The sequence below is a fragment of the Vulpes vulpes genome, chromosome 14, assembly GCF_048418805.1.
Source record: "Vulpes vulpes isolate BD-2025 chromosome 14, VulVul3, whole genome shotgun sequence".
NCBI lineage: Eukaryota > Metazoa > Chordata > Mammalia > Carnivora > Canidae > Vulpes > Vulpes vulpes.
Window position 1 is genome coordinate 120,373,910 of NC_132793.1, and position 61,176 is coordinate 120,435,085.

The window sequence follows — 61,176 nt, forward strand, 5'->3', positions numbered from 1 at the left end:
TGAAAGAAGGAAAGAAAGAAAGAAAGAGAGAGAGAGAGAGAGAGAGAAAGAAAGAAAGAAAGAAAGAAAGAAAGAAAGAAAGAAAGAAAGAAAGAAAGAAGAAAGAAAGGAAGGAAGAAAGAAAGGAAGGAAGAAAGAAAGAAGAAGAAAGAAGGAAGGAAGGAAGGAAGGAAGGAAGGAAGGAAGGAAGGAAGGAAAGAAAAGAAAAATTCTGGAAGGATAAATCCAAAAAAGTGATATAATACTGATTATCAGAGTGATTTTTATTATTGTCTTTTTGCTTTGCTGTTTCTTTCTAAACTTTTCAACAGTAAGCATACATTTGTATGATGGGGGAACAGATATACAGAGAGATCTATGTAAAGACTTTATTTCCTTTATGATTCCTTTAACCTGCCCCAACCAGGCTGGCTTGCAGATATCCCTGCTGAGCATTTGGGGGGGGGGGGGGGAAGTTGGGACAGATCCTTCAGGTCCCCCCAGTATTCTTCAAGTCCTGACCATGAGTTGTTCCAGGCCCATAGCTCTGGCTGTTGAGCTTGTTAGTAACGGGCAACGCAGAGCCGCGTCTGGCTGTTGTGTCCTGTGTCTTCCTGCTTCTCTACTGTTTCTGGTTTCATGTGGGGGCCTCTGTCTCTGACATTTTCTTTTTCTTTTTAATCACCTGCCAATGCCCCTGACATTTTAAGTAAAGGGTAAACCTCTAAATGTCCATCACTCCAACCTGAAACAGATAGACACAGAGTCCATAGCTCAGAGGTAGAGACTGAAAGGTCAGAGGCCTGAGAGAAGAGGGAGAAGCACCCAGAACCGAGTACTCAAGTCCTAGTGTAGTAGCTTTCCTACAACCAGCTGCGTGTCCTTGGGCAACTAGAAGACTCGGTCTCCTTATCTGTAAAGTGATGAAGTTGAGCTCAATCCTTCCTGACATCCGTTCTAACTCCAAAAGTGTGAGTCTGGTAACATAAGAATAATAATAACACATAACATAATATAGTACAAACATTACATAAATAGGGGTGCCTGGGTGGCTCAGTGGTTGAGCATCTGCCTTTGGCACAGGTCATCATCCCGGGGTCCTGGGATTGAGTTCCGCATTGGGCTCCTCACAGGGAGCCTGCTTCTCCCTCTGCCCATGTCTCTGCCTCTCTCTGTGTGTCTCCTATGAATAAATAAATAAATAAAATTTATTTATTATCTCATATACAGATAAGGAGGCATGGAGAGGTTTTTATATTTTTTTAAGATTGTATTTATTTATTTTAAAGAGAGAGAGCATGGGATGCCTGGGTAGGTTAGTGGTTGGGCGTCTGCTTTTGGATCAGGTCATGATCCTGGGGTCCTGGGATCGAGTCTCACATCGGGCTCCCTGCAAGGAGTCTGCTTCTCCTTCTGCCTATGTCTCTGCCTCTCTCTCTGTGTCTCTCATGAATAAATAAAAATTTGAAAAATCTTTAAAAACTATTACATAAATAGTAATACTATATAGTATAACAATAGTAATGACATAATAAAAATAATAGAGAAGCAGAAAATGTTGCAGCCATGTTGATTTAAATAGCAGACTCTCAGTGGAAGCATATACTAACAGAAGGAGGGAAAATATTTAATGTATTTGCATGCAATATCCAGAGAATTAAAGCAGATATGGTTTGGGGCCTGGATTAACAGATAATTTCCTTCTTTCAGACCTTCCCATTTGTCAAACAGAGATATAATCTATGTCTAGCACACATAATGAGTGTTTAGTAGACAACCACGCAGTAGTGGAACCAATTTTTTTAAAAATATGTTCTGGCGGTAAGGAGGGTAACAAGGGCAGCAAGGGCTTGGAGATGGAGACCTTGATTCTGGTCAGCAAGTAGGTGTGCAACCCAGATGGGTCACCTCGCACTCCTGGGCCCCGTCTCTCTCACTTCTGCTTCGCAGGGTAGGGTCCTCTTGAGCCTCAGCTGGAAGCCCAACAGAGGGGAAAGAGGGAAGTTTGTGCCACAAGATCTACGCACAATCCCAGTTCTGCCAAGCACCAGTTAAGTGTGTGTGGATGAGGCATTAGCCTTCCTCACCGGCAAAATGAGCCCAATAAAAACCCCACAGCATTGTTGTGAGGTCATGTGAGACGATGTCCATGAAGTGCTTGATAACGTCCGGAGTGCTGAGTAAATACTGGCAATTATTACAGTAAGACACAGGAAACCCCTCGGACATTGCGAAAGAGCTGTCGGAATGAGTATGTGAGATGATGAGAGTGAGGAAGGGCCCACTCAAGGGATGGAGCCCAGCTCTCCCATGGCCATGGCCCCATTCCAGACCCTGGAGCAATCAGGGATGGGGGGGCGGGTACCTGGCTGCAGAGAGAAAATGCTGAAGAGGAAGAGGAGGAGAGAGAGGACATGTATTTGAGAAGTGCATCTGTGCGGTGATTACTGGGGACTTTCTGAAGCTTTTTTTAAAAATGTCCGTAGGGATCCCTGGGTGGCGCAGCAGTTTGGCGCCTGCCTTTGGCCCAGGGCGCGATCCTGGAGACCCGGGATCGAGTCCCACGTCGGGCTCCCGGTGCATGGAGCCTGCTTCTCCCTCTGCCTGTGTCTCTGCCTCTCTCTCTCTCCCTCTCTCTGTGTGACTATCATAAATTAAAAAAAAAAAAAAAAATTTAAAAATGTCCGTAAATCTCCTGGTCTCCTGAGACCACAGCTCTGCCATCCAACAACCGCCTTGGCTTAGCTGCGGTGACTCACTCGTAACTTGTACCCTTGCCTGCTGGCCTCCGTGTACAGCTGCCCTGGCAGGTGGGGGCACCTCCCTGTGCTCTCTCCGGAAGGGCCAGCCGGGCCTCGGGTCGGCAGGCGGGCTCCCTCCCCGGCGCTGCGACCTTGCCCGTGGATTCTTGGAACCGCTCCTGGGGCCCAGCAGGAGGCTCTGGGCGCTACCTCGAGTCCTATCTAGACTCTGCGTTCTAGTCATTTCCTTCCTTGTTTTCAAAATTCCGGGGGAAACGGCTTGCCTGTGGAGGCCCCAGCACTCCCCTGCTTCTGTAAGTTATGTCACCGTCTGTGCCAGCCTGTTGGCCAGGCCTGGGAACTGTGCTAACCCCACTGGCGGGTGGGCTGGAACCCCCAGCGAGGACTGGCACTTCTGAAGGGAACTGGGGACAGAACGCTGATGATTGCAAAAAGCACGTGTGTCCCTCTCCAGGACAGGAAAGAAAAAGTTAAGCCTGCTGGCTTCTTCAGAGGAGTGGTTGGGGTGTGTGTGTATTTAAAATTTTTAAAGATTTTGTTTATTTATTTATTTATTTATTTATTTATTTATTTATGAGACAGCAGGAGCAAGGGGGCTGGGCTGGATGGGGGGAGGGAGAAGGAGAAGCAGACTCCCCACTGAGCAGGGAACCTGGCATGGGTCAGAACTCGATCCCAGAACCCAGTGGTCACTACCCGAGACAGCGAAGGCAGATGCTTAACTCAGTGAGCCACCCAGGTGACGCAAGAGTGGTTTGTTTTTATTTTTACTTATTTTAAAGATTTTATTTATTTATTCATGAGAGACACCGAGAGAGAGGCAGACATAGGCAGAGGGAGAAGCAGGTTCCATGCAGGGATCCCGACGTGAGACTCGATCCCAGGACCCCGCCTCGGATCAACCAGGCGTCCCAAGGAGTCATTTATTTTTAAATGATGTGGTATATCTATGCCATCCAGGCTTCTCAAAACAATAAACTACCGAATATTCTCTCTCCCTGTTCCTAATTCATTTTCTTTATAGCACTGATCACCCATCCACATTTATCTGCTTTGCTTACATACTAATTAACTACACAGACATACCTATCCCTACCCAACTGGCTACTAAACTCCACAAAAGCAGGAACTTTGGCTATTTCCAGTAGTGGTGCTAAGGTCATGGTCCGATGGGGGAAAGAACACATAATTATGAAACAACATGGTAAATCCAATGATGGGGATGTGCTCGGTCATTACCTCTTATAAAGTCTCCAAATTTCTCTGAATTCCACCCCCCATAGAGAAGCTAAGGAGTTTAGTCAATGCTGAATGAATAAATAAATGAACAGAGATCTGTTTCCTTTCAGGGAACTGAGCTTCTGTTGATCCCTCTGTAAGACACTAGAGGCACCTGCTCTGTGTTAAGAAACAATACGGCAAATTATAAAGTACTGGAAACCTGGATTGAAAAGCAGATTTATGAAAAGTGAACAAGGGAAAGAAAATCTCTCTACTCATGATGCTTAGAGAAAAGAGTACCCAAAAGGTTGGTAGGAAGAGTGAGGCATTCAAGGTTTGCTACCAACTTGTGGAGCTTTGGGCAAGTGTTGATCTAAGTCCCAAGATCTTAGTGTCTTCATTCACAAAACAGAAGGGTCCTCCCAGCTCTGAGGTAGGTAATGTGAGAGATAAATGACAAAGCTGCCACTTACTGAACATTTACTATGTGCCAGACATTGTACAGCTTTTACCTATACGAATTCCTTTAATCCTCCCTGCCCTGTAATGTTGTCTCCATTTTACAGAGGAGGAAACTGATGTACAAACAGGTTAGTTAACTTACATGAGGCTGCAAAGGTGGTGAGTAGCAGGGCTGGAATTCAAATCTAGCTTTGGAATTTAAATTCAGATTTGTTAAATTCCAGCTTTGGAATTCAAATCCAAATTTTACTGTAGAATCTGAACTTTTAAAAATATTTTAAAATTATGAATGGTATCAGGCACACCATAGAGTGTATAAAACACATAAGAATATTTTTGAAGACTAAATAACAGAAAAAATTAAATGATCACTCATGTACCTACTTCTCAAACCTAAGAAATGAGACATTACTAATGTTTGTGACACCCCTGGGTGACCCTGCTCCGGCATATTCCCTTCCCTGCCCAGAAAAAGGTAACCACTTATTTCAACGCTGTGTTAATCATTCCCATGCTTTAAAAGGTTTTTTTTTTTATTACTTTAAATATTACATTGTTAAGTTTTGCTTGCATTTGAATTTCATTAAGCGGAATCATATTGTATATATTATTTTGCTACTTGATTTTTCAACATTGTTTACATACACCAATATTGATATATGCAGCTATAATTAATTCACTTCTATTGTTGTATAGTATTCTGCGTGTGATATACTAAAAGTTAGTCACTTTTGGTTGATGACATTGAGTTTTTTCTAGTTTTCGTTATTACCTACAATGATGGTAAGAACGTTCTCATACATGCTTCCCAGGAAATCTATGCAAATATATTTTTAGGGAATGGAATTTCTACGTCAAGGATATAGGCTACACAGCACTACTAAGTGTTGCCAAATGTTATACTAATTGGCACTCCCAAGAACATCATGTAAGATTTCCAGTTGTTTCACATCCTTGCCAAGACTTGGTAGTGATACTTTTTAATTAATTGCCAATATAGTGATATGAAAATGATATTTCAATGTGGATTTTATATTCATTTCCCCGGCTACTCATGTTAATTGAGCACTTTTTCTATTGTTTATTGGTCAGGCCATGCATATCTCCTCTTCTGAGAAATATCCATTTTTAGATTAGGCTGTTTTTTCTTATTGATTCATAGTGGGGGGGGGTGGTTATATATTATGGGTAATAGAGCTTCTTAAATATAAATATGTCATCAGAAGACACACAATTCTTGAACTCTTCTTTTGCTTTTTCAGATTAATCAACATACTCTTTCTTTCTGCATAAGAATCCCCCCAAAACATAATGACACCTCCAGTTCAACAACAGTTTACAAACATAAAGCACTTCCACAATCATTACTGTACTAATTCTTAGAGTAACCCAGGAATAAGTACCTTTCTTAAGACAGGGAGACTGAGACTGAAAGACACACATGACCCAGATCTTCTGACTTCAAGATAAACCATAATCATCTGGCCTCTTACTCCCTCCTGATGGCTCTTTACCTGCCATTAAGCATTACGTTCAGTGTCAGAATATATTTTAGAATCTATCCAAAAAGTTGATGTGGACTTCAGGTTGAATCAAGTAATCTTAATGAAGTTATATCACAAGTAAATTCTAGGGTTCATTTTATCTTTTCTGGTAAAAAAAAAAACTGCTCAAGATCTTGGCCAATGATTATATTTTGGTTTAACAGAACAGATACAATCTGAGCAAAAATAAGGCCCACCCTTGAGCTGTTCTGATCCAACTCAACTCATAGGATTGCCTTCTTGGCATTCAGGATGAGCACTCACACATGGCCTGTCCCCTCTGCCTATCATAATTCTCCAGATCGCATACTCAATAAATGCCCTTCCTCACTACCAAAGCCTTAAAAGGAAAGAACCAGGCTCTTCTCTCCCCTGTCACTCCCTCATTCAGAGGAAATATGTGAAACCTGAGAGATGGAAAAGTGAAATAAGAAAAAGAGAATCGTTTCCAACCTTTTATAGCATCATATAATATATTTCATCTCTGCCATTTCACAAACAATCAACCTATGAAATTGTACTTATAAGCCAAGGGTTAGAGCAGGGGCTTTTTGCAAATGATGATGCTCTGTTAATAAGGAGGATCCTGTTTTCATTACCAGAAAGAAAAATGAAAAGGGAGGACAGAGATCAGATTGGAATATTTTATTAAAAAATATTTTTAAGATATAAGCCACCTGACTGGCGGGGGTGGGGTCTACAAGGCTGCATGAGATCGGATGTGGCAAAGCCATACATACAATTGGGCTGTTCTGGGAGGAAATGGGGCATAGCAGTTTTGAGCAGAGCTTTGTAGTCATACAGATCTGCTCAAGGCCCCTGGTGCTGTCACTCATCTGCTCTCTGGCCTTAGATTTGTCACATCAACATGCCGAGCCTCAGTTTCCTCGTGTAAGATGGTATTTATTAGTGTGGCCACCTATACACCATCTGATAAGATTATGCACACTCAAGTGCTTAGATAATGCCTGGCACACCTGAAGCACTCAATGAACTTGAACCATTAGGATGATTTTGGCTTTCTTATTGCTCAGCCTAATTTCATCACACTCGATTCTACTGCCCCATTTATTTATCTTTAGAGAGAGAGAGAGAGAGCGTGAGAGGGTGGCAGTGGGGGGCGGGGGAGGAGGCCACAGAGAGGACTGAAAGAGAATCTTAGACAAGCTCCCCAGTGCTGGGCTCGATCTCATGACCCCAAGATCATGACCTAAGTCAAAATCAAGAGTCAGATGCTCAACCTACTGAGCCACCCAGGTGCCCATCTGCTGCCCCATTTAGGCAGTCAATATAAAGTAACACTGAATAGGATGAATTACTCAAGCACTCAAATCAAGTCTTTAATGTAAATGAGCATATTTAATGTTGCCATTTGGAACAGTTAAGAATCCACACATAATAGTCTACAACATGGTACAGTGAGTTTTGACGTGCTAGAAACATATGCCTGAATCTAGGCAGACAAAATATATACACACTCATGTAGAACATACACCGTGTGGACTCGAACATGATGACTTCACTTCCCACCTCGCTAGGCTGGCAAGCGCCTGCTTCCTCCTCATAGCCACCTCGCAGCATAGCAGCCCAAATCCTAGCTCTCTTTCCAAGTCAATCCAACACTACTTTGTTTAGCTATGGTTCCTTCCATGGGCCTGGCCCTGGGGACACTAAGATGCATAGGAGGTGCCTCTGCCTTTGAGAACCCACAGTCCAGCAAGTGAGACAGACACCAGTTGGCCTAAACTTCAGCCAGGTCCCTGAGGAGGACTTCTACATGGATTCCTAGTCTCACCTGTGAGGACACCCAGAGGGAGTCTTGAAGCTTGGTTCCAGCCAACAGGCAGAGCACGTACATGTGTGTCTGCCCAGGTGAAGGCAAAGCCATTTGACTGAGCCCTCTCTGGCTTTCCTGTCTTCCTCCCCTTCCACTGTGGAATCACCTCCTTCCTCTTCCCTCAACTTAGAATCAGGTCCTGGGGCCCTCCCATTTTCAGACAACCCCCTCTTCCACCTTCCTTCAACAAAAACGAACGAAAAGCCTACAGATAGCCAATTTTAGTAAGTAGAAATTCATTCCTGCTAACATGTTAAATACCCCTCCACCCTAAAGACCGGCCCTGAAGGAGAACCTACATGAATGATTTAAGACTGTTCATTATGTTGGAGGAGAGGATCAAGATCAACAGGGAAATCAGAACAGATGATCTGTCTTCACCTCTCTTGCCTGTTAGCTTTCAAGCCCCCCAGCCCTCTGGACGTGCAGTGAAGAGAGTTGGATGCAGGTGCTCTTAAGCCAGGCACACGGGTGACATAGAGGTGAGGACAAGCCACCGGACCAGAGGGCTGGAGACGTCTGGGTGATGGCAGATATGTCAGTCCCAGGGAATTAAGGGAACACCAGCCCCCAGAGAGTAAGATCCAGGTACCAGGCCTTTTCCTGGATGTGAATGAGAGAAGAGGAGAAGGAGAAAGGAATCTGGGGATGAGCAAAAAATCTGATTTTTACACTGATTATAGCATAAAGGACTGAGCATATCAGGAAACTAAAAAATCGGGTTAATTATGCTAACATAAGTTATTCACAGTCATTCATGCCAACTCTCTTACAATCTGTATACAATGGCCATGTTGTGCTAAAACAATGATGTACTTCAACAAATGTGGTTCAGAGTAGGTCTAAGTTTTATTCAATTAGGTGAGCAAATGATATACCTGGGCGGCCACCTTGACAATTTCTCCCTCCAGTTACATAGTCCTCTCTCTCAATTTTAACAGCTGAGCAATACTGTTGCTTTTAAGCTATTGGATAGAACGGGGTTGGGGGGGAGGAGGTATGTCCTTCTGTATTCAATATTTCTTCTGATAACTTTTCATTATCTGAACAATTGCTATACAGTTTGCTTGTTTCCTATGCTTGGAATTTGTGGGGTTTTTTTTCACTCAGGTGTTTCATATTCATGAAATAATGAAAATTGTAAGTCCCTATCTTTTTCCCCCTTACACATATGTAGGTAGACATCTTCTCAATTACTTGGATTGGATCCTAACATTAATAAATCATGTTGCCATGCCAGCTCAGTTTAGCACTCAAATAGCAAATTTGCTAAATTACTGTCATATAGAAATTGGAGCCTGCTCTTCTTCAGAAGACCTACAACCAGCTAGGAGCCATGGTGTTGGAAGAAGCAGGCAAAGTGCACCAGTTCCTGAAATGAAAGTGAGACTTCCTCACTTCTGTTCCATTGGAGCAGTCTGATTCCCTACCTGGAAGGTTTTCCTTCCGTCTATTTTGGTGAATGAAGGAGGAATGCTTAGTGCACACTTGGACGTCTTTGGGTAAAAGATAGTTTCATAAATAAGAAATGCCTTTAAAAATATAATTACAGGGAAATCTAGTGCCGGCTGTTTAAAATTTTAATTTTTAATTAGGGAGCATTAAAGAATCTTATGTTATTGAACTGTGTTGTACATACAACTCTGAATAACAGGTGGATGGAAAATTAATTGCAAGGATCAAGCTATGGTCATTTTAAAATTTGATGACCTAGTAATATCTAGAAGGCAGGTGGTCTCAACGAAATCACTAGTTCAGGGGAAAACACTATGAGCCAGAGGACTATTTCATTCAACCAGTAGTTTGTGTTTGGGAGCATGTAGGGAAAGACTTTCCAAAAGTAAAAACTAACTCTATACAAGAGCTATACATTTTGTTATTACTTAAATAAAATGTGTCTTTAAATATGGACTGCTTTGAAAACCTCACTTCATCATCCAAAATTACAGTGACTAACACAAAAAACAAAAAACAAAATTACAGTGACTATTTTGCTTTTTTAATCAAAGACGGAAATCTTCATTACAGAACCTTCTAATCGGACTGGGCAAACGGCTCATTTGTAGAGTGTATTTCATGAAAACAGCCAGCAGCCAAGTCTCATCACCAACTGTATCCTAAGGGAGGTGCTGTGCAGGACGTACCTAGGAAGAGCATGAGTCCCTGCTGGCTCGCCTGCTCTCTCTGTCCCTATTCGTCTTTGCAGGGAGTAAACGAGCGTGGGCGAAGTCTCTGGGAGGTTAGAAAATCTTGCACTCGTTGATGGAGAAAAACCTCCTTCTGTTGCGTCTCCTGGCTTGGTTGACGGCAGTTCGGACGGCACACTCAAACACCTGCTGAACCCCCCGGTTGCTGAGGGCTGAGCACTCCAGATAGCCCTTTGCTCTCACTTCCTGGGCCAGTTTTTTTCCTTCTATGGCATTGATGCAGGAGGCCCTGTGGGGCCCCACCTCCCGCTGGTCAGTCTGGGTAGCCACCACCAGCACTGGGGTGCAGGGCAAGTTGCTCCTGATTTCAGCAATCCACTTATTCTTCAGGTTGAGGAAAGAATTATGGTTGGCCACAGAGTAGCACATCAGCACCACGTCGGCCTGCTGGTAGGACAGGGGGCGGATGCTTCTGAAGGCATCATTACCAGCTGTGTCCCAGAGGCCCAGGCTGATCTGGATGCCATCCATGAAGACATCTACACCTGTGTTCTCATACACCGTGGGCTTGTAGGCCTCAGGAAAGGTTTCTGAAGTGAAGCGCACCAGCAGAGAGGTTTTCCCCACAGCAGAATCTCCCACCAACACACACTTGATGGAACTCAGCATCTTCCCAGCCTGGATTCCCAGTTATAAGTTCAGAATCCCAAGTAAAAGAGCCCTCAGTGGGCTGCTGAAGCAAATGCCATTCAACACAGGGGATGAAACCCAGACGGGGTGGTGTTCTCAGGACTTCAGACAGCAACTCTTTCCGTCCATCTGAAGGTGAGCACGAGCTACATTGAAAACCTCCCAAGGCTGGTCTTCAACTGCAACAGAAAGAGAGAAAATTGAGACTTTCTTTCCTTTTTTTTTTTTTTTTTTTTTTTTTTGAGAGAGCGATTGTGCTCGCTCATGCAAGTGGGGGCTAAGGCGAAGCAGAGAAAGAGAGTGAATCCCAAATAGGAACCATGCTCAGCGCAGAGCCTGACTCAGGGTTCGATCCCACGACCCTGAGATCATGACCTGAGCCGAAATTAAGAGTCAGATGCTCAGCTAACTGAGCCACCCAGGGCTCCCCTTTCCCTTTTTAAAGACGGGGGCTTCCTCATTGACACGCTGATTAAACACATGGCTCACCTCCGTGTAGCCAACCCACTGTCCACATTCCCCCATCACAGACGCCCACAACTCCACCCAGTCAAGAAGCAGAAGCTGGTTTTATCTCTAAATCAGCTTAGTGATAAAAACACCAGCAACTGCTCTGATATCAACATGAAAAAAACCTCAATAGCAACCTGATGTGTGAATGCTCACTTTCCAACAGCACCGTCTCGAACAGGAACAGCTCTCTCTACCGGCTTCTGCCCCAAGTGGGGAAGGCTGCAGACGGTAGCTTCAGTTTCTAATGGATCCCAGCCACTTTGGGAACTGAAAGAAAGAGAAGTGTAATGAGTGACAAAAGAAGCACTTCCCTTCATTTATTGATTAATCAGCCAGTCCTTGGTTTATGTGGGAATTCGTGCTGAGGTCAGAGAAAAGAAAAAGAAAAGAAATCACCAGAACTCTAAAAATTTGCTGTGGTTTTTCTCTTGAGGTTTTGCCAAAAATTGGCTACAGAGGCAATAGAAGTGACACTGTCCTTGGCACTGTCTGTATCTGACATCGAGCTCCATAACCGATATGAATACGTAAACTGAAGCACATGACTTCATCTCCGAGCTCAGTATACACATCTGCAAGAATGTGATAAACTGAGGAACCCCTTCTCAGAGATGTTGTGTGGATTGAATTAGTTCTTTTTTCCCAACATTTCGAAACAGCCACCTACGTATAAGGAACTCTGCTAGGCCCTGGTGATACAAAATACCTTGCTTAAAAGCAACCCCCCCCCCAAAAAAAAAAGCAACCCCATTCAGCGCGGGTCATTTAAACTGGGCTGCATAAATATGACAGCATCTGAATTTTGTGGAAGGGTCAAATACATTCTCATTCACCACAGGTGTGAGAGCTCCAGACGATGAGCTCAGCCTTGGAGACAGTGTCCTGTCTGCAGAGGGATATCATAGCAGGCCAGCCCAGCCTTAGACAAAGGAAAGGTCTTTTAGACCAAAATTCAGAGTAAAGGTTATTAATACAATCTGGGCTTATGACCTCCCCCACTGGCAGTATTTCTGACCTGTCACATGTAAAGCAATGTATAGGTTTGCCTCAAAACATAATTTTTAAAAATATTTATTTATTTATTTTAGAGAAGGGAGGAAGGGGCAGAGGGAGAGGAAGAGAGAGAATCCTCAAGCAGACTCCCCAGTGAACAGAGAGTCCTGTGTGGGGCTCAATCTCAGGACCCTGAGATCATGACCTGAGCTGAAACCAAGAGCTTGCCACTTAACTGACTTGAGCCATCCAGGCACCCCTCAAAACATAATTTTTAAAAAATCACTCTTCTAAATCTTGCCATTCCCTTCCAAGAAGTCTTTATTCTTATTAACCTATAGTCTCTGTTTGTTTAATTAGACATAATAGTCTTTGCAAATGAGTTAATCAAATACATAATTTGCATGATTTTCACATATTCATTTTTTAACGGTACATGAGCTGGTGACTTTGACCACGTTACCTAGTCTCTTAGAGCCATGGTTTCTTCATAAAAATGAGAATTAGAAAAGTACCTCTTTATGCAATTATTGTAAATATTCAGCATGTGGAGAGTCTGTCTTAGCACAGAACCTGGCACATGGGGCCAATAGGGAACCATCATGTTATGTATTCCCACTACTATTTATTTAAAATGCCAAATATTGGGGGACCTGGGAGGCTCAATGAGTTAAGCATCAGACTCTTGGTTTGGGTTCAGGTCGTGGTCTCAGGGTCCTGAGATCAAGCCCCATGTGGGACTCCCTGCTCACTGGGGAGCCTGAGATTCTTTCTTTCTCCCTCTCCCTCTGCCCCTCCACCCACCAATCTCACATTTGTGTGTGCTCTCTCTCTAAAAAAAATAAAAGTAAAAAAAATAAAATGCCAAATATTGAATGTCCATGGCACAGGGGCTGGAATGTCAACTGTTCAGCTAGACTCTATCTAAAGACTCACAATGGGTCACTCGCATGCATCATGGTCCTGGATACCTACCTCTTTGTCACCAGACCTTTGAGCATGATCTCCTTGGGGGGCTTTGTCAGGTCTCAGACTTTAGCTGTTTAGACCAACAGATGACTTAAATATATGCGTTTGTGACCTCCCCCCCCCCATTACATGGTCCAAAACCAAGACCTTTTAAGACATTTTTTAGTTTTATTTTAATGCCAATGGAGCAGGACTGGAACTAGGAAAAAATATTCATGTGTCAGGCTTTTGGTTATTAAATAAAATCTTTCTAATAGATTGATGGACTAAAAGCCAAATTTCCGGAGTAAGTACCTGCAATAAGAAGTCAATGAGGCAAAATTGTTAAGAACACCAGCTTTAAAGTTGGATGGATCTGGAATTGAATCCTGGCTCCCAACCAACCACCTATGCAACAGAGTTTTAGCAGAGTTTCTTAACCTCCCTAACTCTCCATTTCCTCCTCTATAAATCGATGTAATAATATCCACATCACCTGGTTCCTGAGAGCATTAAGTATAAAAATCCCTAGCATAGTGCATAATATAACATACTGTATGTACATAGTCAACACATAGCAAACATACAGCAAATAGTCCCTATTGTTAATATCATTGTCAAATAATAATTACTAAATACAGTGCTAAACAATGATTAATTATAAGTGGGGAATTAGAAGTAGCACGATAGAGGTTTCTCTGCCAAAGACTGCCCTGTATATCTTATAGCAAGTCATGATGACCAAGAAAAGGGGGATTTCTTGCCACATGAAAACAAAAATATGATGTGAACAAAGAAATTCCCATGTGAGCTTTGCCACCTACCAAGTTTCCAAGAGTCAGTGCCTTTCATTCCCAGCCAGCCAGAGGCACATCAAATCAGCCCTCAGAGCCTCAGTTTCCCAAACTGTAAATCAGTTAGACAAGATTAGCTTTCTCTGTGGTTCCATTAAAGCTGAGGCCAAAGGAGAAAGCTTCATGACCTGCCTCAGTGGATACAAGAACATTAACCTCTGTATCGTTCTGTAGCAGTAAAGGCAGACGATAAACCTTGGTGACACATGTGGCCTTGAGCAGATGGCTAAATATGGAGCTGGGAGAGGGAAGGGGAGGGCCTCCATCCAGGTTGGAGCACAACCCTATATAAACATGACAGATCATCTCCAGCTGGTGTGTCCTGCAAAAGAGCCTCTGTGGATCCCACCATCAGCATGGAAGGGGAGTGGACGTGCTTTCAGTGGAATTTCCTCTAAAATGAGAAATTCTCCCTACAAGGGCCTGGAGGTGAAAAATAGGTGCGGTTTTTCAGTGGTGCTACACAAGTGGCTAACCGGCAGGGGTGCCCCAATTCTCTCTCTTCACGCAGAAGAGTTACTGAGAGTGAATTCAAACAGCATCATGAGTGATGCCACCAAGTGACCCTGGGAAGACTTAAGTCACACTGGAACCAAACGAACCTTCAATCTTAGAAGCTTTCAGGTCACAGTGACTTGATTTCTGTCTCCCTTTCTCTTCTTTTTCATCATTTTCACAGAAAGGAACCCCTTCAAGGGTCCCGGATGGTTCACACAGGAGGGAACGTGGGGACTAGGCTTCATTTCCCAAAGGCAACCAACCATGAAAGGAGGGAGCTTCTGTCTACCGCCTCAAAAGGACAAAGGCAGACGAGAGGGAGGGCATAGGGACAAGGTGCCCTAATCCACGTCATCTCCTGGAAAGCTGAGGGTTATCCAGCAGGAAATCTCGGATTCACTCTGGCCTTGATTCTTGTCCCAACTAACAGACACCCGTTCTTCCTAGTGATCCTTCTTTGGACATATTCTGTTCTTCTCTATTTGCCCTCACTCATCCCCCCAACTCCCACACCTTTCTGGAAAATGTTCTCTGACGACCTGACCCACTGCTAGATCAGAAGTCCTCTCTGTGTTGTCATAATATGTCCTCGCAGACCCCTCATGTGACCGTCATTGCAACCTGATAAAGTAGTTGGCCATCTTGTGCTTATCCCTCCTCTGCAAAACTGGAATAAGAACTGCCTTCCCTTCTTTGCAGGGGGCTGATAAAAATCAGGTGGAAATGATAATAACACAGCAACAATTTGTGCTTGGATTTTTACACAACTGTACATTCAGAAATACCCTTTCATTTATTGGGAGACACACACAGCCTCTTCAGAACCGTAGAGCACAATATAAAACTAAGGGGAAATTATGACCATTATTAACTTATTATTGCAAGTTCTGGGTTATCTGGCCTTTGATTGAGGCAGCTTATGTTGAAATGCTGATGGAATCCTCAAGCTACCTTTTTTGAAAAATATGAACCAAGGGTGGCCTCTCAATTACAGGGAATACATCTAGAAGTCATCCTCCTCAAAAGAGCTTTGGGCAAAGGACCTGCACTAGTGGCAGCCAATTCATTCATTAAGGAAATTGATTCGACCACAAATTGAACACACTTAGATGATTAAGAAAGCATCATGCTCTTCGGCGATTCCTCTCCCGCCAGAACTTCCATCAGTGACCCCCCTACAGTCTAGCAAGGACATCACAGCAAGAGCAGGCCTTGCTCCAGATGGCTGAGCCCACAGAGAGCTCCCCACCTGGCAACAGGGTTGGGTGCTTCATTTCCTTTCCCTTGGCTGGGCGCGTGGGGGTGAGTGGGCCAGTCCAAAAACTCTGAAGCAACTTAATAGAAAAAAAAGTGTAATCGTCTCTAAATGTTATTACTCCAAATTCTTACTCCGTTTCATTCTCTAATAAATATACACATAGATGTCTTCTCAACATTTTCTCAGATTTTCTTTTAAATGTTGATTTTCAACATAGTCTACACATTTGCCAGGTTTTAGCTAGATAGCTTCCCATCGCTTCAACAGTTCATAATTGCCCAGCCATACTCCCTGGTCAGCGGGGTCTCTGAGTCACTTCCCCAGCATTGCACCATAATTAGCAACCGTGCTATTTTACATATAAAATATATCTATGCACATATACATAGATGCAAGTTACTTTTGCGTGGGATGATTTCTTGGGGGATATATTCAGAAATATGTTATTACTGGGTCAATGGTTGTTTTGTAACTTTCATTTACATTATTCAGTATCTTCCAGGGACTGTACCAAGTACTTTGTATTATTCATTAGTTGTTTTATTCATTTTTAAAAACATTTGTTTAGGGCTTCCTGTGTGGCAGGCACCATAACAAGCCCTCAGAGAGTACTAGTGAACAAAAGAGTTGCTGTCTGCATAGAGATTACTGTTTCAGAACTGTAGACACTTCGGGGAGGTTGAGAATCTTGCCTACCATCATACGGCAAGCAAATGGCAGAGGCAGAGTGAACCCTCATGAGAGTCCCACCCAAAACTGTGGCAGCTCCATGTGTCACCCTCAGCCTGCAGTCCCCACCAGCCCGAGCCCGAGCATCTCAAATACAACTATGCTTCCAATGCAAACCCAGTTTCAAGATACTTTCTTTAGCCACCTCTTCCAACCAGATCCCTATTCTTCTCCTACAAACAAACCAGTTCTTGGTATGTTACAAGAAGTGTGCTGTTCTTTGATCGGGAAGCTAGTTGCACAAGTGTGTTCAGTTTGTGAAAATTCACCCAGATGCAGACCTACGACGTGTTCACTTCTCTGTATGTGGATCAAACTTCGGAAAAAAAGTATTTTTAAAAGTGAGATCACTGCCTTTGCAGCCAACTTTTCAAGTAGTAATTTATCTTGAGTTTCATCTTACATGAGTTCGTTTCACTAATTTTCAACCCTACTTTAATAATTCCCCTTAGCATGTTTCTAATAGCTACAAATAATGATTGAATTCCCCTTCAGAATCAATGAGGGAAATTTTTTTTTAAGATTTTATTTTTAAGTAATCTCTATACCCAATGTGGGGTTCAAATGCACCCCCGCTCCGCCCCTCGGAGATCAAAGAATCACATGCTCCAATGACTGAACCAGCTAGGTGCCCCTCAGTTAATTTCTTTTTATTTTCTATTAAAATTCAATTTAGTTGATATATACTGTATTATTAGTTTCAAGGGTAGAATTTAGTGATTTATCAGTTGTGTGTAATACTCAGTGCTCATTACATCAAGTGCCCTCCTTAATATCCATCACCCAGGGTAACCCTGAGTTACCCCTCAGTTTATTTTTATACAAAGATGATCTCTGTTTCAAACGGGTTTTGTTCTGAAACTTTGCTTGCGAGATGCTGGTTTGCAACTTTTAATATATGTTCTCCAAAGTCAGGTGTCTAAGCAATATTTACATTCCTAATTCTAAACTCTATTTCATCCTATCATAATTAAGTTAAAATGAAGCATCACCAAGCACTGAAACTTCCCATTATCTCAGTGCTCTGAGCCTTGAAACCTCTGAGCCAAGAGCCCTGCTCCTCTGACCCACAGGCCAAGCAGGAAGCAGGGCACCCTTCCTCTCCTCTGTTTCAGCCACCCTGCCCAGACTGGTCCCTTCCACTCTGGGGAGCACAAGATTATTGATCCAGGTAATGAACAAGGCTGGCTGGCCAGCCAGCCAGCTGCCCAGAGCACCATTAAGGAACACCAAAACCTCATCTCAGAACTAAGGTGGCTGGGAAAAGGTAGCTACTACAGCTTTCCCCAAAGTAATGGAAGGCACATTCTGAAAAACTGCTTGGAGTTAGGGGTGCAGTCTGCTCAGGGCATGCTCATAGATGGTCACATGATCTCTGAACTTCTTCCTGAAGAACATGAATTTCATTTCCAAAGGACTTACATTTTCTCAGTTGGGCACGCATGTTTGAGGGCCAAGCTGAACTGTTCAAGGAAAGAGAAAGCAAAGGCCAATACATGATATCTAACCATTCTATGATGTAATGTTGCTGTAAAACAAAATTATCAAACTACTGCTTGCCCACAGGCCAAACTCACCATGTGTTTTTTGTATGGCCCATGAATCAAAAAAGGTTTTTATATTTTTTTAATGATTGAAAAAAGTCAAAAGATTATTTCATGACATGTGAAAATTATATGAAAATCAAATTCCAGTGTCCATTAATAATATTTTATTGGAACACAGTCATGGCCTTTCATTTAGTATTATCTATAGCTGCTTTCTTGCTCCAATACAATCTCACAACAGAGACATTATGACTCACCAAACCTAAAATGTTTACCATTTGGTCCTTTACAGAAAAAGTTTGACAACCCTGCTACAAAGAGACGCAGTTCAGAGTAAGAAAAGAAAGCATGGACTCTGGGGTCAGACAAGCTTGGGCTTGGCTCCAACCTCTGACACTTACTGGGTGGTCTTGAGCAAATTACTTAACCTCTCTGAGCTTCAGTTCCTTTGTCGGTAGAGGCAATACAGCATAATGATTAAGATATGGATTCCAGAATCATACTGCCACCCAGCTCCACTAGGTACTGGCTATGTGATCTATGAAAGGCACTTAACCCCTCTAAGTCTTAGTTTCTTCAACTGTAAATAAGCAACTATATGTCGACAACATCTCCCTTACAAAGGTTGTTGTATGGAATTAAATGGGTTAGTGAATGTGAAGTACATAAAATGGTACATGCCACAGAGTGAGTCTTACAGAAGTATATCTCCCGTTATTATTATTCCCCTAGAAGGGTTGATGTAAAATTATTAGAAACTGGTAAATGTCATGAGTCTGAAAAAGTGCCTGGAGCAAAATAGACATGCTCAAATAGTAACTGCTTGATGATGTTGACATAAACCAGTACTATAAAACCTGGAAGAGGAAGTAATTAATTCTCTGGAGGCGGGAGAAAGGAATGGTAATCAGGAAACCCTACATTCAAAAAGTGACATTGGAGGTGTAGGATGAATAAGATTTTGACAAACAAAGAAGAATAAAGGGCATGGAAAGGGAGGGAAGCATGTGCAAAGGTCCAGCAGCATGAAAGTACAAGTTTGGTTTGGGGAAGTGAAGAGTAGTTCCGGGAGGCTGGACTGTGGGTTGCTAGCTAGGGAGAGAGAAGAGGCAGCAGAGGGAATGATGGGAAATGAATCTGCATTCATTTTCATACAATCCAAAATTGCTTCAGGCCTATCAGCATCAACAGTATATACTTCGAGCTCTGCAGCCAACTAAAATCCCCAAGGCCTTTTGCACATATAGTCTTGCCAACCCCTTCTCTTTTAACTTAAACAAGTACCTATTCATTAGACTTTCTGAGCGCCTATTATGTATCGGGCATCGTGCCCTACCATGCAGCAGATTCCAAGTTAAATGAGACACAGTCCCTGCCCTCAGGAAATTTAGAGTCTAAAGGCAATACCAGCCATAAACCGCAAGAGTGTCTGAAGAAGGAACAAACAAAACGCTAACAAAGGAAAAAAGTGCCACTTGCCACGGGCAGGAATCAAGAAAGGCTTTGTACAGACCAGGGTATTAGAACATGACCCTTAAAACAATTGAGTTGAGATGCGCAGAGATGAAAGAGAAAGAGAAAGAGAAAGAGGACCAGTGAGAGAATAAAACTCAGGGACACGGAAGGAGGCCGAAGGAGGCCGGCCAGCAGCTCAGCGGGGCTCCCAGGATGAGAGACCAAGCAGGGCTCCAGAAGCCCGTTCCTGAGGATGTGAGGAGGGGTTCCTCGGGGCAGAGATCAGAGGGGCACATTTGGGGGCTCCTGTAATACGGAGCTGGGAATGAGGAGGGCTTTCTCTAGAGTGCACGCTGTAGGGCTAGAGTGTAGGAGAGGAGCCCAGCAACATCCCTGCAGCAGAACTAACACCCAGGCCTTCAGGGAGAAGATTCTGAGGCCCAGGCCTGGGGGCTGGGGGTGGGGGGAGGGGGGCGGGAGGAAGCCACTGGCAAACAGGAAACGCTGAAGGAAAGACCAGTCTGGGAGACCAGGAAGAATTTTGTATTTCAGGTTGGGGTGCCTGCTGATGAGCCAGAGAGATTCCCAGAGAGATTCCCAGAGAGCCAAGGGGCCTGTGGCCACATCACAATGTGAATGAGTGGGAAGGGAAGAAGTGGTGGCAGAAAGATAGTTCTTATTCTTCCATCGACTTTACACACAGTGTTCTTGTCTGCTTTGTTTATAATGGGGAGAAAATTACGTAAGAACAGGTGGTTCTTGGAAAAATTAGTTTATTCCTCTGAGCAATACCCTTTTAAAAAAAAAAAAAACTTATTTACAATGTTAAAAAAAAATCACATGCTCAACCAACTGAGCCACCCAGAAGCCCCTGTGTGTGTTGTTTTGTTTTTAAATTTGGCTTGGAAGGGAAAGAAAGGCTAATCTGAGTTCCCTTCAGGCTATAGAGAATTTCTATGAGTCCTCAACAGTGTCCAAAGACAGAACTTTTTTAGGTCTAGAGACCTAAAATTATTATTCATGAGAGACACAGAGAGAGAGAAAGAGAGAGAGAGAGAGGCAAAGACACAGAAGGAGAAGCAGGCTCTATGCAGGGAACCTGATGCGGGACTCGATCCCGGGTCTCCAGGATCAGGCCCTGGGCTGAAGGCAGCACTAAACCGCTGAGCCACCAGGCAGCCCAAGCAATACCCTTTAAAATAGCAGTGACAAGTATGTTAACTGACCAGGGCAAAATCTCCCTAAGCTAAATAGGTACTATTTAAGTTAAAAGAGAACTAGTTGTAAGAATACATGTGCAGGGGTAAAAGCAGGTTGGAAAATGGTATGTACAGTATGATTGCACAGGTATGAAAAAGCCCAGAGCACTATATACCAATGGGAAAGTGGATTGTCTACCGTCCTTGCATTGGAGGCGATTCTCATTTTCTTCTCCTTATTTATGTGCATTTCAAAATATTTCTACAGTATACCTGTGTTTTGAAGTGCTTTGTATGTGCTGTTGTTGTTGTTTTAAAGATTTATTTATTGAGAGAGGAAAACCTGAGGAGGTAGAGGGGCAGAGGAAAAGGAAGAAGGAATCTCAAGCAGACCCCCACTGAGCACGGAGCCTAACGTGGGGCTTGATCTCACAACCCTGAGATCATGACCTGAGTCAAAATCACATGCTCTGGGAAACGAACAAGGGGTAGTGGAAAGGGAGGTGGGCAGGAGGATGGGGAGACTGGGTGATGGGCACTGAGGGGGGCACTTGATGGGATGAGCACTGGGTGTTATGCTATATGTTGGCAAATCGAACTCCAATTAAAAAAAAAATAGTGTTAAAAAAAAATCACATGCTCAACCGACTGAGCCACCCAGAGGCCCCTATGTATGTTGTTTTGTTTTTTAAATTTGGCTTGGAAGGGAAAGAAAGGCTAATCTGAGTTCCCTTTAAGCTATAGAGAATTTCTATGAGTCCCCAACAGTGTCCAAAGACAGAACTTTTCTAGATCTAGACAGCTAAAATTGTTTAAAATTCCTAGAAGCATTCTCTCTGGCTTCTGGCTCCTTTTTGGAGAGAAGACAAGCAAAACTGAGTAACTCGGCCTCCTCCCACACAGGTCTCAAGTTCATCTCTCTTCTTGCTCATAGAGCTTTTTAAGTCCTTTTTTCAGTTTTTTAGATATTCAAAGGAGTTTGAATATGGCGTGGGTATTAGATGACATTAAGGAAGTATTGCTAATTTTCTTAGGCGATAATCATATTGTGGTCACACATTTTTAAAGTCCTATCTGACAAGTGAATTGAATGTGTTGCCTGGGATTTTAGATTATTCCAGAAAAGACAACAACAAGAAGAAATAAGGATGATGGAGAAAATAAAAGTGGGAAGATGTCAAGAACTGTTGAATGACAGTTACATGGGGGTATATTAGTCTGTTCTCTCTACTTTTATGTACTTTCAAAATTTTTTATGATAAAAGTTTTAAAAGGTGGGACCTTTTGTTTTCTACAGCACTTTGTGCAAGCTGTAGTTTTATTCTCATCTTAATTATACAGAAGGTGCAAAAAAGTATTACCAACAAGTAAGTATAGTTCATACTACCATGACTTTTTCAAGTATTTGAAAGAATGCTGGTGTATCAAATAACAAGTAAAATAAGAGTAGATGCATAAAGGCTTGGAGTCTATCTCCCATCAGGATGGATCTGGAGCAGGAAAAGCCATGGCTCTGGGTTAGGATTCCCAGCCACATCGTAAAAAAAAGAAAGAAACATGAGCTTCAAGTACAAGTCCTACCTGCATCTCAACAAGACATCATCATTAATCTCCGGAAAGTAAGGGAAACTTCTAGAAAATACTGTAGTCAAAGGATACTCTTGAAGTTACTTTGAGATTATCTGAACACTTAACTTCCTACCAGGTATAATTACACTCATTGACTTCTCTTAGCCCTCTCTGCCCCAATTCTGCAGCATTAGCTTTTTGCAAAAGAACAAAGAAGTCATAATGAAAATAACTTGAGAGAAAGAAAGAAAGAAAGAAAGAAAGAAAGAAAGAAAGAAAGAGAGAAAGAAACTCAAGAGTGAAAATGTATTACCCACACAAAACCATACCCAAATCAAAGTAACTGAGAGTGAAGGAGAAATTCTGCCCTGGGGGTCTTTTTTGTCTGCAACGGGAAGTTTCTGCTTTAGGGTTTTATGTTTTCCTCTCTGACCTAAAGTAGCTCTCTACCTGATGATGTTTATTTACTGTGAAAATATAGTATCTGCCTGATGTCTGCGTAGACCTCCACCAAGTCCAGCTTCCAGCTCTAAAGCACCATCTATGATGAAGAAAACCATCATATTCCAGGGTTTCCCTAGCCCCCCAATGCCAGCACTACCACCATCATCACTCAACACATATACCCAAGCCATGGGTGGCAAACAGCAGTTCCCTTTTTTTTTTTTTTTAAGACTTATTTATTTATTTTAGAGAGAGAAAGAGAGATGCACACAAGTTGGGGAAGCGGCAGAGGGAGAGGGGAAGCAGACTCTCACTGAGCTGGGAGCCTACGCAGGGCTGAGTCCCACCACCCCAAGATCATGACCTGAGTTGAAATCAAGAGTTGGACACTCAATGACTGAAACACCCTGGTGCCCCAAGCAGTTCCCTTTTTCTTTGCTGATCCAATCAGACTGGAGGTGGCCTCCTTATGCTAGCCAATTTCTCTTCTCATTTTCTCTGGATCATTTTTATATATCCTTTTTTTCAGATGATAAAAGTAGTACACACACATTCTAGAACATTTCAAAATACTGAGTGATCTAAAAGACCTAAAGGAGAAAAACAACTGCCACCTAGAACCAAAAGCTGTAAGATATTAGTGTACCTTTTCCTGTTTCTTTTTTTCAGTGCATTTTTTTTCTGAAACTAATATCATACTTCATATGTAATTTGGTATCTTCTTTTTTTACTTAATATCTACATTATAAATGTGTCCTGTATCATCAAGATTCTTCAAACACAGTTTTAATGACTACATAATGTTTCATTACATGAACGTAACATTATTTATTTAATCAATTGTTGGACATTTACATTGTTTCTGTTGTTTACTGTAATAACAGTGGGTGAATATTCTAAAAATAAATCTGTATAAACATACAATTATTTCTTTAGGGTAAATAGATACGAGTGTAATTACTAGAACAAAAGAGATGTAAAACTAAACCAATTTATACTCCATAAGCAGTGTATGAGAGTATTCACTTTATATCACACTACCAACTATCTCTGGGTATAGCATTTGCCAATTTGATTTGTTTTCATTTGCATTTCACTTATGACTAGTAAAAATTAAAATTCTCTCATCTGTTTAGTGACCAGTTATTCTTTCTTCTGTACATCATCTGTTTTATCAACTTCTCTAGCATTATTTCTTCATGATTTCCTAAAATCTCTTTAGATTAAGATATTAATCCTTTTATGTTAAATAAATATGTTGCAAACTTTTAAAAATATATTTTTTGCCCATGTATTCGGGGAATTCCCCCAAATTCCTGGTACTCCCCCGCCATTGAGCAACCACTAAACAAAATATAGCTTGTACCCTGATAGGTAAAGAAATTTAGCACAATTTGATGCCCTGAAAGGTCATCTAGTTCAACCCACTCATTTCCCCTATGAGGAAGCCAAGGCCCAGAACAGTGGTTGAGCGACTGGAGGCTGACTAGAGGCCCAGAAATGGGATCAGCTGAGTCAGCACTCTTTCCATCCACCCGGGAGGTTTTCAAATATGTATGATGTCTACATTTTACATGCCATACTTAATTTCCTTAATATTTTAAATGTAGATGCATATAGATAGCTCATAGATAGATGTTCCTAACTGGTGGCCTTTTACTCAAAAGATAGCTCCCAGTTTTAATATAAAAATACTTTTCAAACAGATGTTCCCTTTCTCATTAACTTCCTTCAAGATAGATGATCTCTCGTTAGGGGCCATCACTAAGATTTTTGACATTCTCTAGAATTAGGATAAGCCCTTACCTTACAAATGCTCAGACTATAAAAGAAGTCAGGGTATTTTGTTCTGGATATTTAACCAACAGCACAGAACAAAGTGAGGTGATTTAGTTTCAGGTTCAATAGAAGAAATTGCCAATTTTTGATTGTTTGCAAAGAGGTGAGATTGAGGAGTCAGGGTCTCAAATTCTCATCCTTATTGCTGATAGCAATATAACCTTGGGCCAATCACATAACCAGAACAAAAGGTGGATAATGATGCATAGCTCGTAGGCTTTTTAAGGCAATTAAAATAAATCTATCTCCAGTGCTTTGTGGGGTATAGAGAAGGATACCAATAAACACTCATTATGGTACTTACCAACAGCCAGACACTGTTTGATGTGCTTTATAAAAATGAGCCCATCAATCTTTACACGATACTATATGGTCAGTACCATTTTTGTCACATTTTACAGCTGGGGAAACCAAGGCACAGAAAAATAAATTTCCCAAGATGACAAGCTACTAATGAGGGCCATAGGGGTTGGAACCCAGCAATCTGGACTCTGAGCCCATTCACAATACTGTGTCTACCTCCCACTGCCTCTCATTTCGGGGGAGCCTATTTACCTTTGCAACTTTGATGAAATAAAGCAATCAGCTGTGGTCTAAATATTTGTGCCCCCCTAAAATTCATGTATTGAAATCTAACCCCCAGGGCAATGGTTTGGGGGTGATAGGTCATGAGCACAGGGCCCTCATGAATGGGATTAATTCCCTTATAAAAGAGACCCCAAAGAGCTCCCTCACCCCTTCCACCACGTGAGGACACAGTGAGGAGGTACCGTCTATGAACTAGGAAACAGGGCCTCACCAGACATCAAACCTGCTACCACCAGGATCTTACACTCTCCAGCCTCCACAAACTGTGAGAAATAAAATACTGTGGTCTTTTGTTAGAGCAGCCTAAACAGACTAAGACACAATCCTAAAATGAAGGCAGGAGAGAAGGAGGAATGGCTGGAAAGACAATTTGCAGCTGGTAAGTGACTTCTTTCTTACTACATTCTTGATCTCTAAAATTTGGAAGTTTTTTCCCTTGAGCAAGCACTCTCACCATTGGGAAACCTGCCAAAGAGTGACATCTTTGTAGAGGGCAACTTAGCAGAATCCAGCGCGTACTTAGTGTATGTGACACCTGGAGCTGAGCACTTTTTAACCTCCCTCGTCTACATGACAAGATTAGTTTCAGTAGTAATGTGTAAGAGTTAGGAACAATGATTATTTTCTTGATCCATTCTTTACCTTTGAAACATGTAAAAATTCAAAGAAAAACATATTTCAATTTTTAAATTATTCAAATGCAGTAAAATGTTTCCTGTATAAACTAAAACTTGCATTTGTTTGTCAAAAAATATTATACTTTGCAGTTTGTGCTCTGCTGCACTGCTTTCAATTTAAACACAAAACTCCACGAGGTCACACAGAATGGCACAACTGAAGTAAATCAAGTGCTGTTTCATAGGCTCTATAATCATTGTGTGATCATTCTTTATACATAATGCCATAAGGAGGAGAATTACAGTCTGCCTCTGAAGTGAACTCTAATCAAATCTCTACACATACTAAGAACTTACTCTGACTTTATCACTGCCAGCACATCGTGATAATAAAAATCAGACTTACATTGCTTTTATTGCTGTTTCTAAATTCCCTAAAGACGATGCACCCCCTTATTACCTGGACCGGGGTAGACCCCTTCAACCACTCTACCTTTGGTATGTCCTGCCACTAGTTATCAAAAATTTAAATGCACATACTTTTTAACCTGGCAATTCCAATTCTTTAAATGCATTATCCCACTGTACCTATACATGTGGTCAAGGCACATGTGTAAGAATTTGCATTGCTGAATTATTCATAACAGCAAGAAAAGAACCGGGAATAACTTAACAGTCTATGAAAAGGCAGTAGTTAAATTCATTTTGTCAGATCCATGTAGCACAATCCAATATAGCGTGAAAAGAATTAGGTCAGCCTATATGAATTGCCCGAGAAGGATGCCCATGATATATTAGTAACTGAAAAAAATAAGCAGTTGGACAATTTGGTAAAGGGTTCCCCTTATGCAGAAAAATAAATGTACAAGCTTGTTCTGGTGCCCCTGAATGCCCAGAATGCTCAGAAGGCTCAGAAGGTCATTGGCCCAGGCAGAGACAAGGTATCTGTGTAACAGTGAGCAAATCTTGGCTCACCATGAATTCTCAGCTCCTCTTACACAAATCTTCCTTCAATTGTCTAAAGGCAAGAGGAACAAAGAGGTATAACCCAAGAACACAAGTTTGTACAGCTTTTCCTAAGTTTTTTAAACCCCCTTTTGGAATATAGATGTATGTACTTTCATATGGCTCCTATTGCAGACATAATACATAATGATAGGATGAAATATCTCCCTAGATGCTCAAGTTCTGATCTAGGACTTACAGACACTGGGAGAAACAAGCCTATCATGACCTGAAACTTGTCAGGATACTCCAGAGCAAAATTCTTTTTTAACTGCTTAATTTATCGCTTATGCATAGATAATGTTCTATTAACATTCCAAATTAAAGTTTCAAATTCACAGAAGTCTGAAAAAAAAAGTCACAGGACATCTGCCTTTAATAGAAGGCTATTTTAAAAAAGCCTATTGGGGACAAAGATAATAAAGAAAATGTTAATATAGTTTAGACGAGGCCTAGAGGTCTAAAACAAAACAAAACCAAAAAAAACCCCACTTTTTTCTTAGTTAATAATGTCTCTGACCCTCACTTTTTTTTCCCCTTGTTCTCTAGAGGAGAAATGACTTCCCGGAGAGAGGTAATGTGATAGCCACGCGAAGGCAGCATGCTATGACTATGCTTCATCATAATAAGGTCCCGTAAAGCTGGGACCTTAGAGAATGAAATCTAAATTAGAGAGGAAAGAAGCAACATTCTGCATACAAATGACCTCATGCTCAGCTTCACCCCACAGAAAAATTAAAATTTAAATGGACAAGCGCTATAATAAAGGTAAATTCAAAATGCCAAGAGAACAGTGAGGACAGAGCTCTGACAGCCTCTGGGTGGTGGGGGTAGAGGGATTGGAGAGAGGTGACATTTGAAATGGTCCTGGAGGAGGCAAAGAAAATGGGACTGGAAGGCCGCAATCACACAGAGGAAGTGGCCGGGGCCCAGGGACGCACGTGGGAAAGGCCTGTGCGTTTGAAACCTAGAGCTGGCTTTTGTGGCTGAAGCAAGGTGGGAGGTGAGGTGGAAAAGGAACACTGGGGCCAATTTACTCCCTGTTAAATATAAAATTACATCCACCCGGTCACCTGTCTCGTTACCTTTCTCCTCTTCACTGTCCCCATGTCCCCTGGCTGTTGCTGACAATTTCTCTAGACCATGTAGCCTCCCCCAAGCTCGCCCTGCCTTCCCTGCCTTGATACCCTTAAGCATCGTGCTGTCATCTCCTGAAATACGGTCTTTTCCTGCTCTGACTTTTCCTGGTGAAGTTCTAACTGACTCAGAGCCCAGCTCAAACGCCACGTCTCTAGGAGACCTTCCAGAAACCCGGGAAGCATTGGTTTTCTCCCTTATTTGAGCTCAAATATCATATGTATTTCTCTTTTAAAGATTTTATTTATTTATTTATTTATTATTTATTTATTTATTTGAGAGAGAGAGAGAGAGAGAGACAGAGCGAGAGCATGAGTGGGGGAGGAGCAGAGAGAGATGCTGACTCCCTGCTGAACAGAGACCGAAGCTGGGCTGACCCCAGGACCCTTGGGATCATGACCTGAGCCAAAGGCAGCAGCTTGACAAATGAGCCACCCAAGAGCCCCTCACATATCACCTTTAATGTGTTTATATTTACTTTTTTAAATAGTTAATATATGCCTATAGTAAAATCCAAAGAGTACAAGAGTGGGACCCCTGGGGGGCCCAGTCAGGTGAGTCTGACTTTTGATTTCAGCTCAGGTCATGACCTCAGGGTCGTGAGATCAAGCCCAGCGTCAGACCGCATGCTCAGTACAGAGTGCTCGCCCCTCTCCCTCTGCTCCTTCCCTGCTCACACACTCTCTCAATCTCTCTCTTTCTCAAACAAATAAATAAATATCTTTTTTAAAAAATGAAGAGTACAAGAGTGAAAAATATGTCTCCGTCTTCCACCTACCCTCTATGGTTCCAGGCCATTTTCCCAGAGGCAACCAGTGTATTAAGTATCTCACACGTTTTTCCAAAACTATTACATTACATTCACCTGCCTACACGTATGAATGCATATGTGTAATTATCCTGTACACGCACATTCTTTTTTCAATATGCAAACTACAGCCTACAACTGCACTCCCCACTACTTTTCTCAATAATATATCATGAAACTTTTTCCCTATCAATAGATTTTGAGTTGCCTGATTCTAAATTCTTTTAGTAGAGGACTACGTAGTCTCTCCTCAGGGATAAATCTGAAAACATAATACTAAATACAAATGGGGAATCAGTGTGGTGCTTTAGACTTCTTCTCACTGTATTGTATGTAGAGGCAGCTTGCAGTGGACAGAGCCCTGGACTGTGAGTCAGGCTTGAATTCTGGCTCTACCACTGACCATGTGACCTCGCTCACCGCAGTTAGCTTCCCCAGACTTCAGCTGCTCCATCTGTAAAATTAGGCACCGAGCTCTAATAGGCCTCTCCAGGGTTATTTCATGTTTCTATGAAAGCACTGATAACACACACTACTTTGTGAGCAGAGGTTAACAGAGAGGAAGGCAAAGGGGCATAGCTCAAAATTCCTGCCATGATGATCTTTTCCAGCTCCCAGGATTTCCCTTTTTGCCTTGCCTTGCTTGTCCTTCCTTTTCCAGCCCGGAACCTTGGCTCAGAGGATGTTATGTTAAAAAAGGCCTCAGCGAGGACACATCAATCAAGCTAAGCATAAGGGCCTCAGGCCTCTGATTTCAGGACTGTGTTCAGCAGCAAATGTATTGGGTTTCCACAAAATACAAACAAAATTTGGGCCTCTTTTCCTGAAAACATGTCCCTATTCAATTTAGAGTTAATTGACCTAATCAGCGAAGGAGAGAACTTACAAATACTGAGTGCCTTAGGGAGTTTTCAGAGAGTGATTGGAGAAAACATCCAGCCCTTTTACAGACCTCTACAGCAGAGCAACTTGGTGGCCAAGGTGGCCAAGGGCCCAAAAGTGAGTATCATGGAAGCCCCACAAACTCCCACAGTTCTCTGAGTTATCCTCAGGGCTTTTCTGAACAAAACAAAAACAAAAACATATCACTCGGCCTCCTAAATGCCCACACTGAGGACAAAAGTTCTCAAGCCTTATAAAAGCATCCTCCACAAACTTAAAACAACCAAAAGTTGAGGACCAGATGTCCGTGGAGGAGCAACTAGCACAGGTCCTAGCAGGGAGGGAGATGCTAGAAAAACATCTGCTCTGGCAAGGGACTTGGAGCTCTTTCTACATTATCCACAGCTCTGACCTAGAGTTCAATACCTTAATGCCTACTCTTATAACTTCACACAGCTGTCATCAACATGCTTGGAACCAAAAGCATAATCCTAAATCTGTTTCTAGCAGCAGGGACTTTCAGAAAATACACTCCCTGTGGAACTGACTTGCCATTTCTATTCATTTTTGCCCTCATTTGTCTCTAGTCTTTAAATATAAGACAACTTGCCACACAGGATAACTTTTCAAAGAGGAAAAAAGCACACTTTCTTATCATTGAATAGTTTATTATTTTAGAAAAATACTTAACAACATAGAAAATAGTGTATGACAACACTGTTACAAAAAAAAAAGCAAGTTCAAAACACTATGTGCAAATGACCCTGATTTTTCAATAAAAATAGAATGAGGAGTAAGTAACTATATCAAGATGTTAGTAATGTTCTTATACAATCATAATTTTTTTCTTTTTTTGTGCTTATCTATAGTTTCCAAATTTCCTTCATAAACATATATTGCTGTTCTACCCAAGCCAAAAAAATAAAAGGGCAAAAATAGCTCATAATCGTTTGTGAAAGAAAATACAAATGTGTCCTACAGTTCCTTCCTGGGTAGAAGTAGCATTTGCTAGTATCCTTGGATAAGATTTCTTTTTTAAGAAAGTGTGGCACAGGAGGCCTGCATCCGGGGTCAGGATCAGCCTTAGACTAATGAAATGACTCTGAAAAGTCTGAGATCCCCTTCCCCGCAGAGGTCACCGTATTTGTCAGATAAGCAAGTGTCTCTGGGTCTCTAAGTCCTTTTCTTACTCAGCCTGGAATGCCTCATAACCAAGCTCTTTCAGATGCCACTCACGTTAAAACAAACAAATGCAAGATAATCCAGGGACTTGAACCATGCCTGGACCAATCTGCTGGGCATGCTAGAAAAATTCCTAAGGAAACTAAGATCCTAAGAAAAGAAGTTTCTTGTGTCATAGAGATGGGTACCACTGTTAGGATTTATGGGAATTTCTTTCCTTTATCAATGAGGACCAGAATGGTCAAGAACAGGCTTAACTTAAGTTGCACTTCCTCCTTCTGTCTTGGGAATGGGATCAAAATACAGGAAGTCCATTAGCCAAGATTCTCTCTCTATTGGCAGTGCATGTATGGGAACTGCCCAAATACAATTCTCAGACTTGTTATGTTTCCATGGATGACCAGTCATTTTCTTTCTGATTAATATCTTTTCATTTAAATTCAACTCCTAGGTGATGATTCTCTACTCACCTTCATGTACTAGGCTACCCTAGTCTTGTCTTACTGGTGCAAACCCACCTCAAATTACTTGCAAGAGACAATAGTAGGACTCAGAAAGGAACCACTCTGAACATCACCATTAGCCAACCTTCTTAAGTACATGGTCCCAAAGTGAACTGAAATGCACCAGAGGATAACCTCCTAACCTCATTCCGTCCTTCTCCAACCACCTCTTCTCTTACACATTAGGTAATATCTTATAACACTCAGAAATACCATGAAGACCTCCATTTCCTTCCTTCCACTTTATCATCCTAAAGGTGCTTACCTAACGAAATTAAATTTTGAAACCTCCCAGGGAACTCTTCAGTGTTCCATTTCCCATAAAGTTTTACTAGCCTTTCTCAAGATGTGCATGCATGTGTGTGTGTGTGTGTGTGTGTGTGTGTGTGTGTGTCTATGATCAGGAACTAAAAGAATGAGACTCACATTAGCTGTTTTGCTAAAATGAGGTCCCAAGAAATTTCACTGCCATTGAGTTAACTATCAGTGGATGAACTACGTACCTGCCTTTTTTGCATCATGGGGTGTATGAGATAGAGGGCTCCCCTTTTCTACCACTTGAAAAGTCTGTTATCTTCTCTCTAATGATATTCTCCTGCCTGAATTCCAGTGTCACTGCTGTGCATGCACAGAACTGAGTATTCTGGACTCCTCATTTTGAAGAACTATAGTTCAGAAACATCTGAGAAGATCCCCACAGCACAATTCTTCATCTGGGAGAATCAAGATGCCCAGTTCTGGGGAATCTTTCCCACAGGAAAATAGAAAAGGAGGAAGATGGTGAAGGAGGTAGCTTCCCAATCTAGCAGTAGCAACTGTCATCCCTACTGATAAGAATCTCCTGCAAGAAGGTCTTGACTCTCAGCCTTTCCAGTCCACTGGCACAGGAGCCATCCAGCATGTCCCCTTCAAGGACCAGTCTGACCAGAAGATACCCACCTACATGGAATAATATCAAGGGTGATGAGAAGTTCCCTTACTGCTGAACATCTCTCCCATCATTGTAGTAGCCCTTTCTCTAGAGGCTTGGTGCTTTTTTTTTTTTTAAGTTTGTTTGTTTGTTTGTTTGTTTGTTTGTTTATATTTTAGAGAGAGAGTGTGTGTGCACATGGGGAGAGAGGTAGAGGGAAAGAGACTATCTCAAGCAGACTGCCCACTGAGCAGGGAGCCCAGTGTGGAGCTCGATCCCATGACCCTGAGATCATGACTTGAGCCAAAATCAGGAGTCAGATGCTTAACCAACTGAGCCTCCTAGATGCCTCTAGAGGTTTGGTGCTTTCTTCAAATGTTGAGTCTCTTTGTAAGGTAAAGGCCTTGTTACCATTGCCAAATTTATATACATGTGCTTCCAGTCTCATTATTTCCTCAAAGCCCATTTTGATTGAAAGAGGAGGAAGTTTTAAAAAATACAAAAACCTTATATAAAGAGAGGTGAGACATTGGAAGATATATATTATTGGGCATTAATCCCATTCTCTAAGCCATTCCCATCTAAGTCTGGACCCCTCCTAAGTTAGGATAGCAACCGGTGGCCTACCAGTTCCTTGTGTTGCCTGTGGATGGATAATTTGAATTGTCACTGATCCAAATTCTCAATAATATCATTATGTATTAATTTCTCTGATACGTACTGCCCTCCAACTATGTGCTGGGCACCATACTAGATGTTACACAGGGAACAATGTAAGCTGAAGAATTCTAATCCATCCTAAAGTACAGTGTCCAACATATGGATATGGATCACCCGGACTCATAACACTGATCATAACTAAGGTGTTCAGGAAGCATTTGGTGTTTATTCACTGCATTTGTTATCCACCCACAGCACTGTGAAGTACCATTCATTAGCCTTGAGAAGTATCACAATAAAGCAATCAAGGTGCAAGGAGGGTAAAGTCAGTGGTCCCATATTTAATCATCATCACAATTACCCTAAGGGTTTTATATGTTTTCCTGGGCCCCTCCTGGGTACATTCTCATTCAGTAGGTCTGGGAAGAACCAGAGAAACTATTTGTAAAGCACTAGATGATGCAGAACAATCAGATTGAGGAAACGCTGCTTCACAGCTAAACACAGCTTCCTAGCTTTTCATCTGACCTTCACAGTCTGGGAAGTAAGGACTATTATGTTATTATCCCCATATTATTGGTGAATCAGCCTCAGCACACAAAAACCAATCAGCCCAAAAGATAAAACAAAACAAAATCTCTCTCCCTTTTCTTTCTTTTTCATTTATTCTAAACATAGCAATAGAACTATCGTCACTGATCACCTTAGGAACAATCATTTATGACATCCCTGTTTGCAAAACCCCCTTTCAGTTTTGCCATCTACATAAGAGCAATGTAACAACTTCCTATTAGCCTAATAAAATTACCCGAACACAGCAACCAGTGTCTTTCTCCATTGGTTCATTTTCATCACTAAAAATAATGAATATCAAAGATACTTACAATGCCTGGGTGGCTCAGCAGTTGAGCACCTGCCTTCAGCCCAGGGCGTGATCCTGGAGTCCCAGGATTGAGTCCCACATCAGGCTCCCTGCATGGAGCCTACTTCTCCCTCTGCCTGTGTCTCTGCCTTTCCCTCGCTGAGCCTCTCATGAATAAATAAATAAAATATTTTTTTAAAAAGATACTTAAGAAACATAACACCTATATAATGGATGGACTCTGTTTGGATACTGGATTAAATAAGCCAATTCTAAGAAGATGTTTTTGAGACAGTCAGTGAAATATGATTATAGATTAAGTATGGGAAACTGTCAAAAGATCACTGCTAATTTCGTTAGGTAGGATAATGACAGCATGGTCATGTAAGAAAATATTCTTGATTTTATAGATGTATAACATAGGTGGGTAAAGTGACATGATGTCTGAGATTTCTTTAAACTATGTCAGCAAAGGGGTAAGAGGATGAAACAAATATGGCAATATCTTGACAATTGCTGAATTTGGATGATGGGCATGGGGACTAATTTTAGGTGAATTTGAATTTTTATAATAAAGGAACTTTGTAAAAAAAAAAAAAAAATCAACACTCTCACTTGCCCAAAGTGCCATTTTTCCCTTGTGAAAAAGCCTCGATGCCTATTAAAACATCTTGCCAATAAGCATAATTATATATCAGATATCCCCTGCACATCGATTCTTTTCTCATTTGTTCTCCAAACGTGTGGTTCTTTAAACTTTAACTGATGGTGATGGAATATAACTTAAAAAGTTATTTGTTGGGCAGCCCTGGTGGCTCAGCGGTTTAGCGCCACCTTCGGTCCAGGGCCTGATCCTGGAGACCTGGGATTGAGTCCCACGTCGGGCTCCCTACATGAAGCCTGCTTCTCCCTCTACCTGTGTCTCTGCCTCTGTGTGTGTCTCTCATGAATAAATAAATAAAATCTTTTTTTTAAAAAGTTATTTGTCTGAAATTCAAAATCAAAAACTGGCATTCTGGGTTGTTGTTTTTTTATCTGCCAGATGGGCAATCCTCAACAAGTAGAAAAAGCTCTAAAACATGGGTCAGGATATCTAGGTTCAGTTTCATCTGTGCCACTGGCCTCATAAGGAGAAGCAAGCTGCTCGCTGTCTTAAAGTGTTTCTTTCATTATCCATAAAACAAGAGGATTTCATTCCAGCTCAAAATGCTATGAAATGTGGGTTCTACTCTTATTCCAATTCCTCAGATAGAAATACCTTTTGAAAAAGCACACCTAAGTTACCTCCTCTTTTCAAGGGAATATTGAGAGGGAAATTCAGTAAACAAAAACATATTGCTTGCAAAACATCAGGCCGACAAGCCAAACCATCCACAGCACCATTTATTCAGTGCCTACAAGTACCAGATCCTGAAGCAGACACATTCATCTATGACCTCATTTTATCCTCACAACAGTCCCACATGGCAAATCATACTATCCCCATTTCACAGATAGGATGACTGAGGTCCAGAGAAATTAATAACTTGTCTCTGATTAGCTTCAAAGCCCTGAGCTTTCCACCACATTTCCACGCCTCCAGTTCTCTCGTGCAGAGAGCATCAGGACCTAGAAGGCAGAACAGAGCGAGTGACAGCTTCTAGCTCCTAAGTAATGCCTTTAGATCTTTCTGTTGCGAATGGATCCAATGATTCTGGGTATGTTTATGTTAAAACACACACAAAAAAACAGTGGATTTTAGAATTGGAGAAAACAATCGCCAAGTACTTATCCCCTCTCATTTTATTGATTAACATTTATCAATAATATCTACTATTTAACCAAGTTTTACTAATTGTTTCCTTGATGCGCAGCACTACACTGGATATTGTAGGAGTTTCCTTGCTCTCTTGGAATTCAGCCTATTGTGGAGACAAGATACAGATGCTTGAGTCGGGCAACAAGACATTACGTACACCGAACTATTTAATAAGGCACACTCAAGAATGACACAGACCAGAAACACAGTAGGATTTAAAGAGGAGGGAGAGGGAGGCTTGAGTGGCTCAGTCAGTTAAGCATCTGCCTTTGGCTCAGGTCATGATCCTGGAGTCCCAGGATCGAGCCCTGCATCCAGGAGGAGTCTGCTTCTCTCTCTGTGCCCCTCACGCCCGCTCCTTCTCTCTCATGCTTACTCTTCTCTCTCTCTCTCTCTCAAATAAGTAAATAAAATCTTTTAAAAAAAATAAAGAGGGGGGAGAAGCATGGGGGCTGAGGGGCCCTGTCAAGAATTTGGGAAGGAAGCAGAACCTAAACGAGATTGTGAAGGGAAGGGCTTAAAAAAGTTAGAGAGGAAGGAAGAGGCCTTGCAGGCAAGTGGAATCACCTCAGGACTCCCAGAGGAAGGGACTCCGAATAGAGTCCCAGCGGGAAAGGAGTTTGATGGTTAACAAGAGAAGGGACTGCATGGGTGAAAGCACAGATAACAGGAGACCAAAGATGTGTTTAGGGGCCAGGCAGATCAGTGCGAGGAGACCCCAGATAATAGCTGAGGAAGTGGTAGGAAGCAAGGACAAGGTGGACCTCATGCCTGTAAGCAACTGGAAAGCTGCTGGAGGCTTTTGGGGTAGGGAGACAAGCTGGAATTAATGTTTGGGGGTAACTGGTCCAGCTATAAAACAGCTGTTAGTTTCCATTCAATGTACAAAATATATGTATGGAGGGCCTTGTGTACTAATACACGAAGACGAATACGACACAGTTCCTTAAGAAATGCATAGCTCAAATGAGAGAAGACCGCCAATGACAAGATCATGGAAGTTGTTCATTAATTTAATTTATGACATCGTCCGTGATAGGGATTGTTAGTTTTCTATTCAATATCTATGCTTCCCTTTGTTATTAGTAATAGAATCCAATTTTGTTTGTAAGACTATGTGCAAAGCCTCAAGAATGGATCGTGCTTGGTTTAGACCAGGATTTCTCAACCTTTAAAAAAAAAAAAAAGATTTTATTTACTTATTTGAGAGAGAGAGAGAGCACAAGTAAGATGGAGGGGCAGAGAGAGGGAGAGGCAAGCTGCCCTCTGAGCAGGGAGCCCAATGCAGGACTCGATCCCAGGACCTCCAGATCATGACCAGAGCCGAGGCAGACACTTAGCCGACTGAGCCTCCCAGACACCCTTCAGCTTTTTTTCCTTTTTTCCATGATCACCCCAAGGACATTTTTAGACACTTTTTTCCTAAGCACTACACTCATGAAATTCTAATACCATGTAGATGTCTGGTTATGAATTATATGTATATCTGCTTATATTTGTGCATCTTTATACATTTAAAAAGTAAGATTTTTTATGCCTCTTCTCCCCACCAAAAAACTCTGTTTTCTACCTTATCATTAGCACCAGCCTATCCCACCCTGACCCCAGCCCCACCCTATCCCTGTCCCTCCCTCTCCATTATGAATGCATGGTCTAAGGCAATTATAATGATTCTATTTCCTATTTCTCCACCTGCCTCAAACGTGTAACCCAGTTCTGGCAGCAACACTGAAGCTGCTACCTGTTTGAGAGGTATGTGGGGAGCTTTTGGCTTTCCTAGAAAAAGAGAGAGCCCCTGCCAACTTAGCCTCCCTCCATCTCCATCCAGCCCAACACTCACAGGCTCACTCTCAATGGATGATGAATACATAGGGCTCAAGGCTGCAGCAGCCATCTTGCAACCATGAGGAAAGGCAAGAGAACTGCAGAGACAGTATCACTGAGCCACTGAGCCATTGAGCCCATGACAGAAAGAGGGAGACATCCAGATTTCTTGTTATATGGGAGAAATTAATTGGGATTTTTTTTTCTTAAGTTACTGTTAGCCAAGTATTGTATAACTTGCAGCTGAAATCATTACTAATCTGTAAGTTATGTCTCACGAACAATAGCTGTCCTGACAGGATCATGAGTTAATTGTTACACCAAAGCCAGAGACAATCACACACAAAAATAAACAAAAAATGTAACCAAGAATATTACACAAATCAAACATTAAAAATTTCACTCACGTTTAAAAGGAAAATTCTCTTCTTTGCTAAACTAATCAACTTTGAAATAATTTAAATAGGTTCCAAATAATGTTTGGCATTAAGACAAATAAACCTTTGGATATATTATTGTGTATAAAAATGGCCATGAAAGGCTACAAGGTAATTTTCTTACATTATACTAGAATGAATACATTTATGATTTGCCTAGTAGGCATGCCTTTCAAAATTTTTTAAAGTCAATTATTTTTAAATTAAATATTCAGATGCATCAGAAAAATGTGCCTCTTAAAGAATACCTTTGGGAATATTTTCATATAAAAATTTTTAAATAGTCATCTGTATTCATCAATTGCATGTTTTATACTTTGCTTAAATTTTTATTATAGCTGAAGCTAATTCTCTCTTATTTTAAAAACATGAACCACTCACAAACCTATTTAATAACTCCAACATCTCCCATTAAAAGTGATTTTTCTATGGCTTATCAAGTTTTAAAATATAAGAGACTTGAGATCCCTCTAAATCTAAAGATCCTCTAAATCTTAAAAGATAAAACTTAATTATAGGTTTAGGGTGCTCAAAGCCCTCAAAATGTCAAAATAACTCTCATATCAAAATCATTTTACTAGTTTCATTATTAGCATAACGCCATAAATTGACTATATTTTACTAAGGAGCTTGGGGCTTTTTATTATGTAAATAATACATGTTAATTACAGAAAATACAAGAAAAATCAAAAACATTTTAAAATTATATGTAGTCTTACCACACACTAGATGATAATTTTTAATATATTGGTTTATTTTCACATTCTAAATTTATGTATAAAAAATAAATATAGGCCTCTTTAAGCAAAAATACATGATTTTATACCCTAGGTTTTTTCTTATCATTAAGCATCACTCAAAAAATATTTTAATAAATATTTAGTAGGCTTAAATATAATTTATTTAATCATCCTTTCTGTTGCACGTTTTAGGTGATTTTTAGGTTTCTCTATTATAAAAAAATTTTTACAAAAAAAAATTTTTGTGTTGAAAAGTTTTCCTATTGTAATGAAATACTGTTTTCTTATGAATAACTCTTAGAAGGAGTCAAAGGCTATAAACATTTTAAGGTTCTTCATTCTTACTGCCCAGTTCCTTGCAATTTTTTGAAAAGAGGCCTTTCTTCAGCCATCTAAAATAAGCCAAAATAATGATTTAGAACAGAGCCTACTAAGTAGTGAGAATAAAGGATCATTCGACTCTTTTTCCCTAACTGGCTGATGATACTGTTTATAAATAGTCCTTTGGCCAATATTTTATAGAAAAAAGGAAAAACTTGATAATAATTTAAAGGTTCCTGATCAAACTTTAAAAGACTGTGAAGGCAACTGATTTTTTTATTTATCCTGCATTATACCCCAGTAATTCATTTGTTAACAATCTAAGAATTGTTAAGCACTCTCAAAATTGGCAAAAGAAAGAAAAGTCATTACAATCGACAGATAAAATAATGAGGCTACATACCTGTTGAGAAATAAAACCAGTCGTAACCAAATATACAATGGAAGGAGCACTAACATTTAAATTCCAAGTAGCATGAAGGAATGCAGGAAGATTTTTAAATTATGATCATTACAGCCTCTAGAGAATGGCCCAGCTAACCAGAGAAAGCTTTAAAGTAATATAACTTCATAAGCGTGGCTGGTCCAAGGTCGAAAACAAAATTGAACATCAGCTAAAGCTGAAAGTGTTGGTGATTTTTTCTCATGAGTACAGTTGCACAATCTAGTTTTTACACTGAAAACCACAAGTGTCTAGCCTCTGTTGGAAGAGAAACTTTTATTTTTTCCTCCATATTATCTATATGTTGGGTCTTTCCTGGATGACATGTCAAATGGGTAGCCCTTGGGGAAATCCAAAACTATTGGTTTGGGTTTTGAACTTCTGATCCAGGTTTTACATAGAACTTTGCTGCCATACAGAAAACTCTCAAGTGTTCTTATGGCTCTAGAATTGAAGAGAAACACTGCCACTGTCCACATTTAGAAGTTGCTTCTCCTGAGACAGAGAGGATGAAGAGAAGGTAGCTATAGGACTGGTCAAAGATACCATAGTTTCTGGCCTTTCATTCGTTCAAGTAATCCGTTTAACCATCAGCTGTATTCCTCTTCCATTAGGAAGCAATGCTGACTTTGGGCTTCTTCCTGTATATTCTGCACATTTTGGAGGGAAAGTACTAGCATGAGGGCATATTTTATTTATTTTTTTTTTTTAAATTTATTTTATGATAGTCACAGAGAGAGAGAGAATGGCAGAGACATAGGCAGAGGGAGAAGCAGGCTCCACGCACCGGGAGCCCGATGTGGGATTCGATCCCGGGTCTCCAGGATCGCGCCCTGGGCCAAAGGCAGGCGCCAAACCGCTGCGCCACCCAGGGATCCCGAGGGCATATTTTATATGTAAAAACGTAATTAAATGCTTACAAATAAAATATAAACACCTATATTTTTTTTTTAAGATTTATTTATTTATTTATTCATGAGAGACTCAGACTGAGAGAGAGAGAGAGGCAGAGACACAGGCAGAGGGAGAAGCAGGCTCCTTGCAAGGAGCCCGATGCGGGACTCAATCCCAGGTCTCCAGGATCACGCCCTGGGCTGAAGGCAGGCACCCAACCGCTGAGCCACCCAGGCGTCCCTAAACACCTATATTTAAATTAAAAGTTACACACTACATTGGCTACATTGAACATGTATTACTACTATATTTTTAAATCCGTGTTATTATAGATATCTCTCTTATATTACCAGATATTCTAAGCATAGGAATATAGTGACAATATTATTTCAGCAGACATAGGAAATTGTGATACTGTCAACATGTAAGATTTTTCTGCCTTTTCCCCTCCTATTTCCTGTATGTACGTCCAACACCCTCTTCTACTCCCTTATCACAACCAGAGGAAGAGAGAGAAAGAGAGAGACCACTGATACAAATTTCAGCAAGTCACTGCCCAAAGATATTGGGACTTAAGGAAAATCAGGTTTTAGCCAAAGAAAGTATACCAAAGGGGATTTCTAAATATTTTAAGGGTTTTTGTAGTTGATGGCAGTAATTTTACACCATTTAAGTCTGAATTGAAATATATTGCTTTCCTTTTTCCTGTTAGAAGGCATAATCACAGGCATTCTTACACTTATCAATCATGGTTGAGATCATTTTCAGTTGGAAAAAGACAGGAAAAAAATTTTGTGGCAACTGAGAAGGTTCAGGTTGAGATTTGTGTGTTCGGAGAGGTTCAAACGGCATCAGCTGGAATGGCAGTGGGGAAAGCAAAGGAAAAGTAGGGGTCCTGTTCCAAAGGATCAACTGAAAGAAAGAAAGGTCATTAAGGTAGAGATTCATGCCAGTCAATTCCTTGCATTGGCAATTAGGTGGCTAGGTGTGAGGACGCTCCAAGGAGGGCAATCTCTAGGAGACAGGAGGGGTGGGACGTTTGCTATTGACCTTTGGCATACATGAGCTATTTCTGTTCCCTGGGCTGTAATTGAGTATTCTATGATGTAGTATTATTATTAAAATGCACTGAACGTATTAAATTAAAATTAAAATAAATCAACTGCATTGAATACACTGAATTGAAATTGGTAGGAGACCCTGTCATGGGTAACAACACTTAAACTGGTTGTAGAAGTTGACCTGCACTAATTACTTGAATTTATTTGTCATAGATTTTCTTTTTCTACCTCGAATCCTTATGCTACACAAGACCAAGAGAAGCCTGACTCAGATTTCACAATTCATGCAGCCAATTACACATATTTTTTCTCCGGAGGGTTGAAGATGGGGAGCATTTTCACTCCCCACCCTGTATCTGCCCTCTCTACTAACATGACACAATAATACGTTCTTATCAACTTTCAACAGAATTGGCTAATTCAAGCAGTTAGGTTTCCGGTAAATCTCCAGACCCTGCCTAAACCCCTATCATAGTCCAAGCAGACAGGAGATTAACAAAGACATGATCTTCCTACCAAAAACACTAGTTCCCCAAATTGCAAGTCAGGTACCCACTAACAAAGGATGGCTAACTGGGCTTCTGTGGTTTAAGGCTACAAAGGAAAAGGACTTCTCTCCAAAGCTATCAGGGTCCAAACAGATGATCAGCTTCAGATAGGAAAACCTATGTTTTGCACTCAGAACCAAGCACATTACACACCAGCTGCTGCTTTTCACCCCCAAAAGCAGCCTGACTAGGTATCCAGTATTCACCAAGGGGCATCAGTTGGCCCCACACCAGTCACTATACCCTGGAGTTGGCCGTGTCAATATTTACAACCTGCCTGTATTTTCAAAAGGAACTATATGATCACAAATCAGACATTAAAGTAGAACTTGAGAGGGTGCTTTCCCAAATGGGAACTAACTCTGGCTTCACATAAGAGAATTCAAAATTAAGGACTTAGAACATGAGTCGTATATACTCTGAAAACCAACTTCATCTCCACATCCACATATTTACTCAAGTTAAGGGTCCAGTAATATAAAACTACACATACATCTACCATCTTGTCCTCATTTTAACCATCAACTGGAAAGTCAGTATTTCTCTTTGGCAGCTGAATCCAGCATCAGCAAACAGCAGAGGTATTGAAACCTCTGAGGCAGGAGTTCTTAATGTGAGGACTCTGTACAAGTGGAAAGCCTGGATGGGCTTTCGAGGCCCCCCAAGTCCCCTGAAGTTATATGGCAAGTGTGCGTGTTCCTGCATTCCTGTATGAAATTTTTCTCAAGAAGTGTGTTGAAGTTATTAGGAAACACTATGCTGAAGTATAAGCCAATTAGCCCATGCAAAACTCTTTTAAGTGGAGAATAGGAGAGTGGGGAAGTGCACCCTTACACATCCCACAGATTCTGAGTTGTGTCTACAGTGCTAAGAAGGATTGTGATTTATTCTTGATTTGTCATGCCATGTCCCAAAAGACTAGTGACCCTGATGATAGGAAATGTGAAACTTTTTTTTAAAGTAAAAGATTCATCTTCAGTATAAAGTTGGAAGAACCCATGGTATTAAAGGCTATTTGAGAGCTTATTACAATCATTAATGTTCTTCTAAATCCAAGTGAAGCAGATAATCTCAGTACAATGGCTCCTGTTACTGCAATGTCACTAAGCTTATTTTGTGATCTGTTGTTGTTGTTATGGCGTATGTTTAAGTGTTATTACTATTCTGAGTGCTAAAATTCCATATATAAAGAACTGCATTTCATCAAAAACTTAGACTTTCTTTCCTTCTTTAATGTAATGTTATCATAACTGAGGCTCAAAATACTTTCTGGACATAGCACTGCTTACTCTACTCACATTTATTCTTAATTACCACTTCCCAGTAGTCTGAAATAGAATGTTTGTGGGATCCTAGACCCTCCCTATGACCATTGCTCTCTGTGCTATCCCCTGTAGTTCCCTCATTCACAGCTACTTCCAGTTGGCCCAAATGCCTCACTAAAGTCATTTCACTGTGAAAAGGAATTTGGTGGTACAAACTATATTTATTTAAGGAGTGGTATAAGTGCAGCCTCCTCTACATATTCAATACAATAACTTATCCCTTCTGGCTCTTCTTGGTTGTCATACCCCTTTACAACAGAAGTCCTTAGATCCTAAGCCTCAAGGTAACAACTTCACCCCATACACACACACACACACACACACACACACACACAGAGACATTCCCTTGGCCGATCCAATCTTCAATCTGACAATGTTCTCAAAGTATAATCTGCGGATCATATGTATCAGAAACTTTATGGAGAGATGCCTGGGTGGCTAAGTGGTTGAGTGTCTGTCTGCCTTCGGCTCAGTTCATAACCCCCAGGGCCTGGAATCGAGTTCCGCATCTGGCTCCCTGCAGGGAGCCTGCTTATCCCTCGCCTATGTCTCTGCCTCGCTCCTTGTGTCTCTCATGAATAAATAAAATTTAAAAAAAAAACTTTATGGAGTGGATAGACTTGTTAAAAATGAATATTCCTGTCAATCCCCAGACCCACTGAATCAGAATCCACAGAGGTGGAACCTAGAAAGCTGCATTTATTTGTTAACATGACCCCCATCCATCCAGATGACCTGTAAATGCACTAAAATTTGAGAATCCATGATTGAGAAGAATCATTTCCTCTCTAGCTTGAGTCCTTTTGTTTTCAGATCTAAATAGAACTGCTTTCCTTTCCATCTTGCTCAACTCTGAGGTCAGCATTTCCCTGTCTTTTCCTGAGAAATGTTCTCTTCTCTCTCTGGGCTTTACCAGTTGATTTTCTCTGGACTATTTCCCAGCCTCTGCAGTCTACCTTAGCAAGTCTCCAGGACTCATCCAGTCACTACTTCCTCTTTCCTGAGCTGCCCTAAAGAAACCCCCTTATTGGGTCCCTGGGGAGGCGTAGTCAGTTAAGTGTCCTACTCTTGATTGCAGCTCAGGTCATGATCTCAGGGTCCTGGGTTGGAGGCCCATATCCGGCTCCCTTCTCAGACTCAGGGAGTCTGCCTGTCTCCCTCTCCCTCTCCCCCTCCCCTACCTCTTTCCTACCCCCGCCCCCCCTCTCCCCACCCCTCTGCCCCTCCTCCTCTACACCCTCCCCCTCTCCCTGCTCATGAGTGTGTGCACTTGCAGGCTCTCTCACTCTCTCTCAATAAATAAATAAATCTTTTTTAAAAAAAGAAAGAAAGAAACCCTTTTATCATCCACCACTCCAGATTGCCTGGGTCAAAACTCCCTTTACAATACCCTGCCCAGAGAGTTATAGTACATAGCTGCATGTTAAAGGCAAACTTCATCTGGTCCACATTCCCATTAAATGTTGAAACTACTTACAATCACTTATTTACAGGCCCTCTCCACATTTTTTACATGCACACACACCACTACTCCAATAAATTAAATAAAAACAAAATTCTATCATTTTGCCATACTAACACACTAAATGCTTGCATTGTTTTCCACTCATGTTTAATCTTCATTCATAACAAAATCAGAATATAAGTGAAAATTTTAATCCTGTTTTTCTAATTTAACACCATACCAAATATATTTTAATAACTATCATAAAATCCTTACCTTTAAAGACTACAAAGTATTCTGTGGAGTTAATGCTGCCAGAATCATTATTCCTTAGTTTGGTTATGAGTGACGATGTTCCTGCATATTATTTTTTCCTTCTTTGAATTATTTATTTAGAATAAATTCCCAGGGATAGAATTAAGGGATCAAAATGTATGAACATTTTAACGCTTCTTAACACATATTGCCTAGTTGCCATATTTGTATTTTACATAGCCCCTCAGTGGTATACTGATAAAATGTTTAATAGCCTGTCCTCAAAAAAGTGTAGGGAGCCTGATTTATAGTGTCTGCCAATTTCCTTGGTGTAAATATTCCTATAATGGCCAGTTTCAAGCTACAAACTTGAATGCGAGTTGGAAAGAGATGCTCAGTAGCACACTATTATATAATGTTTCTATCAAACAGATAAATGGAAATAAGCTCAAGAACATTTATAATAGGGCAGCCCTGGTGGCTCGGTGGTTTAGCGCCGCCTTCAGCCGAGGGTGTGATCCCGGAGACCCCGGATGGAGTCCCATGTCCGGCTCCCTGCGTGGAGCCTGCTTCTTCCTCTGCCTGTATCTCTGCCTCTCTCTCTCTCTCTCTCTCTCTCTCTCTCTCTGCATCTCTCATGAATAAATAAATAAAATCTTTTTTAAAAAAAAGAACATTGATAATAGTAAAATGTAGTAAAGAACTAGGAGGTAATAAATTTTGAGTATTTATTACCTTTATTTTTTTTAAACATTTTTTTTAAATCTTTATTTATTTATGATAGTCACAGAGAGAGAGAGAGAGGCAGAGACACAGGCAGAGGGAGAAGCAGGCTCCATGCACCGGGAGCCCGATGTGGGATTCGATCCCGGGTCTCCAGGATCGCGCCCTGGGCCAAAGGCAGGCGCCAAACCGCTGCGCCACCCAGGGATCCCTATTACTTTTATTTTTAACATAACTTATTTAACTGTAAGTTATAGAATTTAATTTTTAATGGCAACTGTGTTTAACAAAATTGCAAAATTTCTGGAAATATTACATTTGGCTCTTGCAAATAAGTACAGGCAGGCTCTGCACACCATTACAAATATTTCACTTGCAAGAGCACGTCTTTTTTTTTTTTTAACTGAAACCATTGAAATTCCTCCTATTCCCATCTGTTGTCACAAACAATAACCATGCTTTCAAGTTAGCAAGTTATACAAATATATAATGAATAAAGCATAATGCAAAAAAAAACAAAAAAGAGAGAGAGAGAGTGAGCAGGAGGTCTATCTGAGCCAATTAATTCCACTCACCCTCCCCCAATTTGGACAATACTCTCTTCATGCACTTATTCACTAGTGGTTTTTTAACGGGGTCACCTACAACAACTACTCAATTATTTACTAACTCAAACAATGACTGAGTGGCTGACTATACGCAGTTCTCTTGGCAAACATGGTGAGAACCATACTGCCTGTTACTTAACCACTCTCTTCCTTGGTTTTCTTTTCTACGAAATGGGGAAGAGGTCACTGCTGACTACAGTGTTACAAGAAACTAAGTAAAGAGATAAGAAGGCTCCAACTTACGCTCTAAGAAGCAATTGAGTGTTCTATAATGTTTTGAAATTTTCTTCCAAAAGTAATTCATTAGTATTCTGTTTTACTGGAAAAGAGAAATGGGTGATTTGGCACTTTCTCGCTTGAGAGCAAATTCTTTTCTTTGGGTTTCCGTGAGTAATAGTGAACAGCCTCTACATGTATATAACAGAAGTTTTTAAGTGGCGCCCTACCGCTTGAGTGTTAAAATGTAAATATGGTAATGAAAACTCTAAATATGCTCACACCTTTAACTCAGTCATCTCACCCTTAGGATTCTCCTAAGAAATAAATTCAAAACAAAGAGGCACCTGGGTGGCTCAGTGGTTGAACATCTGCCTTTGGTTCAGGGCGTAATCCTGGGATCCTGGGATTGAGTCCTGCATTAGGCTCCCTGCAGGAAGCCTGCTTCTCCCTCTGCCTATGTCTCTCCCTCTCTCTGTGTCTCTCATGAGTAAATAAATGAAATCTTAAAAAAAAAAAAAAAGGAAAATACTTTTGTATGTTGATATTAATCACAACAAAGAGATCATTTTGCCTCACTTCAGGACTTACTAAACTTACCATCTTGGTGCTTGGCATCTTGATAAAAGAGTTCTGGATAAATGACTTTCAAATGCTCACCTATAGAACAACTGCCTCCAAGTCACCTGGGGGAAAGGGTTTGTACTGATTATCACGGATTCTTGGACCAAATCCCAGGGCTGTGATGCGATACATGAGAATTACTAGTTTTTAAAAACTCCCCCAAGTGGTTTTGATGTCCAGCCAGCTTTCGGACCTATGATTCCAGGCCAGAACCAAATAAAACAAATCATCTCTGAACAACTGTTCATATCCAGGGAATAGTACATGTTCGTATGCAAAGCACCAAGAGGTTGCTCGAAGTTTCAAGCAGCTGCTTGAGTTAAATGACTAAAGAGCCACATAGGAGGAGACTTTGTTTCTGGCACCTATCCACCTGCCTCTTGGACACCCTCCTTGGTTGTACTGCCCAGCACCCTCTACCATCATGCTGCCTTCTATCATGCTCCACTTTGGAACCCCATCCAGACTTGGGCTCACTCCTTCGCATACACAAAGCCCCAAACTTTCCTCCCTTCTGTTACTAGTAGGGCTCTAGAAGGGAAACAATATTACTATTTGACCAAGGTAATCTGTACATATAATTTAGAAACCCTTGTATAATGAACATATTGACCATATTTGCATTTTTTTAATGGGATGCTTACTATCCCAAAAAAATCTCTAGTCTGGAGAGTGAAACAGGAAAGCAGGATGCTTTTCAATCCTGGGTCACCCAAAACCCAAGCCTCTAGAACCCATATAAGCACTTTGGGCACTCTTTGTCAAAATAGTCAATGAATAGAAATAGATTTTTGGCTATGCCTTGCTAGCACAAAAATTAAAATACCATAAAATTAAATAATTTAATTTTAAATTATTAAATTTGGACAAAGAAGAGCCACCCTCTGCCCCTAATGCCAAAAACGCCTATAAAATTCCACCCAAAGCATTCAGGGAGCAATCTTAGGCCCAGATGTTCACAATTAACACAGCAGTGACTAAGAGAGTTGTCTTATAAGTCCAACAACCAGACATGGAAAGGCTTAAAAAATCAGTTTCTCATCTTGTTTTCCTTTTTTCATATACATTATTACTATAAAATAGCCAGCCATGTGCTTATTCCATACTTAGGGGTCAAAAAACATTAATTTCCAGCTTTCATCCATTAGCCCCATTTTCCTTTGAAAGGAACACTGGCATTAAAAGAGTCCCATTACAGATATCTTGTTCCCAACCAGGGACCATATCATCTTCACTCTTGTATCCCCACCAAGTCCTTAATAACAATTACAATAGCTGCATTTCTTGACAGTTTATTTTATACCTGGCACTAGGCTAAATGCTTTACATATTTTTTATCTCAATTTTATCCTTACAACAACTCTGACATAGGTATTTTCAGTTATTAGAGCTACTTTATAAATACCTGCTTTTAATCTGAGGATTGAAGAATGTGTGTCTGAGGTTCCTACAGCTCAGAAGCAACAGAACCGGATTCAACACAAAGTAATCTGGCTCCAAAGTCTGGGTTCTGGTTCACTAGACTGTATTTTTGTTATTAGATGGATGCAAAGTTTTCACAGTTCAGGTTAAAAAGTACCAGCTAATCTATAACATCTCATTCAGATATGCAAAGGAAACAACACATATTTCGTGGAATTTTTGGACTGGCTTTTGAAGACTGGAAACTCGCTCTGTCAACCAACTCATCCTCCCAAGAGGAAGGCCACTTTAATACTGGGTGATTGACATGTAATAACCAGAAATGGAGGTCACAGGAGCCCCCAGCCACACGAACTTTTCTCCATATAAATGGTGTAGTAAGGGAAGACAGTGGGGGGAAGGCAAGTGGAAGATCACACACGTGGAGATGAATAAAGTAGCCCCAACATGAAGCGGCAAGGATCTCTGGGCTCCCTGTCACCTGAAATTCTGTGCGAGCTGTGAAAGCTGGAGAGGAACCTGATGGCATAAAAAGACCAGAACGCTATTGAAAGACATCTGTTCTGCTCAGCAGCCTCTCAGAGTCCTCTGTAACCCATCTACATCTGAATTTTCCAAGCTTATTTCCTGAAAATGTGTAAAAATAAACTTTCTTCTTTTGGGGGCAGTCTCCTCAACTGGACTGCTCATCCCGTCGATATCACCTTTGTGCCTTTACCCATACAGTCCTCCTGTTGAATTAATCTCCCCTTTCTCCACCTGCTCAAATCTCATGTCCTTCCAAGACCAGGTCTTCCAGGCCCACTCTAGCTTACCCTCAAATCCTCTTCTTGGAACTCCTATAACTTACAACCCACATCATCCCAGTATTCACTCAGTTCTCATCTTGCACTGCTTCCTAAATTTTACTTCTCACCACAGTTACTAGACTCTAAGTTCCTTCGGGTAGAGAATTCCTCATATTTCTTTTATATCCTCCACAGCAGTAGCTTGGAATCAATAAGTGATTATTGACTATTTGTTGCTTGTTTGAATATTTCAATGGCAACTTTAACTTAGGAAAAGCTCCTAAAACTAGTGGTTTCTCTAGCTTTATTTAGCTATATAACCCAGGCTATGGATGATACCTCACTGCATGTCTCCTAATCAAATCCCCTCAAAAACTTAATTTAACTTAAAAATAAATCCTTATGCATCATATACCACTCGTAGAAAGAGGATTTGAGTATTGTCCATAGGTGAAACAGACGAACTAGGAATCCCAGATCCAAATCCTCATCATCAGGATTTTGGTTGGTTTCTTTTCTGATTTAGAAAATTTTAAAACTCTTATTTGTATAACTGAAAGGATCTTTACATTTACTTCTCAAGCATAGGGTGATATTTAAACTACCCAAATATTTGAATTCAGTTACAGTCAGTCACAAGCATTTGGATTCTCTAGGAGAATATCTGAAAAAACAAAAGCCAACTATTATAACTTGTAACATTGAAAAAACTATATGCATCTTGTTAGCATGGCGGGGGTGGGGGGAGAGTTGGATACCAGAGCAAGTCCCCTTCCCTCCTTAATATGGTTTCATACTTTACAACAGGTAGCACAAGATAATTACTGTGTTTAGCCCAGAGTAAAAACCAAATACACTGGAGAGCTTTCTTTTTAAAGAAGGAAAATTTTTAAAGAAGCAAAATATTTTTAAAGAAGAAAGTATTTTTAAAGAAGCCAAAGCCTTACCTGTTGTAGAATGCCAAAGATGTTTCCTGACACGAAAATGACTGACTCCGGATGTCAATTTGTTCAGTGCAGGTAAAGTAAACGCAAAAGCTGTCCAAGCCCTTTTACTGTTATGATTTCCTTCTGGGATCAACTTTTTCTTCCTCCCCAAGAATATAACTGTTACACTTTAGAAGAACTAAAAATATAAGAGGTGAGCTTGAAGAGAATTCAACCCAAGATGGTTGAGTCTAGTGTGCTCGGTGACTGAGGTGGCAGAAACCATCAGAATGTGACGAGCGAGATTAGCAAGTTCCTGTGCATAAGTCAATTTCCTGTAGCTGGCTTCTCTGAAGAGGGGATTTCATTTGTGTGGGTTTACCCGTGTGTGTGTGTGTGTGTGTGTGTGTGTGTGTGAGTGAGTGTCTGTGCACTCGCACGTGCATTTCTCTCCATGACAATATGAAAACTTGCCGAAATAAGAGGCCCCTCCATTTCCCACCAACAAATCACCAATGTAAAACTGAGGAAAGGAAGAATGAAAAATCCAGATGATTCCTTAAGGAAGTGAAAGAAAGCAGAAAAAAGGAAAAAAAAAAAGTGTCCACCTCTCTAACTGGTCTTAGTTAATTTCAACTTAGGGAAAAAAAGCACCTTAGAACATACACATCAACTTGGGGACCATACCAACTATGGAGGGAAAACAGTAGGAGGATGGTTTGTTTTTCTTTGATTTATTAATAACTATCAAACAATAATTTAGAAAGAATTGACTCAGCCAGAGTGAGAGCTCAAGCAGCACCACCAGGAATTCACCCTTTTTTGGACCAGCACCTGTGTTATGAGGTAGATGACTGAGTTGTTTTCAGACTCCTCACAGTTTCATTATTTGCCTCCAAACACAAATTTACTTTTTTTTTCTTTTGTGCAATCCAGGTGTGTAGAGACCATCTGCATGTAGATTATGGTGAAGTTGCCTAGACCAACAAATTTAACTTTCATGATATGCTCACAATGCCCCATGCCTCAAATCCTTGAAATCTTAGTGAAAATCTTAGTCAAAATATCTATGTGCCGTGAAGATAAAGCAAACTCCATTCAAGTCAACAGCTACCTGTAGAGCCAGTACTGTGTGTAGGATTCGGTGCCGGGTGCTAAAGTAGGTGAGAACACAGAGATCAGCAAGGTGGCATCTCTCACTCAAAATGGTTAAGATCAAGGGAAGGAGAAGGACATGCACACAAAGGAGGTGCTCTGAATCAGGATTTATTTATAGATCTCACTGGAAAAATCCTGGGACACAGGGGTCAGGTCAATGGAAAGTGTATGCAACCATTTACCAGTTAAAATAGCCCCTGAGCATTGACGTAGATTCTCTTGTAATATTCCGAGGAGCCTCACTGACTTCCAGGAGGCCCCGCAGACCAGTAGCATCATTTGAGGATTATCCTCGTCATTGTAAATTCAGGAAACTGTTATGCGTCTGACACTGTACACTGAAGAAAAAGCACAGAGACCAAAACAGATATATTTGCTGTCCTCACAGCACCTATGTCCTAGTTGGCGGGGGACTACTGGGGGTGGGGCAGAAGGCAGGGAGTGGGGGTGGAGGCTAGACAAATAAACCACTCAAATAAATGCAATAATTACAAATTGTAATGATTACTACAAAGGAAGCAGAGAAGAAGCTAAGCTAAACAGCAAGACAATCTCTATGTCCTACAAGCGGTCCAGGAGGGCCTCTTTGAGAAGCTAACTTAAATTTAAGCCGAGACCTGCAACCATGATTCTCGGCCCCAGCTAAAAATTAGAATCATCTGGGAAGTTTTTAAAAAATAGCAGTGCCTAGACTCCACCCCTAGAGATTCTAGTTTAATTTGTCTGGGTTGGAGCCTGGGTGTCAATATGCCTCCTGCCGCCCACCCCCGGCCCCCATCAGTCTAACATGCCGCTACTACTCTAATAATGAGAAGGAGAGGCCTGGAGAGAGTGGGAGGAAGGAGCTTCCAAGCAGAGGCAATTGCATGTGCAGAGTCCTTGAGATAGGAAAGAGTTTGCCATGTTCCAGGGAGTTGAGGAGGACTAATATGTCTAGAGTGCGGCAGTGGCCGGCCTAAATGGTGCAAGGTGAGCATTCTCAGAGAGGGACACACACTCACTAAGCCCATAAGAGGTTATTACGTGAACCCTAGTGTTAATTTGCCAACATGCAGTAAGAACTCAATTTGCCAGGCGAGATCCTTGAGCTCTCTGACAAGTGCCTTATTATAACTCCGTGGAAAGCCAGATCACCGTCATGATATCATTAGGTAAGTGGAACATAGGGGTTGTGGATCCTTTAGTCACCTCTGGTTTTGTTCATCAAAAGATTTAGGGCAGCTTGTAAAGATACATACACCTTGGCAAAATAAAACCAATAAAAAAATGAGAAATGAAAAGATGACGCCAAGAGAAATGAAGACAAAAATTCTAAAACCAGAGGTGAGGATGGTGCAGAAAATAAATGCCATGTGGTTCTAAGCTTTCAAGCAACCATACAAAATGTCAAATTCTACCACATAAAAAATCGAGTGCTCCGTCAATAAAATGACTGTGCTGCTCAGGATGCTGAGACTAGAGGGAAATTTGGCCTCTGGATCCTCATAGAGAGGACGTCCAGGCTGAAATGAAACACTGTCCTTACACTAAACCCCGCCAGCAACAAGTTTTGTAGGGTGGTCCCTTACGCTGTTTCTCCATGTAGGCTGATTTCATCTCCCGAAAGAGTTGACGAAATGCAATCCCAGGGCCAAGTAGGGGAGGGTGTGCGGGAAGGCGGTGGTTAATACAGGGTGCACGGGCCCTCACGCTGGTGAGGCGCCAATTTAATGCAGAGATGAAGATCAATTTCAGACTTTCTTTAGAAAATGGGGGCTAGAAGAGTTTTTTCATTCAACCTTCTACAAGACTGGGGGTGGCAAAGAGTTCAAAATTGGTCACACTTCCAGCAAGAGACCCAGGGGTTTTCTGTGCCCTCGTCCCTTGAGACAGCAAGGGAGTCAGGCAGGGACAGCCACCTGCATGGACAGTCCCTTCTCCACCTGTTGTAGAAGGTGAGACAAGACTCTGCCCTTTGAGACACAAAGCCAGAGGTGCCGGGTAGTCCCGGTGGCTCAGAGGGTTGGTGCCACCTTCAGCCCAGGGCATGATCCTGGAGACGGTGGATCAAGTCCCATGTCGGGCTCTCTGCATGGAGCCTGCTTCTGCCTGTGTCTCTGCCTCTCTCTCTCTCTCTCTCTCTCTGTGTGTGTGTGTGTGTGTCTCATGAATAAATACATAAATGAAATCTTAAAAAAAAAAAAAAAAGCAAGAGGTGCCACAAGCAGAGGCCTCGGGCCTTATACATTTTCTCCACGAAAGGGAACACGCGAACTCCCAGGGTCAGGCTAGGTGGGGTGTGTCCGACGGTCCAAGCATTCCCACTGCCTCCTGGATGATGCTGGGAAGGGCATTGCTGTGTCTGGTTGCGAGACTCCCCTTTGACTCAGGGCTCCCTGCCTGACCTCTCTTCCTCTGATGGCCTGGCTCCCTGTGTGTACGGTAATTGTCATTTCTGGTGTCCTCGTGTAGACTTTGTGCTTCCTCCTGCTCCTGATGTGACAAAGTTTCTCCTTTAGCCTCTTCCACACCTCTCATCTCCACATACAGTTTAATCCCAGAGGGGGTTTTCTTGCTGGGGGTGAGAGCGGGTTGGGGAGAGGAATCTAAGTTTCTTCCCTTTCTGGAAATCTCTCTTTTTGGTTCTCTCCCAATCTGTCTCTGTGTTTCCGTATCTCTCTCTCTCTCTCTTTCTCAATTTCTCCCCCTCATTTTGTTAATAGACAAGGGTAGTATTGAGGGGTGGAAGCAAATGACTTAAAATACGTGTACATACCACATGCTCACAGACATACACACAGACACACACACACACACAAACCTCTCGGGGTGTCTGTTCTGATGCTACATAATCCAGCCTTGGGACCGAGGTGAGGGGAGATCCTAGGGAATTCAGAGTGGTGGGCAGGAAGTAAGCCAGGGGCATGGGGTTCCTAGTAGAGAACTGTCCCTTCTTATAAGCCATAGTCTGGGACCCTACTTCCCATGAGCTGCTACACCACCCAAGCTGCCACTGCCAGAGCCCCCACCAAACAAGCCTTGTAAAGTCCACTTCCAAGGCCCTCAAGGGGCCTGGCCTTGCTCCCTGGTGTATCTCAAGCATGGACTCGTCAGTCATGCAAGAACCATTTGCTGAACGAAGACATATTCTCTCATCGAAACCTTGCAGTAGCTCTAAGTGGTAAACATTTTCAAATATGTCTTATGGCCAAGGAGTCCTCAGCTGGTTGAAGAAACTCTGGCCTATGAAACACGGAACAGAGATTTACCCCATCCAGCTGTCCTGATGCTTCACCCCACTGTCTCCCCACGGAGGGAGCTGGGCCACGGTGGGGAGGGAGAGGCAGCCACAAGCCCATTTTATGTCTTCTGGGTGCCCCTCGTCTGAGATTCCCAGGCAAACACAATCCGGTAAAGATCAGGATCTGCTTTCTCAAAATACCTTCATTTGAAACGCCCTCTGATTTGGTAGAAGCACAGTCTGTTTTCTCCTTAATGGTGTCCTAAGAACAAGGACCTCTTTTACTGAGGATTTTTATGTACATAATAAGACAACCATCTGTGTACCCTGGACTCATGCTAAGTGGTATTCTTGCCCATTGCCAAGGCGCTTTGCCATTTATTCCAAAAAGAACCCTTAATGACAGTGATAATCATAGCAAATAGTAAAATCTCAGAAACCTTGCAACACCAATCATTTACTAAACTATTTCTACCCTGGATTAGTAAGATGCCTCCCCCTTCTTCTTACTATTAACTTATTAACTGAGATGATTTAGATTTAGTGGGTAGCTTTTAATGTTTACACAGACCCTCACCTGTGATATGCTACCTAATAAGATAAAAATATTGCACTAGATTCTGGAGATGGAAAATATGTATTAAAACCTCATCTGAATGCTTTGAAACCTAGGGCATTAGTCATATTGTGATTATTCTTACCCAGCTCCCCATTGTGTTATAACTGTATTAAGCCAAAACACACGTTCCTTCTGATTGAGAGATTTCACGAAGGAGATTGTAAAATGTTAGCCCTTTGTAAGAGAAAGAGCTTAATTCTGATGTAAAGACATGGGAGCAAAATACATTCCTGTAAAATGCCCTTTAAAATTCTAAATATTAAGATATCTTAAAATGCCACCAGCTTGGAAATCACATGAACAATTTCTCCTTCACCCATCTTAACTCCTTATAAACAACAGCCGCCCTCCCCAGATAAGAATATCATCTCAAGCATCTTCTAGCTCCCCTCTTATTGCCAGAACCATCATTTCCCCCGCTGTTCTCATCATTTATCTTCTCTTTGACTGTTGTAATGTAACACGCTGCTTTTGTTTAACGCATATAAGGTTTTTGGGATTGAGCTGCCAATTTTTAACCGGGTTTGTTTGCTCTGTATAACTATGTGGATCTAGCAAACATTTACATCCTGGTTCTTTTTATTGCAGAGCCATAACTCAGAATGATGCAGGCTCTTGTTGCAGAAGATGATAGCACCCAAAGTAGTCATTCAAGCTGTGGCTGTAAAGTTATGGTACTTTTCTTTCTTTACCTGTCAGCATAGGCCTGATGTAGTCAGATGACCATTACCCTTCAAAGCAGTTGCTTGGCAGTTGAGGCACTTTCCCAACACTGCAGGCATGAGTCAAAGCACTCTGAGAACCTTTGTACAATATCCTTCTGACACGGGTTAGTAAATTACAAAAAGAAAACCAGAATCACTCCACGCTGCTCACAAGTGTTTTTAACTCCAAATATAATCTGGCTTGGTCACCCACCTTATTCACTGGATGAAGCTCCAAAGGGCTGTCTCCCCAAATCACATCCACCCGAAAAGGACAAAGGCTTGCTATCATTGAAGAAATGTAAAGTAATGTGCCTCGGGCTCAGAGAAAATCCAGAAGACGAGCTTGAAACATGATGTAAGAGCAGCATCTTTGGGTCAAGTGCATTAAACTCCCAGGGGACCCATGCAAAGGGCACAACATTCACTCTGATGTCGAAATTCTGATTTGTTTTAAAAAGAGGAAGAAGAAGGCCATCACCACTTCTTCTCACATTCATATTTTACTCGTTGCCTTGATAGGGATCTTCAGTTTGGGCACAAACATCACAGGGTAACTGCAACTCAGCACACCTGCTCAGAGCGGGGGTTGCTCTGAGCAAATGCTCAGAGCAAATGTTTCAGTTATAAGGCAGAGACCGATGAGTGCTAACTTGCCATCTCTTCAAAATAACAGATCTCCCGCACAGTTCTGGAAGGAACAAGTTAAAACCTGCACCCCGGGGCAACCTGAAATGTCAGAGAAAGTATACATTTGAATTCAGACAAAGCAAGATTCAAATCCCATCTCCATTTAATTGCAAGGATAAGGCCCTGATCTTCCCGTCTGGAAAGTAGGTATAATAATAACTATCTTAGAAGGATTTTATTAAAAAGCTGTTGAGTCCTTGAAATTTAGTAGACGCTCATTACATGCTGGCTATTATTAGCCACACCTGTTTTGCACTTTCGCCTTCTGGAGTGTTTCTCCTCCACCCCATCTCCTCCTTGAATAACAAGTGTTAAATTTCATCATTTGAGAAGCTTTACCAGTGCCCAAATTCTGGTTGAATAAAGTCATACAAGCTTACATATCATGCATAGGATTCTCACGTCATGTGTTTATTGTCTCAACAGTTTAAAGGAATCTAGAATTTTTTACATGTAATCTACTCCCACCAGGGGCTCAAACTCACCACCCTGAGATCAAGAGTCACATGCTCTATCAACTGAGCCAGGCACCCTAAAGATCTAGAAGTTTTAAAATCAAGTTCTTAACAGTACTTTATGCTTATGCATAATGAGAAAATCCCAGAATCTTCAGACAGACATTCTGAGGTCCTCTGTTCATGCACTACAAACTCCTTAAGTGAAATTTGTCCCTTCTTTTCTCATTCAACAAATATTTATTGAACACTTGCTCCACTATTTATCAAGCACTATCCTAGGCCCTGAGGAGACAGCAGTGAACAAGAACAACCACAAAAATAAAAGAGCCTGCTTTCATGAGTTTGCATCTACTGGAGAGACTGGCAATGAACATGATAAATTAGTAATAGACTATGTTCCACTGTGCTAATTATTAGGAAGAAAAATAAAGCAGAAAAGAGGGATAGAACGCTTGGACGAGGTGCATATCCAAATACGAAATTCAGGAAAGTCCTCACAGAGAAGAGGAAGGAGGTAAAGTCTGTTTTTTAAAATACCCAATAGTGATTTTAATGTTCAGTGGTCCTTAACATCAGCATCCATAACCAGGTTTAATGAGCATTTGCCTTCTGCTCGTTGCTGGAAGCCCTGCTTCCTCGTGTGCCTGCAGTGGGGTGGAGGAGCCGACTACACATCTTTGGGAGGAGGTCCATCCCAACTAGAAGTGGGGATCTTGTGGGTGCTCACCTCTTGGCCTCAGCCCTCCACTGTGCTTACTTCTCTCAGCTTTCTGCCCTTTCTGACTCTGCTCTGAATCCTTGCAAGTCATTTCATGATGGACTGTTGACATCTAGAAAGATATATGACCAAAGCTAAATACCTAGTGGAAAGTTTCAGGGTGGTGGGAAGTTTTCATGACAGTGCCACAAAGCTGCATTGGCCTTCAGCTTACTATTCTCTGCTCCCATGCTCCTTTTAACCCACTCATGACAATAATTTAAGAACAACAGTCACACTTGGCCTACCATTTACTGAGCATTTAACATGTTCCAGTGAAATGCTTTATGTGCTTTTTTTTTTTTTACTTAATCATCCTAACAAGTATGAGGTAGGTACCATGGTTATCTCCATTTGCAGAGGAGGAAACGGAGGCAGAGAAAGCTTAAGTATCTGGTTCAAGATTGCCCAGGCAATAAATGGCATGACCTGGTTCCATAAACCACTTTTGCGATGATAGCCAGTTGAATTTTGCCAGTATCTTCAGTACCCGTAATGACAGGATACATCTATATCACTTAAATATTAGTTCTTAGTCAGGTCTCTCACATCATATGGCTACCCCAGGCTGGTAGCCAGCCCGTTTGCCTGGATTCTACATGGCTTATTGAAAAAGATTGATTTTTCAAGAGTTGTCATTATTCTCATCCAAAAAAAACCAGAAGTATTTTCCTTTGCCCTCTCAATGTTCCTTGTGCTTTTAAAGAATGGTTCTTTGCTTCTTTTGTCTTTTCCAAGAATGCCTCTCATTTCCTGCTTTTTGTGTATAGGCATGAGTTTTGGACACATTCATTTTTCCATGCTATTTTTATTAGCTGTCACCATTCTACGAACAGGCCAGAGAAATTTCAGGTGCTACTAAATAGTGGTGCTGACAACGTGAAGGACAAGTGTAAAAATGTCTTCACCTGCACTCCCGAACAAAGTTCTGGAAGTGGTTACAGATATGCACTGATATATAAAAGAGACTTGGTTCTGTCTTCTGAAAATCACACGAACTAGAATTGATAGGGCTTGTTAGTTCATAATTTGAACAGGTGGTTCTCTTCAATGAATAAAATGAATCTTACAGGAACAAGTAACGAACACAAGGAATTCAGGATATGTTTGTTATGAGCTGAAAATAAGATGACCAGTGGTGTTTTAATTACATATAGCAGTTGCACAAAGACCCAGTTTGTATGTAGATTTTTAGCTTTGAATGAATGTAGTCCCATGTTTTTGTTTTTAAGATACCATTCTCTCACTAAAAATGGACACCTGGGTGGTTCAGTCAGTTAAACATCTGCCTTTGGCTCAGGTCATGATCCCAGGGTCCTAGGATTGAGTCCCAGGGTGGGCTCCCTGCTCAGTGCGGAGTCTACTTCTCCCTCTCTCTTTGCCCCTCCCCCCTTCTCATGCTCTTTCTCTCCCTCTCTCTGAAATGAATAAAGAATCCTTTTTTAAAAATGGTTGAAAAGATCAACTGGGGACCTCTTTAACCTCTCCAGAAAGTAGCATATTCCTTAAGCTGGTGTTTACTTCAGTAAAAAAATTCTATATTTGATCTGTTAGCAAATCTGGAATTATTTGGCCCAAGCTTTGGGAGACCAGATTTAGATTAACGTATTCCTTCTTCCTTACTGATTAACTTCTTGTCTTAGAAATACCCACTGCTCAAATGATAAACGTTGAGCCAACTAAGCAAAAACTGTGAATTCCATTCACTTTATTACTGATGCAATATTCACAGAGAGAACTAGCTCGAAACATCTTCGTGAAAGTTTGTACTTATCTAAAAAGTGCAATTAGGTCCATAGATTAAAAAAAAACAAAACATCGTGTCATCCAGCTGAGACTTGATGCCAGTAAGCATTGCTTATCTGGAAAAATAGTCATAGGTACAGTGAAAGAGAGACAGATGTGTGCAGTAGACTCAACAACTTTCTTCTGGAAGGTACTACTTTAATTCCTTTGCTTCTAGTGGCTCAGTCTAAAGAAGGAAGCAATTTCAGGTCAGTATAAATAAAAATATAGGGAACCCTGGGTGGCGCAGCGGTTTGGCGCCTGCCTTTGGCCCAGGGCGCGATCCTGGAGACCCGGGATGGAATCCCACATCAGGCTCCCGGTGCATGGAGCCTGCTTCTCCCTCCGCCTGTGTCTCTGCCTCTCTCTCTCTCTCTCTGTGACTATCATAAATAAATTTTAAAAAAATTAAAAAAAAAAATAAAAATATATATAATGAAATGGGAAGGTACTCACAATATGATGTTCAATGAAAAGAGCACAATACAAAATTTGAATTTGAATTCAACTTATTATATACACATATGCAAGTGTTAATTAGACTCAACCTCTGGATAACAAGACACAAGTGATTTTTATGTTTTCCTTTTTCCTTTCTATATATCCCAAATTTTCTATAATAAGCATTTATCATTTATGTAGAAAAATCGTTGCTGTTGTTTTTGTCTGCATTGGGCAAGTCTACCTAAGTTTTCTCCAAAGACCCTTGTCACTGCTTCAGCCGAAATGTGTTTTGCATAATACCCAGTGATTTTATAGCAGTTGATTCTCAGAGGACAATTACTGAACCACAGCTGAACCTTGCGAAGTCATCTTCCTCATCACTCATTCTACAGGGTCATATTTAGATGATTCCAACCAGATGCAAATTCCACTTCCTTGCGGTCTCCAAAAACAAGGGATTCCAGAGGTTTTTGCACTAAACCTCTTAGAAGTTCTGTCTTAAATTTCCTTTAAAATGCAAATCATGGCTGAGAAAGATATCCTAAGCTATCTAGGAGCTTTATCTTCTCAAGGGAAAGATAAAGGACTACTCAGAAATAAAAAAGTGAGGTTTCCGGGAAACTTATGCAGTGCCTGAGCTCAAAAAGAAAGAGGTAGTGGGAAATGCTTTATGCTTTATTAAAGGTAAACATGTTTGTGACAAGTGCAGTCAACGATTGCAACATTTGGTTTCAAACTAAATCTGCTTTGTTCTAATTATTAGTATTATTACCTAAATCATTATAGCTGTGCAGTTTTTTAATCATTTAGGAGAAAAGGGAATTATTTCTGTGAATTCTCCTTAATGAGCACTTTCTGTTTAAATGATACTGAAAATTATACATAAAATTTCAAGATTAATCATAAATACTTATTTTTATTTTTTAACCATGTAAGCCTTTTAAAAGCAAAACTTCTATTAAAACATTTTCAAAGTAAAGATTTTAAGTTTTCAGATGTTTATCAAAAGCAAATTTAAAAAAAAGATTTATTTATTCGTTTTAGAGAGAAAGGGGAAGGAGGGGCAGAGAGAGAGGGACAGAAGCAGACTCCCTGCCAAGTGCAAAGCCCAACTCTGGGCTCAGTCTTCTGATCCTGAGATCACCACCGGAGCCAAAATCAAGAGTCAGTTGCCCAACCAAGCCACCCAGGTGCCCTCAAAACAAAATTGTTTACATCAAAATGTTAACCTACTTTCTTCTGGATGATTGGATTGTAAGGGGTTTTCTTTTTTCCTTTTTTAAAAACCTATCTACATATTTTT

At 41.2% G+C, this 61,176-nt stretch overlaps 1 protein-coding gene across 6 annotated transcripts; it reads right to left on the minus strand.

The window, feature by feature from the left end:
* Window positions 1-7,307: 7,307 nt before the first annotated feature.
* Window positions 7,308-56,468, minus strand: RHOH (ras homolog family member H). 6 transcript variants are annotated; one of them, XM_025997988.2, is made up of 3 exons: window positions 55,954-56,468; window positions 11,309-11,422; window positions 7,308-10,821 (listed from the first exon to the last, which is right to left on the minus strand). In XM_025997988.2, exon 3 carries the CDS (start codon window positions 10,619-10,621, stop codon window positions 10,046-10,048), a length of 576 nt encoding a protein of 191 aa, XP_025853773.1. In that variant the 5' UTR covers window positions 10,622-10,821; window positions 11,309-11,422; window positions 55,954-56,468; the 3' UTR covers window positions 7,308-10,045. The 6 variants fall into 6 exon arrangements, with proteins under 6 accessions (XP_025853773.1, XP_025853767.1, XP_072593954.1 ...); XM_025997982.2 differs by having other exon boundaries at window positions 11,290-11,422; window positions 55,954-56,339; XM_072737853.1 differs by lacking the exon at window positions 55,954-56,468 and adding an exon at window positions 50,060-50,412.
* Window positions 56,469-61,176: the final 4,708 nt, after the last annotated feature.

Bases quoted from the DNA above. Each gene is read 5' to 3' on its own strand.
- RHOH (XM_025997988.2), bottom strand. From the start codon at position 10,621: ATGCTGAGTTCCATCAAGTGTGTGTTGGTGGGAGATTCTGCTGTGGGG.